This window comes from Heterocephalus glaber, unplaced genomic scaffold (genome assembly GCF_053883595.1).
Source record: "Heterocephalus glaber isolate CG9 unplaced genomic scaffold, H.glaber_assembly_v1.0 deba00001504, whole genome shotgun sequence".
NCBI classification, from domain to species: Eukaryota; Metazoa; Chordata; class Mammalia; order Rodentia; family Bathyergidae; genus Heterocephalus; species Heterocephalus glaber.
In genome coordinates this window covers 65,113,365-65,185,453 of record NW_028258324.1, presented here as the reverse complement: position 1 = coordinate 65,185,453, position 72,089 = coordinate 65,113,365, and the positions used below count along the sequence as shown (strand labels likewise).

Genomic DNA, 72,089 nt, shown 5'->3' with positions numbered 1-72,089 from the left:
GTGCTTCCCCAAATATCTTTGCCATTCCTGAGATAGCTTTGCTTCTGCCATTGTTATCTTTTCACAATGAAGTCATAATCATCTTTCACAGCTGTTATGGCTTGTGTTTAGATGTCCCCCAATGCTCATGAGGTCATAGGTGGGGCTTTTACAGAGATGGCTGAGTCTAGAGTATGTGACTGATTCGTGGTGAAATGCTAGGATTAAACGTGCTAGGTTGGGTGGGTGATTACTAAATCACCCCACTGATTGGTTTGGGATGGCCCTAATCATGGTAGCCTACATGTAATATAAGGGACAGAAAGAGATTTGTCTTGCCTCTTGCTTGTTTTTGGTGCCTTCTGCCCACCATAAACTGTTTCTCCTCTGAAATGCTCCTCTGCCATGCCAACCTGCCTTGGAGCAAGCCAACTATAGACTGAAACCTCTGCAAACTGTGAGCCAAATAAACCTCTCCTTCCTTGACTTGTGGGTGTTGGGAATTTTGTCTCCACAATGAGAAAAGTAACTAAGACAATGGCTCTTCCATAAAAATTGCTTTCTAAATCTCTTAACAAGACGTGATCCTTTTTCAATTCCTTGTGACAGCTCATGTGATAGCATGCTTTTTATATTTCGTTTGCCTTTTTAAATAATTGAACATCATCATTTGTGAAATTGTAAAATTCTTGAGGAATAGAGTGTGTCTTCAAAATACTTATATCGTGTGTACAGCATGATAGAAAAGTACACTTATAACTGAATTAAAAATTTTAAAACTAAAGACCTAGGAAATAAAGAGTGAGAAAATGGGAGTGATGAAAAAAGTAAAGAATTGGGAGGAAAAACCCTGTGGGCAGTTGCAAGAAAAGATAAGGAGTTTGCTTGAAGTGGAGGGGAAAGAGTGAGAAAGAAGCAAGATAAATTGTCTTTGACTATTCTCAGATAAATCAAATTACTTATGGGATTGGAAGGAACCTTGAATTTTGGGGGTTGAAGAACCTTGATTTAAGGTGCATTCTTCTTCCAGAAAATTCAATTTCTGTGTTTCTGAAATAGGAGTTACAATTGTTTCTTTATTGGATTTTGTGTGTACGACCTTAAGGAAATTGCCTAAGGATGTTCAGTAATTATGATAGCACCATTTTGATTCAGTGAAATAGTACCTAAAGGAGGAATTTATTTGATGAAAAGAATAACTTTTTCCTAATAAAATCAATACAAAATAAGTATCCTTATAAAAATAAAAATTATAATTAGATTAGTAGATAATATAAATCAAATGTTTTAGGTGTCAAATACTATAGTAACACTTTACAAAATAAACAACATCAACACTCTCAATAAGTTTTACTTTTCTTGCTTTGGAGGCACCCAAGGTAGTAGAAGGGGAAGCAGTCTTTCCTCATGGATGCTGCTGGCAAGTGCTGAATCTGGGACTCAAATCCAGGCCTGAGTTCATGTTCTTAACGATTATACTGCATTATCAGCCTGGAAGCAAACAATGAGATTAATTTACAGTAACTTAGACAAGCCATGGTGAAAGTATCTTTTAGGAAAAATACATTTCTTTCTTGAAAAATCCAGCTGAAATGAAGACAGATGGTAGTAGACTCAGAGCCCTATTAAAAGAGACTGAGTTTCCCCTCATCAGTCTTCAAATTATAAACATTAAGCTGACTCTAACGGAATGTATTTGGAAGTCCTTTTGCTTCTAATTTCACTGCAAATCGCTTGCAGTAAATTAAGTCTGTATTAAAGGAGATCTAGTCAGAGTCAAAATGGAAGTACACTGTGATATAAATATATAAATAAGTATATTTTTAAATTATGCAATGATCTAAAGGGTTTGGATGGAACGGAGCTTTTTGGCCACCAGCATTGCTGAGAAACTGCTAAGACTATGAAATGGAAAGGAGCACACTGCAGAGAAACCCGGCAATTACAGATGAGGCTCATAAGCGAACTTGGTGCTCAGAAAGGTACAAACAATGGAACAAAACAGACCCTCCTCGAAGCGGACTTTCATCTCCCCACCGAGTGTGTATTGCTGTGTCTATCCTGCCCAGTCTGCCTTGCCCAGCACAGATCCTCCAAGCAGTTGTTATGTTTCAAAACAAAGAGTTAAATGACCAGCAGGAATCCATATGGTAAATAATCATTAGTGGTCTATGTGTGGAGGAAATAATTCATAGCCGCTCTTTTTTGGTATGTTGTTTTTGAGTTTACCCTCGAAACATTGTCCCTCCACAGGTTGGTGGTCTTGTGGTCTTAGCTCTGGGGAAAATACTCATCAACTAATCCACAGTAATAGATATCCTAGTCCATTTTCTACAGCTCAAACAGAATACCACAGACTGAAAATCATAAACAATAAAGGTTAATTTGGTTCATGATTCTGAAGGATGGTGTGAGATCAAGGGACTGCTCTGGTGGGGCCTTCTTGTTCTGTAGTAACATGATGGGAGGCATCACTTCCATCATTGAGAGAGAGGAGACAGCAAGAGAGAGGCAGAGGGAGACAGAGACAGAGAGATGAAGAGAGAGAGAGAAATAGAGAGACAGAGGCACAAAGAGAGAGAGACAGACAGAGGGAGAGAGAGAGAGAGAGAGAGAGAGAGAGAGAGAGAGAGAGAGAGAGAGAGAGAGAAAATAAAACAGGGTCAAACACTCATTCATCAGGAGCCCACTTCTACAAAAATTAGGGCCCTCTTTTGTTAAAGACATTAATCAATTCATGAGGGCACAGCCCTCATGATTTAATCATTTTTTAAAGTTTCCACCTTTTAATAGAGTCACAATAGTGGCCAAATCTCAACGTGAATTTTGGAGGAAGCCTTCAATCCACATCATTGGTTTTGCTACTTTGTACCACTGAAGTTAACCTGGGTCTTGAAAAGGAGGAGAGGAATGCTGGACCTAAAATTCCTTACTTGTAACTACCCATTTTCTTTTCTTGACAATTCCAGTCTGAGAAGAGTCTATTTGATGTAGGGGTGCAGTGAAGTTCTGGCTTTTAATTTATTTTTGCTGTCCACAGAACCAACAGGATGATAGCAGGAGAGAAGTGCTGCAGGATGCTAGATCTGAGCCAGATGTCTAAGCTAACAGATTATCAATATCTTGGTAAGTTAAGGGCAATATCACAAAGTGCCATAAACTGCGTGGTTTATAAACAACAGAAATTTATTTCTCACAGTTCTAGTGTCTGGAAAGGCCACAGTAGGGCAAGATTTAGTGTCTAGTGAGTGTCTGCTGCTTTCTGGTTCTCAGAAGGTGTCCCATGACCTCACGTGAGGATAAGCAGCTCTCTAGGGTCTCCTTTATGAGGCCACTAATCCCTCCTTTTATGGCTTCATACTCACGACCTAATGAATATCTGAAAGCTTCACTTCCAAATACACATTGAGGTTTGGGTCTTATATGAATTTTAGGGAAACACATTTAGTCTGTAGTGCCTTTGCATTATTACCATGGCCATTAAGTATACCAAGCATGAATGGTGCCCTAGACATTAACTGTGAAGTGAGGCTACACCTCCATCCCCAAAGGAAGAATCTGCTGAACCTATTGACCTTCCATCTCTTGCCTGGCTGCTTCTGTCTGATCATCCTAATCGAGCCACTCTTGTCCATGTGAGTTTACTTTTTACTCTTTACATGTTTGCCAAGGTAATAATTCTATCTTTAATTTGAACCAAAATATTTTATTTAGCAAACATGACTCTTGTTGAATTGAAAAAAAATGTTCAACCTTAGGTCATTCTGAGCTCACTGATGACTGGGCAGTATCAGCATCTCACGGAACATCCTCAGTTCTAACCACAGCTATGTAGGTATGAGAACACCCAGGCCACGCTCTGCAGAGTTCAGCCAAAATTCTCAGAGCTACTATACTGGTCAGGCAGGGAGATGCCACACACAGATCTGGTTTTGAAAAATAAAATAATGAATATAAAATCTATAAACACTATGATTAGATTCATTCCTGTGCCTTTTTCATCTCCTTGTTTTTCTTCTTTCCTTCTACATTTTTTCCCGTCAGTTTTTTCCTTCCTTCCTAGTTTTCCCTCTTTTTTGTTGTTGTTGTTCATTTACTCCTTCCTTCAAATTCTTGGCAGTGTGCCGCTGTCTCAGAGACCATTCTAAGCACCATGGATTCTATCATTAGAAAAAAATTTCCTGCCTTCATAGAACTTGGGACACATGTGAGGGAGACAGAAATTTTTCCAGAATCATACCAAAATATAAAGTTAGGATTTTGATAAGAGCTCTGAAAAGAGGTAGGAGATACTTTTGAGAGTGAGGAAAGTTTTCCTTATGAAGTAAATGACGGAGCTGAAATTTGAAAGAAAGTGAGAGTTAATTAAGTAGAGGGAAGTTTCGAAACAGAGAGGACAAAATGTGCAAACACTGATTCGGCGTGTGAAGGGTGTGTATGACCTTTTGGAGAAAATAAAAGGCAGCGTAGCCAACGTTCTGAGAGTAAGTGCAGAATCATATGTTAGCTGAAAACAGACAGGGATTAGACCATGCAGAGTCATGCTAAGGATATTTGTCTTTATACATAGAGAAACATCAAATGATTTAAACATGAAAATACATGATCAAATTTCTGTTTGGAAAAGATTCCTTTGGTTACAGAATAGAAAAATAATTTTAGCAAGGAGTAAATTGTCAGGTTACAATAAAGAACACAGAAAATGTAATATGTAATCAGCATATTTAAGTATTTAATTCAGGAAATTAAATTTAATTCAGTGAATACATTATTCAGTTAAAGTGGCTAAAAAAAATCAGTGTGGGTATAGTGAGGTAACTTAGGGTTAGCAAGACCTGGAAGTCTCTAACATGCTGAGGCTGGAGGGACAAAGAACAAAGATGGTAAACTGGTGTCCCAGGTTCATGGACTACTAACAGAGCTGAAATAATGAGAAGTGGGAAGTACATCCCAGAAAAGATGCAGTCAATTCCCGGAATGGTGCCCAGGGCAGGGAGGGAAGTTGGAAATAACCAATTCCTCCCTTTTACCATCCTCCAGTTTTTCCTGGTACCATCAGACATTGGCAGAAACAGCAGCAAGATAGCAGACACATACATTATGGCAGTCTGCAGGGGTTCACTTCCCTGTAATATTAAACTGCATATGGGAAGAGTGAGGGGCTGATCCAAAGACTAGCAGTACCAGGACTGGCAGAGAGAGCAGGGCGCAATGGAGATCACGTGTATTGTAGATACTGAAATGATTCAATAGTGTAGACGAAGGTGGGAGTATAGAAAATGAAGAGAACTAAGTGGCTTGAGATCTATTTAGGAGAAACAATGCAGGAAGACTTGGTGACAGATTAGATTGGAGAACCAGGAAAAGGAAGCATTATGAGTAGCTTCAACTATTTTCTGTGATTGGAATAGTTTTGTGGTTTCTGCAGAATTATAAGGTTGTTGTTCAAACCTCATCCATGAATGTTTAGCAAAATTGCTCCTTCAAGTTTTAATAAGCAAGAAAATGTGGCCAGAAATTAGCTGGCTGTCATGCAATGAAGAAAAAGGGAAATTGGCTGCCACCACGGCACATTGGTTTTTTATTTATTTACTTATTTATTTTTTTGGTACCAGGGATTGAACTTGGGTCCTTGTGCTTGCGAGACAGAGGGTGGAACCACTGAGCTAAATCCCCGGCCCAGCATTGGTCCTTATAACAAGCAGGCACAGAAGACGGCAGTAAGTTACATTACCAAGAAACAGGTATTACAGAATAATGCCTATCCCAGATATTTTTTGGCTACTGAGCAGTGCTGTTCTATTTGTTACAAAACCTAACTCACTAAAAAAGATGGAAAGAATACTATATCAAGAAGTTAGGATAATAAATGCCAGTGTGTGTGTGTGTGTGTGTGTGTGTGTGTGTGTGTGAAGTACTTATGCAGTTTCTGCGAATTTATATAGCCAAGTAGATAGTCCAAAAATAAGATTTAATTCAAAATGTCAGAACAAAGATGGATACTAAGACATTGCATAGAGGAATTTGAGACTCAACACATAAATGGCTACATAATTGTCCCATGCAGTTGGCATGGGGTGAAATGGGTAGAAAACAGATCTCAGTAGTCACTAGACCTGTCTCTTAACAATTTTTGCCTTGGAAATTCCCAGGGGAGAGTTGGAAACTTGGTGTAAAATGGATCTGTTATTGATATTTTATAAACTTTTAACTTCAGTAATAATTTGAGTACGAGGTAGCTAAAGCAATTCAGTTGATGGTAGTCCAACCATGTAATGATAAAATAGCTCTATGGCTCAGTACGCAAACATTAGTTGAGTATCTACAATATGCATGGTTTAATGTTAGTTCCTGAAAGGATTGCAAACAGATAATAAAACACATCAAAGCACAGTTGTTTTTTTTAATTTTACCCCCAGTAATATTGAATTGCATTCAAAGTCACCTTCTTGGTATACACGATGTTTCACATATACAAAAACATTAACCTAATCGCATGTGAAAATTCCATTTTATGTAGCAGAAATAGTTAATAAGTATGCATATAGGCTACAGGATTTGAAAAAAAAATCATGTAATATGTATATTATCCATATGGAATGCAGGGGGGAAGTTGAGGTAGACAAAAGCATTCTTAAACAGGTAAACGGTATCAAAAAAATCATGAAATGCCATCCTGAGAAGTACACAAACTCTGATGACCAACAGAATAATTCTAGGAGATACATTCCTGTTCAAATAGTTAAAAAATAATCTGATACTACTTTTATTAGTACATGCTTGGGGTACATAATGAATGCATTCATCACGGGGAGTTGTACAGTACATAACACACTGTAATTCTTTTTTCATTCCCTTTTCCTTTCCTCTCTTCTCTTTACCTTCATTTCTTTGTCCCCTTCCCTTTTATAAATAATATGATATTCTGCAGAGGAAAATATTAGAAAAGCAGCTAGGGAATAATCCAATGAATAAACATAAAAAGGAGACTGAAAGAAGGGTTGAAAATAATTTGAGAGAAAATGTATGAAAGACAAAGTGACCAAATTATCAGGACAGAGATTTCTGATTTTGTAGAACTTTAATTCTGCATGTATAGAAACAGTGGAGTCCTGGTGCCCCAAATCAAAAGATAGAATCAAACCTCCCTTAGACAACTAGCATGCACTTCCAGGGTCCAATCAGGAATTTTGATATCCCAAACAAGAGAAATGCAGGTCCCCAAAGAGGAAGAATCTACTGGACAGTAAGGCAGGACCAGAGGGGAAAAGCAAGTGGTAGGGGCTGAGGAGGTTTAAGGCAGAGAGGAGCTCCTTGGTAGAGTAAGAACAGGGTGAAATTCTCCCTCCCAGGAAAGATGCTTGATCTTGATCTCCAGCTCCTTTCAACTTCACAAACTGTCAAAGGAAGTGGTTTGTTCTGGAGCATTAGTCACCTACTCAGTGGGAAGAGATGAATTGCAAGAGGAGGTGTTGGCATTTACTAGGGAGGGAGGGCACTAACAATGTCTACACTCTTTTTAAAAAAATCATTATTTTCAAAGTTGAAACTGTCTACTTTATGGTGTTAGGTCAATCCACAATGTCTAGTAGGAATTCATCTTCTGTTTACTTTGTGCTTAACAGTGGCTTTAAGTGCCTAGCTAGAAATTGTAGTCTTGGATGATTGGATGGCATTTTGACTTCTGAAAAAACAACTTAATTGCTCAGAGAGTACTGAACACATCGTCATTATGGGTGTTGGGTGTGTCTTCTTTCTCTTGCTAGACTCTAAACTCTTTGTCTCTTATGAAACAGGCTATCATTTTGCATTGTACACTGTGTCTGTTATTTAATGACTGCGTAGGGAATGAAAATGAATCGTTGTAAAAGGAAAGATGACTTACTGCTCCATAAGTTTTTAAATTGCCAGAAAATCAGATTCCAAAAAAATGTATATATTTCAGAAGGAAATACAAGCATCTGCTTGTGAAATAGAGTGTTACTGATAAATTTAAAAATCTGTAAACATGTTTATTGAATGTTTATTCAAGTGATTAAATTTTCCAAAGTTAAACTCATAGAGTAGACCACTGTCACTGTGTTTTGTCATTGGATTTTGGGGTGCTGGAATCTTCTAGGGGTGGTTTCTAGTTTCTTTCTGTCCTGAGCAAAGAATTGGTCAAAATGAGAGCAAAAGGTAGAAGGGTTTTATATTTAAAAGAAATATGCTCTGTGCATCAAGTGCAGGCCAACTACAGGTAAGAAAAGGAATACATTCTGCAAACCACAGGGTGGGCTACTGAAACAGTAATGGTGGCCTCAGGCTTGATGGTGGCCATATTTTGTATCTCCCACTCCTCAGGCTGACCTCACATCTAAACTGTCCTATCAAAAACCCACTGGAATTCTAGTGAGAAGAACTAAGAATAGTCCTCTCTGATTGATTCTGGGAGCAAGGCTTAGCGTTCTCTTCTGTGCACATGTCCTGGGACTCTGTGATTGACAGGTGACTCCCATTTCCCCATGGCCCAGTTGCCTATTTCAATATTACTTCAAAGTTAATCATTACAGGTGGTGTTATAATTAGCCATCCTCTTTTAGGTAGAAATTTGGCAACACATATGAAATGCTATAAAAAATTTTATAATCTGATTTATGCAAATATGTGAAAGAAAATTTAAAACAAAGAAATGGACTAAAATAGTCCATTATCAGATTGAAAATAAACATAGGTTATAATATATAATATAAATATGGTTATATTTAAATACAGCATATCTCATCCATTTAATGGACCATTACCTATGTATTATCTAGGTACTATTAATACTAATTATGGAAAATAAGCATGACTACAAAATATTAACATGAGACATGTTGAATGAAAAAAAATAGAGCAATCATTTAAGAGTATATTCTGTTATGGTAATGAAAAAATTCATTATGCATGAACAGACACTGGGCAATACGATAGTTATTGTTTTTCTGTTTCCTTAGTTTTCCACTTTCACCCATGAAAGAGAAATTTCAGTCCCTTTGAAAACTGAAAGTGAAAAGTCTACTTTTCTCTTCATTTATCTCACTTATCCTACTCATAGGAGGAAGATAGTTTACCTGATTTGTGAGTTTAGGCATAGAAGTCATTGTACATGTAAAGTGCTAGCTTTCATCTTTTCTGGACTTGGAAAAGAATCAGGATGCAGGTACATATTTTTTCTTTTCTCCAGCATCCTCCAACAGATAAACCGTTTGCATCAGGTACTATCCTTGACCAGGACTTCTGCCTTTTTCCAATCCTACTGCCTATGAATAAGTGCATAAATCAATTTGACAAGGGTACAGTAGGATGCTATTTAGGCTGCAGAGTGGTCTTGATTATATGCTTTCTAATCAAACTTTAAAGCAAGAGACCAATTTTTATTACTATCAGAGGATTAGAAATGTTACATAATTTATTCTTCTCTGGGTGGAATGAGATATGATTATCACTTTCAGTCACAAAGAGCAGAAACAACTTAAATTCCCATCAATGGTGAATACATAAATAAAAGGTGATATACCAATACATAGAATATTAATTGGCCATAAAATGAAAGAAGTTATTATACAAGCTACAACATGGTAAAAGTTGAAAACTGTGGAAGAAACAACACATCAAAGGTCCCATATTGTATGATTCCATTTATATGAATGTTCAGAATAGGCAAATTTAGATGAAAAGAAAGTATATTAATGATTGTCAAGGGATAGAGGAAGAAAATAAGGGAACTGACTGCTATGAATATTGAGTTCCTCTTTGTGGTGATGAAAATGTTCTGGAACTATGATTATACACACACACATACACACATACATACACACACACATATATTGTTCTTTTTAAAATGTGGAATATATACATAAAGAACAAAAATGATACAATAGATTAAATAGAATGATCCAACTGTATGCTTTGTATGAGAAACCTATTTCAAATATAAGTATTTGGCCAGTTGAAAGTAGAAGGAGGAAAAATGCATATCATGCAAAACTTTAGTCGAAAGAAAATAGGAATAGACATTTTAATAGCAGAATAAGTAAGCCTTAAAGCAAACAAAATACCAGAAAAAATGGGACATAAAATTATGCTGAAATGTTCAGCTTACAGCAAGGCATATCAATTTGAAATGCATTTGCACAAAATAAGCAAATAGCAAAATATATAAAACTTAAATTTGTAGAACTGGAAAAAATAAGTATAAATTCATACTAATATTTCAAGACTCAACATTTTTTTCTCAGCAATAATAGAACGACTTGAGAGAAAGTCAGCAAGTAAATAAAATAACTCAACAAAACCTTCGCTTGATACCTATTCTCTGATGTCATCAGGATGTCCTGCAGCTCAGTTTAGTCCTAGCACTGTCAATAAAGAGCAGCAAAAATTGGAAGGCTTAGTTCTCTGCAAGTCTGCCCTCAATTCACTCTTGTTAGCATCCATCCACATAGCAGATCAACTGTCCATACATCTGTGTTCTCATTAGCAAATCCTGCCCCTGAGGTTTGCTAATTCACTAGACTATCTGCGAAGATCTTATGCTTACAATTACAAGTTTATTATAAAGGATTCAAGCAGGAAGAGCCTCACAGGGTAATGTTGGGGAGCCCTGGATGTGTAGCTGCCATGCTCTTTACTCATGGAGCCTGGACACGTCACCCTCCTGGTATATCCATGTGTTCATCAACCAGGAAGTCACACCAAACCTTGGTGTCCAGAGTTCATATTGGAATTTTGTTATGAATGATGAACTCCTTGGTCGCCTGATGGAACATGGTTATGAATTAGAAGACTTAGCACAGTAAAGATACTGATTTTCTCTAAACTAATCTATAGGTTTTACATAAGTTCTATTAAAATCTCAATAAAACCTTTAGCTAAGGTCATTTCAAAATTTATAATAGAAGGTGTGTCAGTCAGTATCTACTAGAGAAGCAGACATAACACAAGATACATAAATATATAAGAATTTACAAGATTGGCTTTCAGTGACCACCCAGAGTCGGATGAGGAAGAGTGTGGAGGGTCTGTCTGCACACTGGAGGCCGAAGGGTTCAGTCACAGGTCTGGAGCTCACCACAGCATCCCATGAGAGTCCTATCAGGAGGCCAATGGGTCTATGATGGAAGGCTGAAGAGTCGACCCTGAAGGAAGGCTGAAGGAGTCTGTGTTGCAAGGCAGGAGTATCTAAATTGTTTAAAATCATTTTGAAAATGGAGAATAAAGTATAAAATATAAATCTACTTAATTTTAAGAAGTGATATATAATGATAGTGTTACATAGCTATCATGATGGAGGCAGGGAGATATAGGTGGTAGGTTAGACACATAAGCCAATAGAAATATATCCAATCTTTTGTTTCTTTCAGAAGTGATGATCAAACTCAGGGCTTTCCCTCTAAGCTATAGCCCTAGCCCTCTCATTATTATTATTAAACTTGAGTCAGGATCTCCCGAAGTTACTACATTGTTTCTGCTGGGCTCAAATTTATCATCCTCCTGCCCCAGCCTTCCAGAGTGGTGGGATTTCAGGATTACTCCTCCATGTCCAGCCCAGTCAATTATTATTATTATTATTTTTTGGTACTGGGGATCAAACGTGGATCTTTGTGTTTGAGCATCAGGCGGCGAAACCACTGAGCTAAATCCCCGGCCCCAATTATTATTATTTTTTACAAAAGAATGAAAGCAGTTCAATAATCTAATTGCTATAGCAATTAGAGAACCCAAAGTTAAAAAAAATGAAACATGGCATAAACATTATTCCTTACTACAAGAATAAACTCAAAGAGAGTTATAGACTAAAAACAAAAATCTGGCTATGACAACATTTTTGGAAAAAAATGAGAAAAATGTTTGATAGCTAATACTAGGAAAATAATTCTTAAACTTGATACTAAAAGCACAGTCTACAAGAGGAAAAATTCATAAATTGGATTTCATCAAAATTAAGGAATTTTATTCTACAAAAAGACTGTTAAAAGGATCAAAAGAAAAGTTATGAAGTAACAAACAATTTGCAAGCCATGTATCTGACAAAGGGCGGGTATCTAGAACATATAAATAACCCTAAAACTCAACTAAAAATAAATCAATCCAACTGGCAAAAGTACAAATGATATATATAAGTGACTTCTCACTGAAGACATACAAATGGCAAAGCACAAGAAAAGATGTTTAATATCAGGGGATTTCCCTACACACTTATCAGAATGCTCAATTTTTTTTTTAAAAAAGAGCATCAAATGTTGAGAAATTGAATTTAATTATCCACATATTATGAGTGATCATGCTCTGGAGAACAGTTAAGTAGTTTCTTTAAAAAAAATAACTGTGCCATTGCTATATGAACCATAAATTGTACTTCTGGCACTTTCCCCTGAGAACTGAATGTTTGTATCAATTTTATTAATAATTGCACCAAGATGGAAGCAATCCTGATGTTCTTCATGGTGTGAAGGTGATGCAGTGTTTGTCTTTGTATGGCTTGCTCATTTTACTTGGCTTAATGTCCTTGAGTTTCATTCATATTGTTTCATTTTGCACAATTCCATCTTCCTTAAGGCTGAATCATATGCTCATGTAAGGAGATACACATTTTCTTTATTCACGTCTCTGCTGATGGACACTTGGGTTGCTGCCACATTTTGATTATTATAAATAGTGCAGCAGTGATCTGGGAGTGTTAGCCTCTCTTTGAGATTCTGATTTCCTTAAAATTTTCTACCTTGCCTTTCCCTTCACACTATAGGAATAGATTTACATCCTATGGAAGGGGCAGGGGCTTGTTTTGGAGCAGAATATCTACATATAGATGAAAAGGATTTTCTTCCTCATCTTCAAAAAATTAGGCAGTGGGTTCTTAATTGCTTTGTTCACAACCTCCTTGTACTCTTAAAAAGGAGCCTAAGGGGCTTTTGCTTAGGTGAGTTGTGGCTATCACTATTTAATTATATTTTAATATAAAATTGAAAACTATAAAAATAATTATTAGTTTTCCTAAACTTCTACATTAACATAAATAATCTATTTTATTTAAAAACTATTTTGCAGAACAAAAATAATGAAAAGAACAGGATTGTCTCTCATTTTTACCAATCGCTTTGGAGAACGCAGCTGAATTTTCATAGCTGCTTCTTCATTCATTCTGTTGCAATATGACTTTTTTGTTTGACGTAAATGAAAGAATATAGCACCACAAAGAAATCTATTTAGAAAATGAAAACTATCTAGTAACCATTTTAGATTATTGTAGATGCTTTTCTTTGATATATGTCAATAACTTGACAAATACTATCTTAAAACTTAATTGAAATGTGAATTTTAAAACCACATCTGTAAATTTTTCATCCTCTGTTGAACCAAATCCATCACTCAACTTTATATTTTGATTGAATATTTTATCCGTGAATGATTTTGTAACATGGGACATTGGTCACTTACAAAATATTATTTCACTAAATTATGCCAATCCTTAAAATTTCATTCTAAAGTATTAATACATTGCATTTGTTAATACCACCTATCTCATCAGCAAAGCTCTTAATTATTAGAAGCTGTCCAGCTCATGGTGATGGATATGTTTTCCAGACTGCAAACAAATATACATTTTCATTTGAAAGTACACATTTTATCACAGGCTGCAAATATTCTTAATTGTTTTCCTTGAAGTGACAACCTCACTTCATTTTTCTTCAAGAAAAGGTTTTCCTAATAAACAAGTAAGAATAATGATAGTTTGTCTTCCAATCACTCTCTGAAGCATATTTTGGTATGCAGCAAAGTGGAATAAAGTCAAAGGTAGATTTGTTTTGTTTTGTTTTGTTTTTGAAAAATGGTATCACTATGTAGTTCAGATTGATATTGAAATAGCTATGCAGCCCAGCCTCTTTCGAATTCACAATCTTTCTGCCTCATCTTCTCCAATTCCGGTCTTACATGAGTACATCACCATGCTGAATTTGCGGGCTGACATTTAATAAATTAATAATTTTTACTACTTCATGAAGGGCACTCTATAGTGAATGCAATTGAAGCTGTACTGAAAAGATGAGTATGAAATCTTTTGATGTCATTTCCTTGATCTGTATTAAGATACTGGCACATCCACCCACCAGTCCTTTTGTGTCCTCTGTGGAAAAGGCACATAGCATGGACGCTAATGTGAAAATAGTTTTGACTTCACAAGTCCCCTAAATAAGTTTCAGAGTCCCGAGAGAAGGCTAAGATCAGGCTTTGAAAACCACTGAATTGGGGTAATTATGCTTCAGACCTGGAGAAAATGTTAATTTTGTGATTCCTTTTATCAAGTTGACAAGACTCAAGCATTTGTCCAACAAGCATAGTGTCATTTTTTTTTGAGAAACTCTGTAACCATTGAGGGTAAGTGTTGAAAGTAATACCAAAAAGGATTAAGGTAAATTGAAGTCATCAGAGGGTCTACATAATTGCATCAAAGTGTTTTATCTATCAATTGTGCTATTGTTTATTAAGTGGAATGCTTTAAAGTACCTGATTATTTTTTACTTGTGTGATATACTTAAAAATATTTCATAAAAATTTTATTTGAATGATCAATAATTCACATTTTTTATCTATTCTTACAGTCTTGCTTTTTAGTTTCTTCTGAGGACTTTCACTGAATTCAATAAAATAAATAATAGAAGATAAAAATCTAGATCCTATTTCCTTCTTGCTATTGTTCAGAAAAGTGTAACTAAAAGTAGATAATGTTTGCTTAGTCACTGCCATGAGCAGAAAGTACAGCAAATTATTTAATATTCCACAACCCAAAGGATGTGTTACCTATCATTCGCACTTAAGGCTCAGGAAAAGGAGACTTAGGATGAATGGCCTCATCAAGCAAAGTACTAAGTAGAAAAGATCTCAGTCACTGTGAATTCAAGAATGGATCCTAGAAAGACCAGGGAATGTCCACTTAAAGTAGGTGGTCCCTCAGTCTTAGAACTGTAACTGCCATTGCTTCCATGGGCCTTGACAAGCCTCTGCCATAACTCTGCTCTGTATGACTTCCTGATGAAAGAGTCTCCTGGGAGGTCTAAGAACCTCTGTTCTGCACCTGCGAGTCAACTCATGGAGATAGAAAGTCTAATAATATGGCTGCAGGGCCTTGAGATTGGAAAAAGAGAACGAGAGTTGATGTTGAACTTCAGAAGCTGGCCCAGTTTTTGCACTTGCTTAATACCGAGACTTACAGAGGATCTAGAAGGTGCTTCTGTGGGGATTTGACAGAAAATATCCCAGGGATAAATGAGATAAATCCTCATAACGTGCAGACAGGTATTTCAGAGGGTGGAATTCACTTGCTCAAGTTTCCATCTGAGGATCTGTGATCCTGCATATCCATGTTTCTTGTCCTGGGAGGTTAAGGGTTGGCCATTTCTCCAGGATACTGAAAACAGGGTCAAGCCTAAGCTAAAATGCATCATGGGGCCTCCAAGACTTCTTTCAGTTCGAGTGGAAGAGAATTTTGAGTTAAGAACAAATGTTCTTACATTCTTACTCCTCGAGGTTTTCCTTAAGTGAACATGCGTTCATCCCTGGAATCCCACAAAGAGGTGACTAAGCAGAATATTTGTCTTTTATGAGTACTATCTTACTCCTGCAACATTGAGTATTTTATTTTTTTGCAGTGCTGGAGATGGAAACCAAGATCTTCACCATACTAAGCAAGGGTGCTCCATTGTTTTCTCTAAGAAACACTCTCACTGTATTGCCCAAGCTGGTATTGAACTCACGGTGCTTTCTTCTCAGCCTCTGGTGGAATTGGGGCCACAGTCACACTCCACCATCCCCAGCCTTGTCTTGTCCAGAGGATGTAGAGACAGAGATGAACAATGTCACCATTCTTGTTTAGTAGATGTCTGTTTAACAAAACCATACCTTAGGCGCTAAAGGCAAGGAAGAAAAGTTAATACTATTAACACTTATTATGTATAATTATTACTTATTATACTTATTATTTAATAAATGCTTGTGCTTGGTACAGTTTTACTTTTTATTTATTTATTTTTTATTCTTTGGTACCGAGGATTGAACTCAGGACCTTGCACTTGTGAGGCAGGCAAAAGAACCACGGAACTAAATCCCTGGCCCTAATTACAGCTTTAAAAGCTGAAGATAAGTTAGTGAGCAAAAACAAAAACAAAAGTCCTTTTTCATGCATTCTTGTGGAAATACTAAAAATGTGCACATAGCATGGCATGTGGAACATTCCTGTGATTCCAACTACTCTAAAGGTAGAAACAGGAGGATGAACAGTTGCAGGCCAGCCTGAGCCATTTCAGGAGGCTCTGTCTCCAATTAAAACATAAAAGACCTGAGGATGTAATTCAGCAGTAGAGTGCTCCCACAGTTCCACAAATAATAATAGAATAAGTAAATAAATGTGCATATGGACCAATAAATATTTATCAGTTGGTGATACTGGACATTCTTAGATGAAGTGAGGTTTGAACATAAAGCTCAGTGCAACTGGGAGAATATATTGCATAGATATTTGGAGAAAAATTATGCAGAAGGTGGCTTGCAGTGTGACTAGGCTTTCGGTATCTGGAGAAAAGCCAGGAGATACATGTGATTAGTTAAGAATGAGACAAAGAGAGATGATTCCTGAGTGAAGATCAAGGACCATATAATATATGGGAAATGGTCCAACATATGGAATTTGAGTTTTATTCAAAGTATGAAAAGCCTTAGAATGGTTTAAGCAGAAGAATGACAGTATGGATGAAGTTTTAAAATAATCCTGCTGTTTTCAGGAAACAAGTCTATGTGTAGACAAAGACTGAAGCCCAATATCTAAAGAATAAGACAAGAAAAATCAATAGTCCAGTGAGAGACCAGGGAACTTGACTAGTGGTGAAAGGTAATCAGATTAGTGATAAATTCTTGAACTACAGCTAACAGGAATTTAATAATGGACTAGATATAGTGTATTTTAAAAAGGATGTAAACATGAGTGTTATGAAAATATTGTCCAAGAGGCTGAAAGAGAGATAAAGTTAAAATTGGAAGACAGACATTTCAGGTTTTTATTCTGCTTATTTTCAGTGGTAGTAGTGAGGGGAGCAAAGGGAGCCAGGATGATGATGATAATCTGATTTTGCCCCTTTTATATTTGAGATTCCAATTAGACACCCTGGTTGATTTGTTGAGTAAGTAGTTGATATGAAGTCTGGAGTTTGAGGCAACAGAGAGGCTGTAATTTTAAATTGAGAGCAGTTTTAGGTGGTTTTCACTGGGAGAAACTGACGGAAAATCAGGAAGAACCTGAAGAAGGCTCCCTGTTGTTCTCAGTGTTGTTTCCCGTGGGGATTTACCTCAGTCTGGGTTTTTCCAAGATGCTAGCTTCTTTGGCCGAAGAATCAATCCTATAAGCAACTTGAAATCTCAGCCACCTCTAACTGTTTTTTGTAGGTTGTATTAGTCTTACAATTTTATCAAGTAGACAATTAAATTTTAATAAAAACAAAAAATTTAAATTGCATGCATTAAATACATGCTCAGAATATACTGCATACGTTTGATCATTGTTAGCAATTAGATCATAATTTCAGCTGAATGAAAGGCTGATTACTATAAAAAAGTGTAGTAGTACTTCAAGTGGATAAAGATGCTAGAAATTTTCAATTTAGAATGTAAATAATTCATGTTTCAAATTTTCTAGACAATGTATGGTTTAAATTTACTTATGAGTTCAAAAAACCGATAATGATAAGACAGATTTCAATATGCTTGGTTTAAACAGTTAACTAAATAAGTTCTTTTCAAGCATTTTAAAATACCACTTTATAGCAAATGAATGATATATTCAATGAGAATAACCTTTAAAACAATTTAAGAGCAATTCTATCTAAACAACATTCTTTACCTAAGTTTGTCCCAAGGGCAAAATGACTGGTTCTGACAAATTCAGGCTTTGCTTATGTTGTTTCTACCATATTAAATAAGATAACAGAAACTATAAACTACACTGCTTCTGAAAATTGGATTAAAGAGCATTTTTTAAAAATGTCTTAAAATTTAATATAAAGTAATGAATATGAAGATTCAAGCAGAAAGTCTGTCCTGAAATTTTATATTTTCTCTTCTCCAATAAACTTAAAATGTAACACAGAGAATGGTCTTTTATAACTTGTAAAAATCATATTCTAATATGCAACATATAAAAAACGTGGGCATCCAATGGAAGAATTATGTCAGAACCCAAAAATGATACAAAAAACCCTCACTCACAAACTTTTACAGAACTACACACCAGAAACTTTTATGTGCCTATTCAATAAACATAAGGTGTCAGGAGCCTGCTATGTGCCAGATATTAAGCAAGAAATTTTCTCCTGTGATATTCACCAATGAGCGTGTGGGGGTTGCCAAGTACACAGTAGTACCCAGAAACAAGGTGTGCTACGTTTATCAGAATGTAGGGATTTAAGCCTCCTGGCTAAGATCAAGGGTAGAATGTAGGTATTTAAAAAGATTTATGCCCCACAATAAACCAAAGGAAAAAGCATGAACGTAACATGTTTTGGAGGAAAAACAAAGCTTTATAAAAGCAATTTTCCTTTCCCTGGCAACCCCATAGCTTAACTTAGACTGAGAGGATTAGCTCTAACGTTGTCACTGGAGATTTTTTTTTTTTTTGAACTGAGTCCCCCATGGTGAGGTAGCATTTTAGATTTAAAAAGATTAAATAACACAAGGAAATTCATCTCAACCTACTTAATTTCCTAGGATTCTTGGCTAGAATATTAGGCTGCACTGTGAGTGTACAACCTGAGATTACAGAAGATTTTGAGTGTATGCAGTCAACTAAGTATGCTACAGAGTAGAAAAAGACCAGGATTTAGATGAAGAAGGTCCAAGCCCAATCTTGCCTCCATCATTCATTTTCTGAGTTTGGGAAAAGCCTCTCTGTTCCAGGTCTCAATCTACCTATTCAAGAAGCAATTTATGATTATATTAGTAAGGATTCTTTGACAGTTGATAATTCTTGACAATTTTTTGACAGTTCTTCAGAAGTAAATGAGAGAAATCCAACTCATCATTCATTAAAAGCAAGGGATGTTCATTTCTACACATAAGGGGAAATGCCAAGATTGTAATAGCTCTAGATATGTCTGGGTCCATGTGTGAGTCCACTGTGCTCTCAGTATCTGCCCTGCCATTCATCCCTCAGATCTTCTTTCCTGTGAAGAGATTTTTATGTCATCTGCACTCTCTCCTGTTTCTTCATTGAGCCCAATCAGTCTTATATATTTTTTTTCATCATCTAGCAGCTGCTGGATTGATTTCTCATGTTCCCTTATAATTTTGAAGCAATTTTTCTTTTCCTGGACACTAATTCCAATCTTATCTTCTATATCTGAAATTCTGTCCTCACATTGGCTCATTCTGTTCTGTAGACTTTAAATGGAGTTTTTCATGTCCTGGAAATCTATTTGCATCTGTTTTATGGATTCCATTTGTTTCTTATGTTGGGATTCCATCATGTTCCTCATCTCCTCTCTAGATTTATTAATCATGTCTTGCACTAGGGGCACAATTTCTCCTGTTATCTGAGAAATTATTTCTGATTTCATTTTTTCCAGATCCCCTTTTGTTGCCAGTTCAGTGGGTCCAGGTGGTTAAGCATCAGAGTGTTCCATCTCATTTCCCTTTGGGGTTGCTGTAGGTGATCTGGAAATCTGGTTTTGAGACTTATTTATGTGTTTTCTCATTTCGACTGGGGTGGGGGGCTGTTAGCGCCTGGACGGATTACCTCCTCTGAGCTGGGTGAGGTGGGACAGGGGCCAGGAGCAGCGGTAGGGATGGTGACCCAAAAGCCCTTTCCTGTGGGCTGGGAGCAGCCGGAGGGATGGTGGCCGGGAAACCCCTTCCTCTGGACCAGGAGCAGTGGGATGGTGGCTCAGAAGCCCCTACCTCTGGGCCGGGAACAGTGAGACTCAGTACCTCGGTCTGGTGGTCTGGTGTCCTCTGTGTCTTTGTAGTACAGAATTAGGTGGCTGCCTATCTGCAGTGGGGTGAGTCAGTGTCTTCTGCGCGACTCAGGACTTCGGTAGGGCGTGCACAGACCTGCCTGTCTGCAGCGGGCTGATTAGGGGTGTGTTCCACGTGACTGGGGACCTCGGTAGGATGTGAACAGACCTGCCTCAGATCTTCTTTCCTTATAGACTTGGATTCATTATGTCCATTTCTGTTTTTGACTATAGGCTTTTCAAAGAATCTACCAACTTCTCAAGAAAGATAGCTTTGTTTACTAATAATTATAATAAAATATCTTGAATGGTATAGGTACCACTTGATTTAGAGGCTCTAGTTTAAACTAATCACTCATCATTAGCTCATTAATTTATTTACTAATTATTGTTTGTATACATGTATATACATGTGTCCCCCTTTATAAAATGTGACCATTAATTCTGATTTGTAAATGTCATTGGATCAAGAACTGCCTAGTAGATTACTAAAGCACACACCTAGTTGTGTCTGAGTGGGTCATGGAGGCTTGATCTTGGGTTCCACATATGGTCCCTAACCCATTCCTCTCTGGCACTGTTCCCCTGCTCTGCTTTCTGGCTGCCAGACACTAAGAAGCCCTACTCCACCACACCCTTCTTCCATGAGCTTTCTCCCTTGGAGCCTGAGGGCTGTGTACCAAATCTGAACCCATGAGCTAAACTGACCTTTTCTCCTTTAAATTGTAGATGCCAGATATGATGCTTAAAGTATGATAAAGCTGACTAATAAAAAAAAATTGGTACCAGGGAAGTGAGGATGTTCTGTGACTATACCTGACCCTATAGTTTAGAACCCTGTGAAATTAGCTTGTAAGAGCAGTTTGGAAAGGTTTGGAGAAGTGGGATAGAGAAGCCTTAGATTGCAATAACCAGAGCCTGATGGGTGATTCTAGTCAAAGTTCAATTGATCCAAATGTCGATAGGTATGCAGACAGTAAATGTCAGGCTCAGGAGGTTTCAGTTGGGAGCAAGGACTCCATTCTCATAAGAACTAGGTCACATCTATTATACTCTGAGGGAAAATTTGCCTATATTTTGCCCATGTCCTGAGTTGTTGAAAAAAAGACTGAGATTAAGGGTGGTGGGATAATTGATCTGGTGGAGGAAATTTCAAGGCAGCCAAAATTGAGGCTGTAGCAGGAGTAATGCTGGCTGCTTTAAGGGATATTTACTTTGAGATCTGAGGCAAGCAGCAGAGCAGAATATTTTAAGCCAAGTTGGAGCCAAAGAAGGTGAGGCTGTAAAGAGATTAGTACCATTAAAAAGAAGCTAAACACTTTGTACAAGGACGAGAAGAAAGATGCCTTCAGGATATTTCATGAATCAGTAAGACCCTACCCAAAGTTCAAGGTGCAAAAATGTAAACTTTCATTTGATAAGAGAATTCTTTGGATGGCTACTCAAGAAGGGTCTCCTTAGGCACTGGCTTCTCAGGATACATTTCACTGTGCTAAACCATCAAGGCACTATGAGGTCACTACTACCATGTGCTGAGGTGCCCTGGCTCCTGCTCTAGCTGACAGCAGACCTTAATATCCACATGATGCTAGTTTTACTTACATTCAAAATGCAGAAGTTGTGGGGTCAAGGGGATTTCTACTTTCAAAGGAAGGCCTGAGAGGCCAGACAAAAATCCCTGAGAAGGTCATATGTGAAGCCAATGGAAATGAAGCTAAAGATGTAGAAGAGAAACCAGGAAGACAGAGATGCCAAGAATGTAGAATATCTCTTAAAGAAAGCTGCAGGACATGAGTAGAGTCAGCCCAAGAGAGAAAACATCTGGGCTACAACCAACAAAACTATCAGGGTGGGGCTGTTGTTGCTCCCTGGAGCTGCATTTTACAATTCTGTGTTCCAATGCCAGATAGAGGATTCCAATGCGGAGCCACAGGGTTTAATATTTTCCCTAGTAAATCTCAGTCTTGCCTTGGTCCAACTCTTTCCTTGTTCTCCTATTCCTCCTTTTTGGAATGGGAATGTTCACTCTGTTCCATTGTACCTTGGCATTATGAAAATTATTTTTCACATGAGTTCACAGCATTTTGAGCATCCCTTAATTCTTCTATCAGCCTTCTCAGAGTCTCTGAGGCTATGAATCTCTTCAGCTTCTGAGATCCTCTTCACACCACCACTAGTTTCACCTCCTTTATAACCATAATAATGTGTGCCCATGCCTTAACTGCTCAAGGATATGTATAACTCAAGCTAGATCACTACTGGATCACAGTGAAACGATACTTTTCATTTCTCTAGGTACATTAAAATTGACTGCCTATAGTGATTTGTCAATTTATACTTGCAAATGAGGATGAGACTGTTTCCTCATATCTAAGTCAACTATTTGCATTGCAGGTTTTTAAGATTTTTACTAGTCTGAAGCATGTTAACTTAATTGGTTTTGGTTTTCTTTGATTATTAATGGTCATTCAAGGTTCTTATCACTACTTGCTTTGCCTGCTATTTGATTTACATAAATTTCTCAACATTTCTGTTTTTGCAGACAGTGTTCACAGCCTTCTAACCTACAGCATCTAATGAGCATCATTCCTATAGACTGAAGTAAGCATGTGAGCACTTCACGGTTTTACAAAAACAAAAACAGTGATCCCATGCCATTAACTGTGTTTAATTCGTCTCTATACCAGTTCTGTTCAGATCAGGATTTGGATATACACTATATAATCATTGAATTAAATAGTAATATCATTAATACTTCATTAAGATTACTATACTTCACAAAGTAGTAAAACAGTATAATGGCTGTCTTTATACATTACTTTTTTATAGTATTATCTTTATCTGTTTTTTCCTCTTTTGAATTCACATCATCTGGAAATATTGCTTGTATATAAAAAGTGTGATCAAAGATATGGTGTGTTTAATTTTTTAAAAAATTATTACAATAGAAGACACATTTCTATAACCCTCCTCAAAATACTCAGCCTCACTTGGAACACACTTATCTGATGGTTCTTGAAACTTTCTGAAGCAATTCTAGAAGTCTTCTTTTGTGACTATGTTTACTTGTGCTGTCATGGCTGCCTTGATCTCCTGAATTGATTCAAAATATTTACCTTTCATGACTGCTTTGACTCAGGGAAAGAGCCAGAATTTGCATGATGAATAAGGTGGAAAAGAGCACACCACCATGGTTTCATGAGCCTGCCTTTCCATGGGATGGCACTCGGCTGGCAGCAGTGTTAAACATTTTTAATTACACTTCATAAATGCATTCACAAAACAAGACTTCCAGAAATGGTAGAGAAAGTGGCCAAGAATGATAGAATATGTGTGTTCAGAGTAAGGGGGAATATTTTGAGAGGAATTCATGGCAATGTCTTTTACTGCAATAATTATTTTTTAAATATTTACCATATATGTTAATCATACCTTCTATACTGTGTTGTGATGCCTTGTTTCTCAATTTTCTAATATTAAATTCTCAATGCTGAGTCTGCATAATATTCTGAAAAACAGACACTGAAGCAAGATTATACCTGAAATCAGAGAAAGGGACCTACTCAAGGAATTGTATATATGAAATTGCAAAAATAAAGATTTTTGTTTCACCAAAGAATACACCTAAGAATACAATTCCTGGTGTGTTTGCAGTATTTGGAGTTTACAAAGGATACTCACTTATATTATGTCATTTGGCTTTTACCAAAACCCTGTGAATTAAGTTGAACATATGTCGTTTCTGATACTGAAAGGTAGTGGTAAGTTGATCATGGCCACATAGATAATGAGGTAGCAAAGACTGAGTTTTATGAACAGAATGTGTTTGTTTATGAAACTAAATGTTCCAATTTCACATTCACCATTGTATATGTCAGCTGTCCCAATGCCAGACACGCTACCTGACACCCACATCTTCCAGGAGGAGAAGGGTAATTTGGCTCATTGTATGGGTCTGTGGCTGGCTGGTTCCAAGGCAGAAACATCACAGCAGAAGGTATGGTAGAGCAAGCTGTTTAGCTCACGTCTCCCAGAAAGCAGAGCCAGAGAGGAGGGACAGAGCAGAAGTGGCAAGGGTCAGATCTAGACTCCCAAGCTCATGTCTCACTACCCACACAGACACACCTACAAGTGTGCTCCACCAATCCCCAGGGCAGACCCCAAAGCCAATCCAAGTTGATATTCCATCCTAACCACCACAACTATGTTCTTTTTTTTTTTTTGGTTTTGGTACGGGGAATCTCACTTGGGAGGCACACACAGTGCCACTGAGCTAAATCCCTGGCCCCACCACAACTATGTTCTAAGTTCACCTGTTGATATGACCCTAAGAGACCAGCCTATCTCATGAAATATAAAACTGGAAGTCTACCGAGAATTTCTGAATTTTAAAATGTTATTATATTTTCATACCATATTTGATATACATAATATGAATTATATGTAATATATGAAAGTTTTAAAGAATAACAAGTATATAATAAATACCTACAAACTTACTCCTAACCCAAGAGCTCAAACATTCAAAGCACTGGAACATTACCAACAACATCCATATGCCAGAAGTTCTTTTTTCATCTACTGTTTTTGTAATCCAGTTGTAATGGTATATTGAATGGTTTGTGAATCACTCCCATGAGTTTTCTTTTCAGTAGCTCTATTTTGTATATTATAATGGTGTATTATTTAGCTAAAATAGAATAATGCATTATTTTCTTTTCTTGGTTTTGAATTTTACCTAGTTTTATGTTTAATCTGCACCCCTTGGACTTGCTTTTTTTCTCTCAAAATTATGTTATGAAGAGTGTATTTTTTCATTTTCTTTACTGTAAGATATTTCATTTTAATACAAATTTGAATGTTTCAGTTTACAATACTACATTAGTCCTTTAAAAATTTGTTAGCTGCATCAAGAGACAATTACTGTTGATCCCCATTCTCTACTATAATTTTGCTACCAGACTTAAGTTTTGTCAGTCTAATGAGAATGTGACTCTAGTCTAAATTTGCATTTTTCATTAATTTCATTAATAAGATATTATTTTGAAGATTTAAAGGTTGAAAGTGTTTTCATATTTCAATGGTCATATGTCCTTCATCTTTTGTGAGATACGTTTGGTTGGTATTGTCTTATTATTGGATTGTATTTTTCCATTGAATTTGTATCAATTAGAGTTCACTAGAAGAACAGATTTAATATTATATACATGTTTAACATATAATATATTTCATATTCTAATTTTGGATTTCCTTTTCATGTTGCTATTATGTTTTTGATGAACAGAAGTTGGGTAATTCCAAGTACTTTCATGTGGCGTCCAGGAGGGGATATACTGGTTACTTTTCTCTTCTGATGAGAATAAGCCACAGGGGAGCAGTTTTTGGACAGGTTTCTGCTGCAGTTTTCTGCTTGAAGCCACACTCTGTGGTGAACAGTTTAACAAGGTCTAAGTCAGCAGGGGTACTAGGGCCTGGACATTTCAGTCTAATGATTCCTTTAAACCAGAACTCCTCAGGTACTATTCCTCAGGCTCTGTAGGAGTTGCTCAACAGGCCTATGCAATTCTCCCTTCCCACCCTCCTGTACATGCGGTAGACTAGGCTAAACTGGCTAATTGTAGCCCATAGGCCAAATCTGTTCCTGTATGATGCTTAAGCTGAGAATGGTTTGTAAATCTTAAGAAGTTATAAAAACAAAATAAAAATGAAGAGAGACATGCAATAGACAGTATGTGTGACCCCCGAAGTCTGGCGTGTTTACTATCTGGCCATTTACAGAAAAAGTGCACCCTCTTTGTGGAACTTTTCCTGTTTACTTCTTCTCCCCTTTCCCTTCTTCTTCATAGGCATTGGCAATCAGTCTCTTTCACTCTAACTCTGTTTTGGCGTCCTGCTTCCTAATATACCTGAGCTGACATGTTTGCTTTTTGTCACATTAAATTACTAAAATACAATCATGAGAGGGTAGATCTAATAATGGGCAGAACGGGATCAGACTCCAGGGCAGGCTAGGATGCTAAACACCAGATTTCAGGAAAGACATTCTTAAGGGGAAAATGTCATGAAAATGGAAGATGATAAAAGCAGACTTGGTAGTGGTCAAAAGAGTCTTGATTCTTGCCCTATTGACCTTTTAGTGACATACAGCTACCAATTCAATGTCCCAAGGTTGTATCATGTTTTCAATTTGATAATGATTTGCAGCTAATGTCTGATTACTTCTTTCTCTTGAAAACCCTCTCCTTTTCATTTCTCTGCAGCTTTGTTTTTTCTTATTGCAGACTGAATTTGGCTGTGCAAAAGGATCTTGTCTGTCCTCACATGCAGTCAATTAGACAAATCTGTTTGCTCTGCTTAAAAATAATATTCATATTCTAACCAATTCTTCTTACCATCCATTCCTAACACCAAGCCACCATGTGCCTGGGTTATTATAATAACTTTCTACCTGAATCATTGCTTCTCTTCTTGCCCTTTTATAGTCTATTGGCAACACTATAGGAAGAATGATTGTATAACATCTTAATTTAGAGCTTGTGTCTCTTTGCTCAAAACCCAACGATATATTTCCTTTTTACCCGAAGTAAAAGATAAAGCCCTTGCAATAGTTTAACACACCCTGCACATTTTAGACCACCTTTCCCTTTATGTTTTTTCTCATAGTACCATCTTTGTGCCTCAGTGCACTCGGCTGCATGACCTCTTCACTGTTTCAGGAAGTTTTTATTTTTAGATTTTGAGACAGGGTCTCACTATGCAGTTCAACCTGGTCTTAAATTTTCTCTATAGCCCCAGGCTGGCCTCAGATTTACTGTGATCTTCCTGCCTCAGCCTCATGAGTGCTCGGATTACAGGCATGTGCCACCATACCCCAGCTATATCATGAACATTTTATACATGAATCTGTGCTTGGGCATTTACACCTCCCGTTTCTGCAATATTGTTTCCCACCCAAGAGTCACTTGAGTTGCTTCTTCATCTCCTTTAAACTAATTCATAAACATCTTTTTCCCACTGAGAAATTTTACTATCACATGATTTAACTTGTTACCCTCCCCAATTTTCCTAATATTCCTTGCTTAATTCAGTTTCTGCATACATGTTATGCATTGATTAAAATGCTGCATATTTAGCATAAGTATATTTTACTTACCTTTATTCCCAAGTTATGGTGCATTGTCCTACAGAAGAGGGATTTTCGTCAGTTTTTGTCATGATTATTGTAGAAATCCAGGGCCACCATTTCTACCAAGAGAGGAAATACCTGCCAAATATTATCTGAATGAGTAAGTGGGTATTCATGAAGTCTGCTTGGTAACAATATATTATCATATACTTGGATGGAAAATAAAGCAGAAATCAAAATTATTTTTTCAACTGGATTCTGCATTAAAAAAGAAAAAGGTTAAACTCCAAAGCCTGTCTTCAGGGAAGAATAAAAGACAAGCAGATCCCATCAAATTACTAAAAGTTCTGCTTTGATGTAATATGGCTAATACGATGTTTAAAATAATTTCTATTTTATACCTTATTATGATGTCTTAGTTTTATTATAAGAAATGTTACTTTTGTGGGAAAATTCATCCTCAAACATTAAAAGAGTCTCTGACCTTGCTGAATCGGAGCTCATTTGCCATTCTTGAGGTTCATCCCCTCAAGACCCTCTGTGAACCCTGTCACCTTTGGTCCAAATGTCTCTTCACTCAAATCACTTAGGGGCCATTGGTTTTCTTAGAGTCAAGCAGCAGCAACAGATAGTTGGGAGAAGCACAGTATTAATGGAACCAGGAAACTTAGTTGACAAAAACATTTTTATTAATACAATGATCACATTTGTCATGGGGAATTTGTACCTAAACATGATATATCTTAATTCTTTTTTCCCCCATTCCCCTCCCCTCCCTTCAACCCTACTTCCTCTTCTGATTTATAAAAGATCTATTTTTATGTTTTCTTCAATTCTGTCTTTTTAAAAAAATCCTTTTTCCCTTCCTTCCCTTCTCCTTCCCCTACTTTGTTCCCCTTATTTGAACAAGTTTGTCCTGCTTCCCAATATCTATCCTCCATTTTGCTTCTTATTTATCCTGTGAGTTTCTCACGCAAGAGAAACAATGTGATATTTAAATTTGTGTGTCTGATTTATTTCACTTAAATTTATTTCACTTAAATTTACCTAAAAATGTCTCTGCCTTCTTTATGGCAGAGTAGTACTCCAGTGTATATAAATACCACGTTTTCTTTATCCATTCATCTGTTGATGGGCATATCGGCTGGGTTTCCAAGATTTAGCTATTATAAATTGTGCTGCTATAAACATGGGTGTGCATATATCACTGTGGTGTGATGCTTTTAATTCTTTTGGGAAGATACCAAGAAGGGGAATAATTGGGTTAAATGGAACCTCTAGTTTTAGTTTTTGAGGAACCTCCATACTTATTTCCACAGTGCTTGTACCAATATCCACCAGATATTAATTTAAAGAATTCATATCTCATTTCCAATGGCCAATATTGGCTATTTTAGAAAAATCTACCAATGGAAGTCAAGTATTCAAGATGCCATGAGATCTGCAGAGGCTCAGCATGAGGAGGTTTCTGCCTGTTTCAGACTCAACAAGCTGAATCCTCATCACCCCGGAAGAGCCATGAGTTCTATCCGTTTCCACAGATCCGTAAATGAGACATTTTAGGCCACTCTCAGGGTAAATGGGGAATATGTAGAGTGAGGAGGAAGACAAAGCACAAATTGTTCAAGTGACCTACATGCAAAGAAAAAAAATTAAAGGAAAAGAGGAAACATCCACCAAATAGTGGTAGGATTCACAGGCTTAAAAATGTGGACCGGGGGTAGAGTTTTCCCTGAATGTGGATAGAAAGCACTAAATAGAGGGAAGAACAGTGGCAGGGTCTGCAGAATAAGGCTACTCAGATGCAGGTGAGCTCACACAGGGTGTCTGCTTGGTGTGATTCACAGTCCGGCTTCCCCTCCAGCTCTTTTTAGGAACACCTAGAAATTTTATGCCCTTAAGTTTTGTGGGCCTGAACTTCACCAGTAGACACCAAAATTTTGCAGATATGCACTGGATTCTGCTGTATGTGTTTAATTTAAAGGCAGTGGTCTGGCTCCCTCCCCATCATACAGCGCCTCGGAGTCCACAGTAAAGCTGCCATCTGTTACTGCTATATTAAGAAAATGAGTAAATAGTTTTCATCAGCTGCTTTCCTGAGTAGTTTTGATATTACTCACTATAAAAACAATCATAAAGTTCTAGCCTACCGACTTTTACTCTTTGTTCATTCAATGTTATGTAGACCCGCTCCATGGATTACAAAATACTTCAATATTTCCTAGTATTTCTTTCTGACCCGCCTGGAAAGGAGCTCAGTCTGAGAGAGAGAGGGGACCTCAGTCTATTGAGTGGGGCATGGAAATATTTGATAGACATTTAGGGTCCAGAGGCATCCCAACTTTTTCTCAGGAGCACGGTGAATCAGATTTATCTCAAACAACTCTTGCAAGCGTAACACTCTTGAAATAAGTGGGGAAGAAACAAACCGTGGATTCTTTTACTACAAAATTTTTTTATTGAAAAAGAGTAATGCTTTATACAAATTTCTATTTCCCCTCTCCCCCATATCTATTGGTTTATTCACTTCAAGGCACGGTAGTAGGCTATATAAATATCAAAACTGGATACATTTTTGGCATAAAAATTCTGTTGCATCATTTTTGACTACAGATTAGTATGGAGTTTATCCACATACATTTATACTTATCCGTCATCAGGATCTATAATGTGGAAAAGGCTCTTTGAATGGTAACTTCTAGAAGCATACTGTTAGGCTTGGAAGACACAGTAAAGATAACCTGCTCCAAATCTTCAACACACAGCCTTTTGCATAGTTTTGCCCTTGTGGTTTTGCCATGAAGTACCATCCTCCAATCATCCCAGAAGTGTTGGGTAACACCTAAAAGCAACAATTCTGAAGGTAACACTTAACAAGTAGCACCTTTTAGCCCCTCACAGGATGTAGTACAAAAGCTCTCCCACATTATCAGCTCTGCCAACACTTAGGCCTTTACTTACACCATTACATGTACTTAGATGCAAAAACATCAGTCCATACCGATGGAAGAAATTGGAACTTCCTCACAATCCCTTTCATTTAGTGAGTTGAATTTCACTTTAGTATCTCCCCTCTTGGGAAGCTGGTTAATACAAGAAACTCCATTTTAAAATCTAATCTTTTATCAGTTATGTGAAAAGTCAAACACTTAATTTCCTTAATTCCTTCCCCTACTATAGCATATTTTACTTTATAAAGCCACATGGGCACATATCCCACCTATCTCTCTCAATCCTGATAACATCCCTGTGACACAGGCAGGTCTGGGATTACAATTATTTTTTTCACAGATGAAACTATATCTAGGGCAACCAAGTATCTTGCCCAACCTCAGAATAATTGATAGCACCAGGACTCAAATTCAACACTCTAGACACCGAAGCCAACACCCTTTTTATTACATCATCTTGCTCAAATGAAATAGCTTCTTCTGCAGACTGGGAGAGGAGGAGGAGTTATGAAAATGGAACCCAGTGCTGACAGCACGCTAGGCATAGCTACCAGAAAGGCAATGGGCCTCTGAATAACAAAGATACTGGACAATGTGAAGTCATGTGTTTAGGTTTTATTCTGTGACTTCAAAACTGCCAACTGAGCAAAGAAAAACACTACTTAGGTATAGTTCGTATTAAAGGAATGAGAGTCATATCAACTAATTAACACTCACATTACTTCTACTAGCTGGTTAAGCCTAATTATCTCAATTCAACAGAAGGGAAAAGAGGTAGAAAGATTAAGTGACTCAATCACAGCTACTGAGAGAATATTTGTCACCAGATTGTCACTCCAGCAAGTCTAGCACTTTGTTTAGATAAACAGACCACACCTCGCTGGGGCAAGGTAAACTATATGACACTTATATATAAGAAAAAAAATGTAGCCAAAGAGGCATAAAGAACTAGATAGTTGGGGGGTGGGTATGGAACTGTGACTTAGTACCTTTAAAAGTTCAGTCAATAAAACTGTGTCATAATATGCAGGTGAGTGGCACAGCTATTCAATGAAACAAACATTTTCAAAGCAAATAAGAGTGCTTGAGGCCAAAGTACATGGAATATGTGGGAAGGTTGATAGGGAAATATCATCAGGTCATGAAGAAAGATGTTCTCTCATCACACTGAGTTTTTAAGACATTCTTACTGGCTTTTGGTCTTAAAATGTAGGCTATGTCATGCATTATCAGACTCAGGAGTCAGAAATAAAAATAAGGACCTCATGAACAGGCAAGTGCTATGAGATTATGGCAGAAAATAAAATAATAAAATAAGCATACAAAAAGGTTACACATGAAGAACAGAAAGAATGACTACTTGGTAAAAAAATTTTGGTCTTATGACAAAGACAGTGAAATCTTAGAAGGGAATTGAATGATATTTGATCTATTGTATATGTGTAGAGAGAGAAGAAAGAAAAATATACCAATAAACTTCTTAACCAAAAGGAATTTAGATATATATTTTCTATTTTAGAGATATTTTAAGTATGCTGATACCAACATAATGAGAATAAGATATTTTTTACTAAATTATTATAGAAAAACCTGCATATATACACATCTATACATATTCAAGGAGCATCCTTTCCTCCCATTTGAGTATGATTACTCAGGGGGAAGCAGTGATACAAATGGAAAGGGCTTCCCTCTTGTACTGAGGAAAGAAGGGAAAATAAGACTAGGCTACTTCTAGCAATTGGTATTTATAAAAATATGGTTTCTTTTGTAATACCGCAGTCCAGATTACAAGTCAAATGTCTACGCTCTCAGGTCAATGATGATGTTTCAAAGTTCATTTTCTGTTTTTTCCAAAAGGATGATCTCCTTCCGCCTCTATCACACATAGTCTTTCCCAGTGGAAGGTGCTGTTTTTGGATAAGGCCTTGGTGTTGGGTAAGAGGTTGCTTTTTGGGGACAGCAACAGCAAAGTAGGGCACCTCCCAGGAGGCAGAGAGAGGCAGCAGCCCAACCAGTGAAGAGAGCCTGACCAAACTCATACCTGAAAGGGGAAGACAACGCATTCATTAGGCAATGACTGACAATTTTTAAGATATAATTGAGAAAGGAAATCTACATTCACATAGTATTATGAAGGTTTTTCCCACTGAAAAGGGTGCCTCCACCCATAATCCCTCGGGAGGGTAGTTTATGGTTTGTAAGCACATGTACACAAGAATATTTAAATTGTAATTATTGACCATTTGCAATGTGACATGCAATATCAGCTTAATTGCACAATTATTTCCCAAGACTTTTCTGTGCAATACAGGCTTGTGAAGCACATTTACATATTTTAGAAGTGGGGATGAACAATAGTTCCCAGGGTGAAGCTTATCAAGTCATGCTATCAAGTAACAATCAAACTCTACAAGCAAACTTCACCATGTGATGGAGACTACCAGGAGAGTTTTCTTGATTCCTGGTCTCTATAGTAACCAAAAGCAAAAATTTATTTTTTTATAAAAAGGATTCTTGAGCATCCCATCCACATTTTGCATCAAGCGGATGCAAGAAAAAGTAATATGCCACATTTGTAGTGAGGTATCTGTGGCTGATTGTGGAAAATATGCAGAATGAAAGGCTGGATCTAGAAGGCCTGGGTTTGTATCTTGATGCACACTCTCAACACCTGCAGTTCTGGGTAGCAACTTCCCTCTCACCCACAGTGTTTTCTTTCAAATCACGATAATCCCCTCTACCTCCCTGGACTGCTTTCAGGATCATCTGTTACTGTAAATAATAAGTGCATCAGGCTCAGAGATTTATAAATTGCTTTCATACACATGTTGGTAGAATTTTGGCCTACTGACCTCCAGCACTGTAAGTCTTCTGGGATGAGCTCCAACAAAAATCGCCATGGCCTATGTTCTTTTATACATGGGTGACTAAAAAGAAGCTCATCTTATCTCTGCAAAGACTGAGATTTTTCATTCATCCCAGCACTGACAAACAATAATTACATTTTAGCATCTTGACTCTGAATGCAGTTATTAAGCTTTAAAGATGTGACGGCAGTGAGACAAGAAGCACAGGCCCTGATCAAAGAGTGCTGTTACATGAGAGCCAAGAATCAGCTCTTTAACTCGCATGACTTGTAATATTAAGGAGGATGACCTCTGTAAAGTTAATTTTATAGCTGTGATGGAACATAAAATTTTAGAGTGGTATCTCAATACCCTAGTAAATGTGCATTATAGTTGTACATGTGAATTTAACTGTTGAGGGTGAAGTATTGTCTGTCAACCATTATATGAGAGCTATTCTTTTTCAATCAGCCATAAAATGCATTATTATAAATAACGAGGTGCTGGAGTCATCAGAATGCACTTCAAAAAGAAAATTTCAAATTTATTAACATGTTTGTTCATATTTAAGGGAAAAAGAAAAATGATACAGCACAGAGTTGGGAAGTAGACAGCTTAGAACTTTACTTTGAAGTGCATTTTGTCATCAATATAGGCTATTACAGCAATTATCAAACTCATTTTCACATGAGTCACAGGTCATTTAAATTGTATGCACGTTTGACATAAAATTCCATACGGTTCTTGAAAGCAAATCTGAGAAACTATGGCACTAGCAAGACTTTGCTGAACACAAGAGGTATTTTCTCAGAGAATAAACCATTTTATGCCTGAATAGCATTACCTGGCATTGACGGGGGTCATAGGGTTGTAAAATTCTTGAACAATTCTATTGCCATACCATGCTGTGGCGACTAAAATAGCCAGACCTACAGAAATTCAGAACAAAAGATTGTGAATTGCCACAGAACACTGGGCAGAAAAATACAACCTGTTAAACATGAATATATTTATTAAGAATGAAATCTCATCAAAAGTGCTGACAATTTTATTTCAGTAGTAGGGACAACAGATTTGATTTAGGTATGATTGAGCCCAGTGTTCTGTTGAGATATAAAAAATATTAGAATGGAGTTAGGCATAGTTTGTACTACTTATGATACCTTATTTACCTTTAATTCAGTGTTACTGGCACAAATAATGGTCTTTTGAAATTAATTCAGTAGTTTCACCTTGTTCAAGGTCTCCTTCAAATGTAGAGTTGTATTGTAGTTTGGTATACTTGATAAAACTCTTTTTATTATTAGTATAGAGTTGCTTACAAAAGCTAATGTGAAAATTCTTCTACATTACTGACCAAAATCAAAATTTGTATTTCTGATGGGTCAAATGCAAAACAAGCAGCTGGAGAGCAGACAAACAAGACCTGTCTCCGAATAGGTAGAATACCCAAATTCCCACTGCCCCTCTGGCCAAGGTAACACTTGGCATTGGTACGATTTGGCGAGGGTGGAACATCAGATCAAAGTATAAAACACAAGCTCATTTTCCTAGAACATTTTATATTCAGTGACACCGGAGAAGTCACTTGGTAAAAATTACCCATGTGATCATTTTTAAGAAATATAAAATACCTCCAATTTTATTATCTAAAGGAGATATTAGTCAAAATATACAAAATTTCAGTAAGATAGAAGGAATGAATTCAAGATATTTATCATACAAAATGCTGGATATATTTTTGAAAACTTTTAAGAGAATGGATATAAAAGTGTTATCACATAAATGTGAAGTCAAACACATTGTAATTGGCTTAACTTATTCATTCTACAAAGGCTATATACTCTAAAACATCATGTTGTATATGATAAATACATGCACACTTATCTGTTGATTAACAATAGATTTAAAAGAAGATAAAATCTTCTTTTCATGTAATTTTAAGAATTAACCAATATGAGTTGATTCATTTTCATGCTAATCCTCTTCCCCCGCCAAAAAAAATAAAAAGTGATCGTGTCTAATTTCCCCAATACTTAACAGAAAGCAATCCCATTTGTCTACAGTTAGCTTGTGGGGTTACCAAAGCTGTGACTGAAAGAAGTGTGTACAATGGGAAAGAAGTGCAGACAGAGGTGGTAAATAATTGGAGTAGATCATGTCATTTGCCACTATAAAGTTGGCCACCAGGTGCAACTTAATTGTCACTTGCTACTCACTGACAAGGTTTTGATATGTCTGTAAGCAACTGATTTATTATAGTCTCTGTGCACTCAAATCTCTGTGCTGTACATCTGTATTTGCAGCTCCTCCCCAGTGCTAGTATCACCACCTCAACTCCACCTTGGGTCATCAGGCATTAGATTCTCATAAGGAATAAGCAACCCAGATCCCTTGTGTGTACAGTTCACAGCAGGCTTTGCAAGCCTATCAGAATCTAATGCGACTGCTGATCTGACAGGGAGAGGAGCTCAGAGGTGTGTGTTTGTGTGTTGTGTGTGTGTGTGTGTGTGTGTGTGTGTGTTGCTGCTCAAATAGGCCATGCTCAAGCTCTGGAACTTGCAGCCTGCACTCCACAGGAAGTCCCTGAGCCTGGATGGGAGTGGTTCTATCCTCTGTGGGTGTCACAGGAGGTAGCAGAGCAAGGGTGCTATGCAGCCAGGATATTAACAGCCTTTGATGTAAGATTACACTGTTGGATATAATGCACCATTCATGCTTTCCATACAAGAGCTAGTTTGTATCAGAAAAACTGAACGACTGGTCACTTCAACCACATCTTTCACCAACTCTCCCACACTTCCCTTCCACATGTTAAATCTTCATGTTAAGGTGGAGCTAAAGTCCTTACAGGTCTTCTATCAACATGAACAATAAAAAAGAAGGTCCAATTCTACTCTCATTGTAGCAAATTTATATCACTGTTGGCTTTTAAAAAAAAAAAAACAGATTACTATATATTTACAAATTATATGTAGTATATGTAGCAGTCTGTTGCTAGATCTATATACTGTACATTGATATGTAGAGATATAGCCATTTACAATAAATGTCTTCGATATATATGTATAGTATATTTTGCAATATATTATTTATTTTATTTAAAATAAGCCTTATTATAAAGCTTTGAAGTGGTATTTTCTATCTTCTACCTTTCATTTTCTCAAAGACATTTAACCTAATGAATCTGTCAACAATTGAATAAAGCATCAAATATGTATTTATTTTCTGTGGAAAATATAACTTCATGTTTTATCAAGATTTTGTTCCAAGGTGTTTCTGAATTGTTTTCTTTCTTAACTAATCTAATTAAACTTCCTAGGATATCAGCATCCCACCTGCACTCCAACTGGCTTTTTCTCTCTCCAATTTATTATGGAATTAGATCCACCCACTTGGACAGTTATCCTCATTTTTCTCAAATAACCCTATTCATCCATCTTTCACAGTCTTGTATGATTCCACAATATTCATGTTTTCTCTCAGTACTCCTCATGTTCTCCATGTAATACCTATGGAGACACCATAGGCACTTTTTGAATTATATAACATTGTCCCAGAGGGTTGACTACATAGCAAACCTCTCCCTTCCCCTCAGAAGACCAGTTCTAACAAACAACACACCTGCCATGCACAGACAAATGTCAAGTTTTCATTTGGTTCTTATTGAGAACATGAAACAGGGTTCACATCTACAGATTAGAAAGGGACTGAAATGATTTCAAGTGTGATGAATCCAGCATAACCCAAGGAAACTGGATACTAGGTTTCAAATTACATTAGGGAGATGTGGGGAGACAGGGAGCAAATCTCTCTTACCTGCAAGAAGAAATATCACGCCCCCAATGACAGCCATCCGCATCTTCTGCACCTCGTCATCTTCCAAGCACTTCATACACTTCATCCCGATGGTGGACACAAAGATTGCGATCAGTCCCAGCAAGATGCCGATTATCATCAAGGCGCGGGTTGCTTGTAAAGTGCCTGGCGAGACATATTTTAGATCGTGTAAGAAAAAATTCGTGTGTAGACCAACAAGAAAAAAAGGGCAGAAGATCAAGTTCAACGTTGTGTGTAAAAGAGAAAACCGAGCTAGGAGTCAGTAGGCTTCTGTTCTAAGGACATTTCCACTGACAGCAGTCACAGTATTATCTTCAGAAAAACGAGAACCCGGCCTAAATGGTGGACAAAGGGCCCCTCCACACCCCCTATTTTTCCTTTAAAAATTAAATTCAAAATCAACTGAAAAAATAAGCAATGATTTAGTTGAGTACGTTTAGCTTAAATCTTAAATATTTAATTCTTACTAATAGAGTATTTTAATTCTGACATAGCAAGCATACATATTGTTCTCTGATGTCCACCACTTGTAATTAAAAGGTCTTACAGTGCAAGTTCAGTATTAGTCACCAGCTTTACAGTACAATCATTAAACTTCAGACAAGCATGTGATTATGGAATATGAATGAAATTTTACAGATCATTCTAGCTGGATAAGTCCTATTTGTTACTGGTGCTGTAGGAAGGATATGGAACCTATTCTCTTAAAACAAAATAATTTTGAGAAGTTACCTTCGAAGATGTACGTTCACATTCAAAGTGCCACCACTTTTTAAAATTAAACTGCCATGTTGTAAAATAGCAGACAAAATAATTTGATGTGGTATTTCTCTGTATTTCACTGATTTTTAAATTTCCTATTGTCTTAGGTGAACTAAATTATGATCAAATTGATATCATCAAGTATGAGATAGTACACTAGTTTCTTAAAACAATACAAGGTTAACATTATCACTGTGGCATACAAATGCCAACTTGAAAAAAATGTAAGCTATGAACTATACTGACTGCAAGATTTTATTTAATTCTAGATTTATTTTCTCCAGCTGAAGATCACTATCGCATGGCCAGAATTAGTACATGACAAATATCTTTGCACACCTAAATACTATTCACATTGTAACAAACTAGGAGATCTTTGAGTAAGCTACCTAGTATTCTTTGGGATCATGTTTTTGTTGTATAAAATATGAATGATAACGTATCACCAGGGACTTAGAACAGTTGACCCCTTTCTGGTCTTCAAAAGTGGCTGAGATGAAGCAAAGGTTTTTCTGTCCCACTAATTTATACTCAGGCTCAGCATCTTCAGGGTAGAGAATTTAACATACCAATCATATAAAAGTTAAATATTTCTAAAGCATCATTAAATTTTACTGTGTTGATACTTCTATCTTTGTCCTCAGAAACCTATTATAAAGTCACAATAATCTCTTCCTAAGAAGCTTCAAAAATTATATTTTATAGTATTTGGATGATGTTTTAAAAGCCAAAATAAACTTTTTTTTTTGGTACCAGGGATCGAACTTGGGACCTTTCGCTTTTGAGGCAGGCAGCAGAACCACTGAGCTAAATCCCCGGCCCCCAAATAAACTTTTATTTGATTTCATTAAAAAATAAAACAAGGGCTGGGGATTTAGCTCAGTGATTCTGCCGCCTGCCTCGCAAGAGCAAGGACCCAAGTTCGATCCCTGGTACCAATAAATAATAAATAAATAAATAAAATTAAAAATAAAACAAGCTAGGCATGGTGGCACACACTTGCAATACCAGTACTCTAGGGAGCTGAGGCAGGAGAATCACAGGTTGAGCCCAGCCTTGGCAACTTGGCAATTTAGCAAGATTCTGTCTCAAAATCAAAAATAAGTAAAGGGCTGGGGATATAGCTCAGTGAAAAGATGCTGAGCCCAATCCCTAGTCTGAAAAAAAAACAAACCAAGTAGCTCTTTGCCTCCCATGACACATCCACTTGCTCCTAATGTTTGAGCGTATGCGCACACCCATCCAAATACACCAACTCAAGATTACAGATTCCAGGGTGACAGGGCAACTACAGGGCCAAAATGCATACTCCATGGAGCACAGATTTACAGTGGTTTTTTTTTGGGGGGGGTACTGGCGATCAAACTCAGGACTTTCTGCTTTTGAGGCAGGCAGCAGCACCACCGAGCTAAATCCCCAGCCCCGAGTACAGATTTACTGGGAACTGAAGTTGCTTAAAAGATTATTACAAAATGTTGTGCTTGAAACCACAGCCATATTGTGGTAAGAAGAGTAAAGTGCCTAGGACTGCAGAGCGAAGTGTACACTTCTCTTTGATGTAGCAGCAGGTTTTGCAAGACAATCATTACTTAGCCAAAAATAAAAATTAAAGAAAACTAAATTCTTATCTATAAAACAGATTACAGATTTGGTCCTAGGACTCCACTCAGGAGAAAACTATGGGAGGAAAGGGATGAAAGGACAAAGTCTGTCCACATGTGAGGAGGAGAGGGTGAACTTGGTGCCAGTTTAACCAGCCCTGTCCTTGTTTTAAAAATAAAAATCCTGCACCTTAAGAAGTTCTCATTCCTGGGCAAACGGAGAGGGCTGGACACCCTAATGGAAATCAAGTTGTTGGATGTGAAATGAGCTTTAAGCAGAAGGCATATATTTTGCAGACCTTAGTACGTGAGGGTAAGGATTTTGGTGTCTTTTTTGTTTTGTTGAGACAGGGTCTCGCTGTCTCAAACTGGCCTTGAATGCTCACTCTGTAGCCCAAGCTGGCCTCGAACTTGTGGCGATCCTCCTACCTCAGCCTCCTGAGTGTTGGAATTACAGGAATACACCACTATGCCCAGCTGTTATCTACTTGAAATGTAATAACAATGCACGGGAGGGTGGTAAGGTAGGGGTGATAGGCTTTTATCCTCCACAGAGAGATCATACAACTGGAAGATACTCCTGCTATGGTAGCCTTTCAAATATACATAGCCTCTCACCTCTCACGGTCACCTCCACTTCATTATATCATAAATATCCAGCTTTCTAACCCTTTATTACTTACTTTGGTTGCTTTCTCTGTTCTCTGTCCAATTTTTCACTGCATTTAAGTTACGGGGCCCTGTGCTGTACCTAGCTTGTCTCATAATCACACTGATCGGCTCATCATGTGCAAACAGCAGCCCACTCCTCTAGCACAATGGAGCAAGTAGCCCTGAGGATCCTACACAAACAGTCTCCTAGGCTTCAGTCTCATGAGTCAGGCTTGCATCAAACCTCCGCTCCCAGGCAAGGAAGAAGCATGTACACACCACTCCAGCTCCATCTGCATCTAGAGCGACCCGATGTTCACAATTGTAATCTGTCAAGTTTTCCCCTTTAACTTACAGAAATGCTTTTGATCCATGTCACATCTATTTTACCATTTATTTTGCTAAATTTCTAAGGAGGAGGAGGAGGCCACAGGCGTTCTATTCACTGCTTGCTAAGGACCCTACCCTGTTTTGTTTCCTTGTAGAACAATGTGCTATTTGTCTAATAGGGAAAAAAGTAATGGAGAAATGGACAAAAGAAAACTTAGGGATCATAGAAACCACAGTGATCAACAGGTTTATGTATTTTTAAAATGTGGTTCTGCCAACCAATATTTTCCACTGACATCCTGGTAGCTGTGGACGGGTGAAGTTTCCTTGTGTTTTACAATATTAGATTGGCATCAAATACAAATCTCTACCTCATTTCACAGAAGGCATCAGGATACATTCTGAGCTGCAAGATTCTGTGAGAAATAATATACGCGTGCATGAGCAAAGGGGCCGAGAAGTCTAACAACGTGAAAACTCACTGGCCAGGCTGAGGTAATGACAGGTTAGAAGTCACAGTAAGCAACTATTGTGCTTCACGTTATGAGGGATTTATGTGCCGATCAGATCTAAATTGCACAGTTTTCAGCGGGAGCTGCCTGAATTCTTCCAAATTAAGGTCTCGTGCGAGTCTCTGTAAGTCACAAATCAAACTATGAAGTTGTGAGCTCCTTGAGGCTTGGAGTCAGACCATCATTCAGATTTCCATGCAAAGCACTAACACATTGTACTTGCCAAATCCAGTGGATGAATTATTCAGTTTGTGGTCAGTGAATTTAAATTAGAACAAAGTCTTTATCCTTCAAAAACTGTAATAATGTGACATGTAAAAATACTCTTCTGTTTAGCTTAATTTTTGAAATAGTGAAAAACACCTCCCTAGAGAGGCTGGGGATACTAAAATCTTCCCACATAAAGCTAGACTTTATTTAGATCATTAAAAGCTAGAAACTCATGCAGAAAGGAAAAAATCTGTAGTTTTTGCTTAATTCGATTTAATTTTAAACTTACGTTCATGACGAGCTTTCAAGGTAAACTTTCTTTTTTTCCTAGTGGAATGGCAAGGGGTAAAATAGAGAAGTTAAGAGAGATGTTTGAAAGCTACGGAATAGCACTTTGGACCACAGAGATAGAACAGAGCTTTCTGATATTAACTTTGAACTGGTCTGAGTGCATTGGATCCCGTGGAAACATAATCCTTTCTTAAATTTTCAGATACTTTACTAATACTATGATAATTAATCAAAGTCATCTCCAGACAATCTGGTTAGCAAACATTCACAAAGTTGCACTATTGTTTCTTGTCATTATTCAGCAGTAAACAGAGAAGGCAGTCTTTTAATTATACTTAGCCAGACTGATAATCTTAGGCTTAGAGACCCCCTAAGGAGTCCTCGCCACTTTCAACTTGAAAGTATAATTAAAAAAAATACTTACAAAGATCTCTACTCATAAGACAAGAAGTGAGTTGGACAGTACTGGTCTACTACAATTCTGTTAATCAACACTAAGTGTAGACAGACAAGCATAGACAAGTATGTGGATTTTTCCCCCTAAAGCTTTAAAGACTTGCTGCACAAGCAGCAGAATTTGCTGTAAATACTCGACATAGTTTATGATACTTTCTAACCATAATATATATTACTGCATTCTTACCCTACATACTGTGTATCATAAACAAAATGGATTTCAAGCATAGCTCTACCCTCCCTCACATAGTCCTTCTTTGTACCAGTAGTTACTAATATGCAAGTGACTAAGACAAAAATATTCTTTTTTCCTTTGCAACGAAATGAGCTCATCACACAGCATCACAGAACTATTCTCCGATGGAGTTTTCACTTCCAAAGTCTTTTACTTTTACTGACATTCCAAGGTTCACAAGAGTCCTCATTGTTAGTATTTCCATTTTATCAGTACAAGAGCTGGAAACCACTAGGTGTGACTTCAAAACATGAGCACAGACAATAACTGAACTGTCCCAGTGTGAGGAAGAACTCAGCCCTTGTTAGAATATCCTGAGAAGTTTGCTAACTTTTTGTTCCTTTCTTCCTTGGCTCATGATTCAGTTTATGCTTCTGTATCATCTCTCAGTGTTTACTCCTCACTCCAGTCAAGGAAATCCTAGATAAACCACTGGCTTTGCCCTATTCAATCACTGAAGTTAGTAACAAAGAATGCTGCTAGTGGAAGGAACCTAGAAATCATCTTCCCTAGGAATGGGAAAAGGGCTAGGTTCATGTTTGTGGAATGGATGAATAGAATTTGGATTAATCTCTGTGTTCTTCCTACTCTGCTGCTTCATAAGTGGGGAGACTTCTGGAGCCCAGAAGGTCACATGAATCACCATTATACATAAGGGTACTTAGTGCAAACTTGGGGTGAAAATTTAGAACTTTTAATCATAAGCCTGGATTTTTGTTTTACCCTCCATTATTCCAAGAGTCACAAGTAAGTAATTCTTGAAAGATCTGAACACCTATAGCCCTTTGAATGCCCTCGGTTTCACAGGTCTACAGCAGTCTGAGGAAGCATAAGTGGGTGATTTCCTCTCTGCCTATGCTTCAGAGATTGCTCAAGTCAGTGATTTCGCTTCTCTGGTTGAGCCTGACATCATGGTGAGGTACTGGGAAACCTCATGACAACCAATATTCATTAAGCACACCTACACACATGCGGGTTCATGCTGAGCAAGTTCAACAGGCTAGAGTAGCTTATAAACAAATTACAGAATCTCAGATGTAGATGAGACTTAAAGAGAGTCTAGCCTAACCTCCCATTTGTCTGGTGCTTGGATCTTCCCAACAACATTTCTGCAAAATGCTTACTTATTCTCTGCTTGGTTACCTCCCAACTTGCAGCCACTCGTGACAGCCCAGTCTTTCAACAGCTCTAGCTATTAAAGTCAAGCAAAAAGAACCAATTAACTAAGCACATGAAACAGGCACTCACTGCCCAAAAGTTTCAGAATTCTATCAAAATATTCAAGATGTATGGGTTAATCAGGAAACATCTACTGAAATATGTGGCACTTTTCTTTGTATATTCCAGTTTTCAGCTGTAAGAGGCATTTGTGTCAACAAGCATCCCATGGAATGGGATGGGATGGGAATTGTCTCAGCCCTTGTAAAACCAAATTACACAATGGAACATTTGTTTCTCCAGGAAATTTCTTAGTTGTATTTTCATAAACTGTTTGGCAAGAACTACCTAAAAGAAGCCATCCTGTATCTCATCTCTTGTAATGTATACAGTGTATTCTATATAGTTTAAGGATACTGTATACCTTTATGTACTTTTACAAAGGTCACATATTTTTTACAACTGACACCAGATAAGGGAAAGAAATAAGAAATTTTAATGTGTCTGGTGCTTAAACCTTGATAAATGTCTGTTTTTAGTTATTAGGATACTAAGATGGCTCTACTCGCAAAGGCAATAAGATACAATATCCAGAAACCTACAGCCAAACCTTTTTTTCTAATTGAAAGCATTTCAGAAAACATAAGTTTTTATGAGACACACTACTTATGTACACACAGAAAACTCTTTATCTCTGGATGTTATAGAAGTAGATCAAAACTAGCCCATGAGTCACCACTCACAGCTCTTCAACGGGTGGGTGGTGAGAGAATCACTGCTCAGGTGGAGAAACAGAGACAGATTTTCTGGGCTTTGTCCAATGGCATCTAGTGAGTCACTGGCCAGTGAGGACAGAGAACCTGTGAGTGAAGACTCCTGCCTCTGTGAACTGGTTCTGGGAGAAAGGTCATAGCTCCATCTTGGATAAATTATGGCTTTCACCAAAGCAGAAAACAGAATCTATTCTCAGTTTAAAAAAAATTAAACAAATAAGGAAAAGTCTCTGACATGAGTATGTGTCAGACCAGAGAGTAATTGCGACTTCTACCACAATTTTAAAACATTGGATAACCATATTAATGAAGAATAAAATAAAACATTCTTCAACATAGACTCACGTGTAGGGAAGATCTGATTATTTACAGCATGGATCGATCATATTCAATTTGATCATTTCATAAAGTTAAAAGGAAGCCAATTTAAACATGTTGGAAATGAATTACTTGACTAGAGGGACAGAGTTGACAAGGAAACCTTTCTATCACCTGCTCTATCTGCCAGATCCATGAGGTGGTAGCAGAAATGTCTGACACTGTTTCCTTATATGTATTTCTCTTTCCATGTGGCAATCCAATACTTATTTACCAATTATTCACTTTAGGAGTAGACATATATCCCAGGAAGTCAATAAGCAGCACACAATTACTAAACTGACTGGTTAATTTTGATATAGAAGAGTTCTGATGTGGTAACCTTGAAAAGCTGAAATGACAATACACAAACCCACCACGCTCACTGGCTAAACTACAGGTGTTCATGATGTCCACTCGGATCTGGACTGGGTTTGGTAACTCTGAACTTAGGGTTTTTAGCGTGCTCTAGGAAAAGTTGCTCCTCACTAGGAGGTGAACAAAGCCAGGCCTGAAGAGTGTCAGCACCGGTCATGCTCAGCACACAACTGGGAGTGGCAGACCATCTTGTTTATCCAAGCAAAAGCCGAGAAAGCTTTCCCTCAAGTAGGTGAAGGGGTGTAACAGTTACAAGGTCCACAACAGCTAATGCGATCTCTCAGTGAAGATCATGCGATCACCAATTTTTATCACCTAAGCAGGGATTTAAGATTTCCCAACAAGCCACTGAAAACATTTTACTTAAAAGGGCTACCGGGACCCATCCTGTCATCCCTCTCAGCAGCATCCTTTGAAATACTTCTCTCGCCATAATTCTTCCCAACCAGACAAATGGGAAGCCAGCATCAATCACACAGAAACCTCCGTGGAAGGTGGGAAGTAGGAGGCCACCTCTCCTATCCTGCACCTGCTCCTTCTTGAGCCAACTCTGCTTTCCTCCCTGTCGCCTGAACTCTTCCCTCCGACTTGGGACCTTTCTGGCTTCTCATTCTTTGCCCACATATCTGAACATTTTTCCTTCCTAAAATAATGCAATACGTTCTGCCTCTTCTGAAGACTCTGAGCTCAGAGCTCAACCTTTGGATCAACCTCAAAAGGAGTCTTCAAAGTCTTGCAAGGATTTGCCCTGCACTGACTGGATCTTAAAAATCAATCGAAACAAAAGATTCAACTTCAAATGAGAGTTGAAGAAACTGAGATGGGATATAAGTAGGAACGTGGCTTTTACATTTTTTTTAATGAAAAGTCATGGAAAAGATTTCACTTATAAATGTGTCCTCATGTGATGTTTTCGGACGGTCTTCTTCCAGCCCTACCGATCCTGAGGTTACACAGAATCGTAGTCCAGAAGACACTTAGCAGCTCACGTTTGAGTGTGACCCTCAGGCTCCCCATCTCCACCTAGCCTCTAAGGAACTTAAAATGAAGCCACACCAGGGGGCTGGGCAGCAAAAGATCACTCAGGGGGTTAGAGGCGAAGCTGGAGCTTAGGCCTGGGTCTCTCTTTGCCTGAGACAGGGTTCTCTTCTCTCCCTCACAACACAGCGAGTGCCCAGAAGACTTGGTCACCTGTAGACGGATAACCAGGTCACCAGAAGAGCTCCATAACGGGTGGGGTGGGTGGGGTGGGTGGGGTGGGGTGGGGGCCGATCAGCAGCGCCTGGCAGCGGGGCTAGGGTGCACTCACTGTGCAGATTGAGCAAGGAGTCGAAGACTTTGCACTGGATCTGCCCCGTGCTCTGCGACACGCAGGACATCCACAGCCCCTCGTAGATGGCCTGGGCGGTCACAATGTTGTCGCTGGCATAGGAGTAAATCTTCCACTGGGGCAGGGCGGTGCTGACGATGGAGCCGATCCAGCCTAGGAAGCCCAGGATGAAGCCCAGCAGCTGCAGCCCGGCGTTGGCCATGGTCGCTGGGCGCTCAGGTGGCAGGTGCAGGAGGCAGAGAGTTCACAGGTGCGCACCCGGGGCTGTTGGTGGTGGCGGGGCCCGAGCCGAGCGAGAATTCGCGGGGACTCCTGCTGGCTGTGCTGCTGCAGGGGCTCTGGGGCCGGTCCGTGTCCCGGTCGGAGCTGGCGCTGGGGTCAGAGGAGAGAAGCAACGGCTGCTCGCGGGCTGGGGACTGAACCCTGCAAGCGCGGGGCGCCGCGATTTAAAGCAGCTCCGCCCCTGCCTGGCAGCGCGCGCCCCCTGGCGGTTTCGGGGCGCGGAGGCGGCGGGGAGCTCTGGTGGGCGGGGCTCCCCCTGCTCAGCCTGCGCCCCTGCCCGAGGCCCCTCTCCCTCCTCGCGCTGGTTGGGCTCTCCGTTCATTCCCGCCGCAGTTACCCCAAAACTATCGGGCCTGCGCAAGCGCACCCCAAACTCACAAATCTGTGCAGCCCACAAGAGCCGCAGTTTCGCTTTTCACTTTTTCAGTATCTTTCCCCAAACCGCTTCTTCTGAGCCGCCCCTGCCTTGGGTCCCTGACAGACCTTCCGTCCCCTGTTCCTGTGTCCACTCCCTCCCGCCCTCTTTTCTCTGCCCTCTTTGTCCCTTCGGAGTCCTGGGTGACATTTCTTTCTCTCTCTCCGAGGGGCCTGGAGGTCTTCCAACTTTCTGGATTAGGAAACCCGACAGTCAAAGGGGAAACGGAGTTTCTGGAGCATCACGTAGCAAATCCAGAATTTGTCTCCCCACAACTGGACTTCCAGTTGCATCTTGAACTGAATGAAATATATTGGTCTGTTCTCCTTTGCAAATGCAGGCTGCTATTCCTTAACCCTGACACACCACACACTCGCGAGCACACACACACACACACACACACACTCACGCACACACACACAGCATCGTCGTGGTGCTTCACAGATTGGTTATTAAATGTTATTGAACAGAGGTGAGGGCATCGAAACAGCCTTTCCCTAGAAGCAAGGGGCTGGGCTGAAACTGAGTCTGGCTTCTGACTCTGGCTTTGGCAGTAGCTGGCTGTACTTTCCTCTCAGGGTTAGGTCAGGTTGAGAATTTAGCTTCCCTCTGTGGGTCCCTAAAGCTTTCTTCTTTGCAGACATTCAGATGTGATGTTGTGGTTGGAGATCATTAAAATGTTTTCCCAACTGCTTTGTGTGTGTGGTGGGAGGAGAAACCTCTATGGTTTTACTAAAAAGACAGAAGAAACTTGGCAGAGATAAACCTGAAGAGAAAAACAAGATGCCCATATACACCAGAAGAGCTCCTACAAGGGTAAAATGGTAAACTATGATCCGAAGGAGAAGGAGAGGAAGGCAAAACCCCTCATCCCGAGCTGCCTGTTTCCAGAAGTCTTTGGTACAGGCAAAGACTGGTCTGGAGAGGGATGTGGAGAGCTGAAAAAAGAGGATGACACAGGAGCTAGCAGTGAAGACACTTAATTTGGAGCAGGCAAGGTTACAGTGAATGAGAGGTATCCTTCTACCAGCTTCCCCAGGTCCCGAAAAGGCTCTGAGTCTATCAGTAGAACAAGGCTGCATCCATGCCAGTCCCCAGCTGTTGGCCTGCAGGAAGATTTACTCTCTCTGTGCCTGTTGCTGTGGATGAAGAGATACCAATCACATTCCATTTATTCCCCAGATCAGAAAAGGTGCTCAGAGGGTCCATAGGACTGGACCAGTACTGTGAGAATAGTATAAATTCGCCTTTTCCTTTATGTTCCTAGCTTTTCAGAATTAAAATGACTTTTTTTTTTTTTTATGGTACCAGGGATCAAACTCGGGTCCTTCTACTTGCGCAGCAGGCGGCAAAACCACTGAGCTAAATCCCCAACCCCTAAATGACTTTTAAAGGATAAGATTTGAGCTCTATGCATTGATTTGTGTACAAGGCCTTTTTAGTCTGCGTTAGACCTGTTTGTATCAGCCTGCAGGTGGCCAGGAATTGAAGGGATGAATTCTGTGGTCAACAGGGCCCTGTGTTTTTGTTTTTCACATTCCAGGTCTGTGTGTGGATGATTACTTCACTGCCCACAACTGTCTTTTTGAGGCTGAGGTGAATGCTATTTGCTCCCCGGTGCTCCATAGCCATCTCTGGAATCCTAATCCTGTCTAGTTTTCTGTCTTTAGCCCCGGCGAAGAGGACAGGATCTATAATAGCTCAGCACCTCGTGATGAAAAACATCTTACAAACACTAGCTTTTCTTAAATGAAACATAAAGTCAGATTCTGGACAGGCTGGCATGGAGTAGGAAAGTCTGCTATGTTCTCTCAGATAAATCAATAAGAGTTAGGAGTTGATTTCTAAAAGATCAAGAAATCTAAAGCCCTATGACTCTAAGTAATAACTGCTGGTGCTTGACAGTAATATATTCTCACCAAGTGTGGAGCTGAGGGTTTTATAAGCTATCTCTATGTGAAGACAACAGAGATTCAGACAGTCAAGTTGCTTAGCCAGCGTCATACATGGCAAAGGGCAGCACTAACATTCCAGATTACATAGTTTGAGTCTGAGGCCCATGCCTTCAGCCACTAGCCTACAGAATTTCCCTATGTGAACCAACTCAATGGAGGATAGTTGGCTTTGTGGATGGTTTTAGACAGCCTTATCCTGTATTTGTAGCTCCAGGCAGTGATAAGATGTTCCACTCTGTTACTGTCCCTTCTCAACCTCTGTTGTGGTTCACAAAGATTCTATGTTGGGAGGACCCGGAATTGCTGGTGGACATGTGTTGCTGCTGAGTGGGGAGAGATTCAGGAGATCCAAGGAGCCCACTGATTTACTCTACTGGCATATGTGTCTGATGCTTGTGCTTAGCTCTGATCTTGAGGACTGTTAACAAGTCGAAGAGAGGGATGAAGGGAAGGAAGCAAAGGTCAGACTGAGTATGATAGAAGAGGGTATAGACAAGTAAACAAGGTCTCAAGAGGCAGCACAAAAGACTCTCAGAAATGGTTGCTGATGAGAATGAGAAAACTTTTGGGATGAATTTTAATAGGAACAGGATCATACCTGTTCATGTTAACGTTTCAGGACTGTTTGGGTGGTAGAGGGAGAAAGGCTGGGCCCCTTACTCAGTAAATTATCTGCTGTGTGATTATTTAGGGCTTGAGAGAGCAATTACAGTTCAAATGTGAAAATTTAACATGAACCATTGATGTATGTTTAACATAAATGCTTAAAAATAATGCTCTGAAATTCCTTGGAACTTTTGAGACAGTAATGAAGGGTAGTGGTTCAGATTTCCAGCTTTTACAAATCATAATTATACTTACTAGTAGAGAAACTTGAAAAATTCATACAGTATCCTTGTTGTCCTTAGATCTTTTTCCTCTTTCAAATGAGTCAAACCCTAGTGTTGCTGTAAACACCGAACAAGTCAACACCAGCACATTACTTAAAATAGTAGTTGGCATATAGCAAGCACAAATGACCTGGCAGCTATTTTTTTGTGCAGATTGGATTTAATAAGTTAGCTGATTCTACCATGGTCTTCATAATATGGTGTTCAAAATATCATTGCTTGTCTTGACTCTATTACAATCTCATTGACTATCACGATAATAACATTGCAGTTCTCAATCAGGAAGGTGGAAATTTGTGTTCAGAAGTAGGAAAGGCAGCAATGAGAGCAATGTGGGACTTAGATGTGATTTTAAGCTCCAGCTCCAGCCCTGCTTGGGCTTCCCCTCTGCTGTGCACTTTCTGTGGTTAACACCAAAGCCCAAAGGGCTCTTCTTGAGAAGGAGAGGAAGAGATAAAGGGGAAAGAGATATGGTGCCAGGTCTCTCTCCTCAGATTAATGAGGGGCATAATGTCAATTTTATCATAAAGGTGCAGAAACTTGGGTGTATAATACCCATGTTTATGATTTAGAATATTTCTATTGATGAATTATTAATTTTAATTATATGAGTTTTATTATATTAAACAATGGGTAACTTAACAAGAGAAAAATTAAAAGGTATTTAATGTTTAATAGTTATGAAGTGTTCATACAAAAGGATCAAAATTTCAACATCAACTGTTTTTTGATGTAGAAAGTATAAAAAATAACCACAGAAATAAATTTCTGTATGAACTGCAATGAAAATACCAATGAACTCTACAGAAAATAATCTTTGCTTCAATTATCACACCTAAGACAGTCTTCACACATGAAAACAGCGTGTTCCATGCACATGTATCACTTACACTGACAGCTTTGCTTTCTTGGTCTTTGGTAGGACATACTTGAAATCTCTCTGGTCTTGCTGTTCCGTCAGGAGGCTCTTACTATATTATACAATGTGTAGTTAACAGGAACATAAAATATCAATAAAATAAATTATAAAATTTTTAATATGTACTGTGCATTTAGAATAAACATCAACAATTTCATATCAGCTGTATAGTTGCTTACACAACCTGAAGGATAACATCAGAAATAATTTCCTATGTGAACTACAATGAAAATACCAATAGAACTCTACAATAAAAATAATCTTTTTTTTTTTGGTACCAGGGATCGAACTCAGGTCCTTGTGCTTGCGCAGCAGGCAGCCAAACCACTGAGCTAAATCCCTGGCCCCAAAATAATCTTTGCTTCAATTATCACACCCAAGGCAATCTTCACACATGACAACTGCATGTTCCATGAACATGTCTCGCTTGCACTGACAGCACATGTCCTTAGCTTTCCTTTCCTATGTGGCAGGCCATTCTTGTCAACTCTCTTCTCTTCCTGTTTTGTCAGGAGCTTCCTCCTATATTTTACGATGTGCTCTTAGCGGGAGAATAAGATATCAATAAAACAAAATATCAAATATTTAAAGAGTACTTGGAATGGACATCAACATTTTCACATCCGCTGTTTACTTGCTAAAACAAAATATCGGAAAAAAAATCTGTGTGGACTACAATGTATATACAAACAAAAGTCTACCACAGAAATAATCTTTGCTTCAACTGTCACACTCAGGGCAGTCTTCACACATGAAAACTACATGCTCCATACAAAAGTATTGCTTACACTGATAGCATATGTGTTTTGTTTTCCTGTCCTTTCTTGTAGGGCACAGTTGACATCTTTTTGGTTTTCCTGTTGTTGTAGTAGGTCTTTGTGATGCTGTACCTGCCTGTTCACCTGTCAGCTCACCAGTGTGCTCCACAATTTTTTTGCATAGTTCTCTGGGCAGAAAATTTTGTTTTTTCTCTGCTGTAAACTATCTCTTATGAGTTCCAGTCCCAGTCCTCTAAGAAAATTTTTCTGTGTTATTTTGCATTTGTTATTTTCTTTGTAAACTATCAAAACTACTTATGCCCTACATGTTTAGGATCTAGTGAAATGCAGCCATTGGCCAATTCTTTGTGTTTTCAGTGACATCAGAGTTGCTGCAAAGCTCATCCATGGTTTTGTTGTAGAAATTTTCCATCTCAGGCTTCCGTTTTGTCAAGGTTTCCCTATCAATATTTCCATCCTTGTTCAATTTTAATATCAGCAGTACCAGTTTGTTTTTCTTTGCCATATACAGGACCAATGTAAATCTTTTTGAAATCCAAAGATTGTACTATACAATTCTCTGTTTTGAAATTGCAACATTTCATTTGCAATTTCTGCTTTGTTCCTGTGCACAGTTCCTGCGCTGGTCACCTTGTGTTCTGTTAGCAAATGTAGCATCGATTGGAAACTGGTAAACCAATGGTTGAATGTCACATTCTGATTGGTTTGGGAGATGAGAGCAACAAGTCTGTTCACAACATCATTCAGTTTATTATTATACAAATAAGGTCCTGGTAGCTGAGTTCCAGGATAAATTTCTAAATTGAAAGCATAATAAGTCTTCACATATACAATGGCATAAATGTTTGCCACTTTTGGACCCATCTCTTTCCTATAAGTCTTTTACATTCCTGCAATTACCATGAGAAATCCTTGCTAAGTACAGTAGACCTATGAATGCTTTCGGTTCAGCTAGTGAAGTATCATAATAAATACATTTTGAATATGGTTTTGGTGAATACAGAATGTTTTACTTGTATTTCAGCCTTTGTGTATTTCACAACATCTTGTAGCATACTGTTTGCTACAATTTTCAACACTGAATGGCAGTGCTGGTATTCTGTCCAATAATTTTCACTCCTGGCAAGATCCTCATTATATTTTTGGACCTGATTTTAACATTGGATCATTCCATTTGGTTGTGTTACCATTTTGAAACATTTTGACTAGTCAAACATGCACTCAAAAAGGTCTGCATTCCCTCTGTTTGTATCAGTTTATTTTTACTCCATTTTATTGTCATGGGAACTTTGGCTCACATGTCCTATGGCAAAGTCATTATCATCTTCATTATCCATGCTTGAGTAATGTGACAATTCACATTTGACCTCCTCCAAAACTTGCAAATCTGAGTTTTCATGTGCCATTGTTCTGAATTTGGTTTCTTCTACCAGACAAATCAAAAGAAAACTTTTTAAAAAGCAAATCCTAAATACACAAAAATTTGGCAATGAGCATTTCATGGGCAAAATGTATCTATTGCTGCTTTTGAAGTCCAGTACACACCTTGCCATTCATCTGTCAAGTGGATGAATGCAGAGGTGGGTTTTTGCTTTCCCCAGGTGCAGTTACTATGACTCACATCCACATTCTGTTCTGATAAAATAAATGTTTTCATAACAGAAGAGTGGTGGGGGTGTATTTTACCCCCTGTGATGCTCAGGTAAACATACACAAAACTTGTTAGATGGAGCATTATGTGGGTAAAAATCCTGACTTGACATATTTACACACATGCACACACCTTGCTGTTCATTGTACCAAGTGGATAAATACAAGGATTGTTTCCTGTATCCCCCAAGCACAGATACTGAGACACACAGCCAGCTACTATTATGCTAAAGTACAAACTTTTAGTAGAAAAGTATGGTATAGGTTGTTGTAACTCAGTGTTATACCCTTAGGGTTTTAAGGAGGTTATGCAGAGGTTTGAAGGGAAAAATCCTTAGTTTCAGATTTTTATGATCAAATACTTGCCTTGTTATCATATGGACATAAAATCTTCCTTTTGGTTCTCCTCTCAACTCCTAGCCTGGCCATATATATATTCAGTAAAATGGGGGAAAGATGGACTTTCAGCTGTAAATCTCCTGTGCCTGGTTTGAAGCAAGTTGGCAAAGGACTGTTCTTGTTATCTTTTTGTTTGTGATTTTGGGAGGAAAAGATTAATTTTAATCATTAGTGATGCTAGGAACACCAACTAATTTGATAATAGAGTAATGAAGTTACAGTGTGCCTGTGATGTGTATATACTTCTCTGTGTGTGTGTGTGTGTGTGTGTGTTTTTGTATGTGTGTAGAGAAAGAGAAAAAGAAAGGAATTATCTCATGTAATTATGGGTGCTGTGAAGTCTAAAATTTGTACAGCATCCCAGTAGACTGGAGCCTGAGGTAAGAGTTGATCTCATAGTCTTGAGGAAAATTTCTTCTTTTTGAGGCACCTCAGTCTTCCCCTGTTGGATAATGCCCACCACTTTAGAGTGATCTGCTTTACGTGAAGTCTATGGACTTGAATTCAAATCACATCAAAATACATCTTTAAGAGCCAAATCTAGATTAGTGTTGACCCAACAAGAGAACATCATGGTCTGTCCAAGTGGACATGTAAAATGACACTAACTAATAAACACTGATTATTTTGATTCTAAGAATTTTATGTGTATGAACTCACTTAATACTTAAAAAAGCCAGTGGGTAAGTTAGCTATCACTACAGATGAAGGAACTGGAGCCCAGATAAATTTTACCCCAAATTAGATATCTGGTAAAGGACAGAATTTACATCCTGACTGAGTCCATCTGGCTCCCAAGTCAGACAGTTTCAGCAGCTTATTATGCTACACCTGAAGCAAATGTTTATCATCTACTTCCCTTCTGATTCTCATATAATTATACCCATGAACTGAGTCCTCAAGAAAGAGTCAGATCAGAGTTGGTAGCAGTGAGAGATGGTAACTAATGGTCACATGAACAGATAGAGTGATGGAACAAGAACCAGTGTCTTTATTCTAAGGAATCTGAGCCCCAGAGAACATAATAGTGAGTGTAAAATGTTTTCCCTCAGAGACCTTAGTTTTTGAGGGAAAAATAAAAACAACCAAAAGAAAAAAAAAAATAGTAGTGTAATAAAGATCCCAATTTTTAATATCTTGGTCTTTGAGATAAGACAAAATCTAGAATACGAAGATACTTTCTACTTCATTAGACATAATATTAGATAAGTTAATTTCTTGAGGCCTCCTTTTTCCTACTGGTTAAAGAAAATAAACATGTGTGATTCTCACTGTATTTGAAAAAGTAAAAAAGGTTAGTTGAGTTAATGCCTGGTGCCTGAGAAGAGTTCCAAAAATAAAAGATGTGCTTGGAGAACTTAAGTGAGATTTTCAGTTCCCATCACCCAAGGATGTGGGCAAGAGGAGGGCTGTGACTTGATCATGGAGAACAAAGAATTTGAACAAACTGCCCAGCTCAATGAGGGCTAGAACATTCTCGGCAAATGAATAGAATTACATCTAAGTATAGATTTTTTGCCAATTGGCAAACTGCACTTCACATGTGACCTGAATATGCATGTTATTTGAAGATTTTGCCAAAAAATGTAGATTGTAGAATAATCCAAGAGATTATAGTACTGTCCATCTCCAGGTGGACTCTCTGGTTTCCTCTTGCTTCACAATGTCTACTGTTCATTTGGTTTCTTTCTGAGCACTGGGGAAATCTGGGGTCTATATGTGCACAGGGTATCCATGAAAAATAGTGACTTCATCAAGTGGTAGACACTAAAGAGGGATTGCAAAATTTCAGGGAGGAATTTTAGTACATTTTCATTTTTAAAAGATTTTTCTTTATGGCAGGAGGCAGAGACAGAAGTTAGTTTAATGAAGAGGCTGCAAGGATTGTTGAGAAGTTTTGAACAATGTCAAAAGCAGAGATATTGAAAGTTGAGAGAGATAGATGGAAACAAATTATGTGTAACTTTCTGTGATTTTAAGTATTTGTTTTAAGTATTTTTTGAGACAAGAGTGATAATTTATAAAACTACTGAGTGATTGTGTCCAACACAGGACAGAGAGACTTTATGTGTTTCTCAAAAGATAATATTGGATGGGACACATGAATGATTCTGACTGGACCTGTTAGACTGATCCACTGTGTTTGTTTTTAGTATAGCTCCTTCCTAAGTGTTTTTAAGTGGAATTATGTTAGGCATGACTTTATTCTATATGATGCAAATTTGCTGTGTGGTAGTCAGAAGAATAATAAAACTTAGTCCCTAGCTACACACAGAGGAATGGCTGTTAGAGATTAATTTATTGATGTGAATGATTACCACAGCCTGGTGTTATTTTAATTTAGTTTTTTTGTGTGTGTTTTTTTAATGAGAGGAATAGGAAGACATTGAAAGGTTTTCAGTGGGAACAAACCTGACAAAATTTGCATTTTAACATTATTTTACAAAGTGGAGATTGGGTTGGGGAGAGGGGTTCTAAAGAGATATAACAGTGTGTTCCATTAACAAAGCTGATTACATAACCTGGATTAGAGTTGGAGGCCAAGACAAAAGAGTACAGGCTGAGAGAAAAATGAAGAAAAACTGCATTATGGAGGTCATTTAGTTGTCTAATTAAGGGACTAACGAAATGTTATGACAGAGATCTCAACTTTCCCCCCTCAATCATTTATATGGGCAAATACTTGATTACATGCAATTCCATATGCACTAGTTATAAATGTTTACTAACTTGAGAGTGGAATAGCCAGAATTCCTTGAGTTCCCAATTCTCACTGTGTACTCTTCTAACTGGTCTGTCTGAGATCCTCAGATCCAAAAACTGGGGCTCCCTTTCCCTTTTCTTTACTCAAAAAGTGGTTTTCATTGTCAAATGTCAGTCCTAAGGAATAAATTTCATAGCTATTACATTATTAAGTTAATGAGGTGATTTCATAATGATAGTAGTAAATTAATTGGGGACTATTCTCTAAATAATACTTACTAGTTGTGTGTCATAGTGAGGTTGTTGAAGTCAATGTGATTTACATGGCTAGGAGAGAAATCTGTAGCTCTTGACTGCTGACATTGCAATCCTGGATTTGCAGATAACTAGCTGTATAACAATGACATAATCCTCTAGCAGTCTCATTTGCTTCATATATATAAAAATTACTAGTATCCTTGGCACATATTACAGAGATTGAAGAGTAGGATTTTATGTATAACATATTTAGAAAACAGCTTAGCACATGTTAACTGTTCATATTAGTCAGCTTTCCCATCACTGGGACAAAATATCTGACAGCTGCAACTGAAAGGAGGAGAAGTTTATCTTGGCTCACAATTTCATAGGGTTCAGTCCAAGGTTGGACGGCTCCCAGAGAGAAACCACATGGAAGGAGGGCATGGTGTAGAAAACTGCTCAGTCTTGGTGGCCATCCAGGAAGCACCAAGGAGAAGGAGGAGGCAGGGTCAAGACTACACTCTTCCAACCAGTCCTCATCTCTAAACATGAGACTTTTAGGGGGACATTTTAGATTTAAACCATAACATTGCTCTACAAATTTCAGATCTGACAATAATTGATGTAGGGTGAAAATGTGAGGATCTGAACCATGTGATGGTGAAAATAGAGAATGAGGTGAAGGTGAGAGATTTTTGCAGTATGGTAATTTGCATTATACTCTGGTTTCTCTTCAGATTGAATAAATCTTTTGCCTTTTACTAAAGATAATTTCCATTATTGTTTCATAAAATGAACTATAAATAATTAATATTCCATAATTCTAGAAAAAATAATCAAAAGCAACTGAAATTAATTTTTAGTGGCTTATAGGTGTGTAAGTAGGTTTTTACCTTCAAAACTCACAAGAAAGTCTGCTACTATTTGTGGCCTCTTCTCAAACTTGTTTTTATCACCCTCTAAGACAGCCTGAGAAAAGACTATGGCTCTTACAAAACTTACAAAGATAGAAGTTAAATCATGTAGAACCAGAATCAATGAGTAAATGTGAGAAAAATAAAATGAGCCAAAACATGATATTGCACATTTCAGACAGTTAAGAGTGAATTTGAAATGATTTCCTGTTATTCTGACCTAGGACACTACAAATGTATAGGTTCTGGGCCAATAGATAACAGAGCTGTTTGTGGACTGGAAATCTTTGCCACAGAAAGTCACAGAGGCTGAGCTGGTTGGAATTTTACTTCAAATAACCTGTATCTTTTCCCTAGAAACTATCTGCCCATACTGCTTTGTGTAAGAGGTGACTGCCCCCAGATACCCAAGAGCTTCATTAAATATTTATTAAATACACAGTTTACTAAACACAGTTTCCATCCCTAAAACAGGAAAAGATTTGTTTCTGATTTAGTGCAATACTATCCTGTGAAGATTGCTTTTCACATCTGCTTTGGCAGATTATAGAGAGAGATATTAATTATAATTCAGGCACTAACTGAACATTTCAGAGCTCAGGGTCTAGTTATCGATGACACACAGGACAAAACAGATTACAGGCAGTTTGTCATCTCACATAGTTGTATCATTTTGCACTGCAGTAGAAATTCCTGGTCATCATTATAAAATGAGTTAGACACAATCATGTCCATCTTTTGAATTTGTCTGTTTACCTCTCTCTAAAATGAGTGCATTAGTTTTCATATCTAATGTGATAAATTACCACAAATGTACTGGCTTAAAATAACTAATTATCTTGTAATATTTTGTAATTTTTTTCCAGAAGACCAAAATGGGTCTCACTGGGTTAAAAGACCATGTCAGCAGGGACACACACTTTTCTGGAAGCTCTGTTCCTTATTATTCTTGGTTGTAGAAGGCAACTCTAGTCTCATACCTGTCTTCCTTTCTCGAAGCCAGGAATTTGAAGCCAATTTTCATAAAGCCACCTCTTTAGTTCTTCCTCTTTTGCTTGCTTCCTCCACTCAGAAGGACTCCTGTGATAATACTGGAATCACCCAGATAATCAAGCATAATTGAAGAACAACTTTAATTACATCTGCAACTTAAATTCCCTCTTTTCCTTGTAGCATAAGATATATCTTAGTCACCCTACTGAGGTCCCGAGCAGCGCAGAACACACCGAATCAGCCCTCTGCAGACAAGCAGGTCTGCACACGCCCTACTGAGATCCCCAGTCACGCGGAACACGCCGAATCAGCCCACGCCCCTGCAACAATCCACTAGACAACTGCCCCCTTCCCCCAACTTCTCTGTACAGCCACCTGGTTCCACACTACAAAGACGCAGAGGACACCAGACCACGAGACCACTGTACTGAGTCCCACCATTCCTGGCCCAGAGGTAGGAGCTTCTGAGCCACCATTAAACTGCTTCTGGTCCAGAGGAAGGGGCTTCCCGGCCACCATTCCTCCCGCTGCTCCCAGCCCAGAGAAAAGGGCTTCTGGGCCACCATCTGTACCACTGCTCCCGGCCTCTGTACCACTGCTTCCGGCCCCTGTCCCACCTCTCTTAGCTAAGAGGAGGTAATCCAAGCAGGCGCCAACAGCCCCCTGCCAGTCAAAATGAGAAACGACGTAAATAAGTCTCAAAACCAGACTTCCAGATCACCTACAGCAACCCCAAAGGGAAATGAGATGGAATACTCTGATACTCAACCACCTGGACCCACTAAACTGGCAACAAAAGGGGATCTGGAAAAAATGAAATCAGAAATAATTTCTCAGATAACAGGAGAAATTGTGCCCCTAGTGCAAGACATGATTAATAAATCTAGAGAAGAGCTCAGGAACATGATGGAATCCCAACATAAGAAACAAAAGGAACAGATTTCCAGGACATGAAAAACTCCACTGAAAGTCAACACAGTAGAATGAGCCAATGTGAGGACAGAATTTCAGATATAGAAGATAAGATTGGAATTAGTGACCAGGAAAAGAAAAATTGCTTCAAAATTATAAGGGAGCATGAGAAATCAATCCAACAGCTGCTAGATGATGCAAAGAAGAATAACATAAGACTGATTGGAGTCAATAAAGAAAAAGGAGAGAGTGCAGATGACATAAAAAATCTCTTCACAGAAATATTGGCAGAAAACTTCTCAAGCAGGGGAAAAGAGCTTGACATACAGATAAGTGAGGCATATAGGACTTCAAATAGCCTTGGTCAAAAAAAATCTACATATAGGCATATAATTGTTAAGATTCCAGAAACTCAACAAAAGAACAAAGTTCTCCAAGCAATTACAGAAAAGAAACAAATCACATACAAAGGAAAGTCAATCAGAATCATAGCAGATTTCTCAACACAAACCATCAAGGCAAGAAGAGCTTGGAGTGACATATTTCAAGCCCTAAAAGAAAACAGCCTCCAACCCAGATTGATGTACCCTGTGAAATTATCTTTCAAGATTGATGGAGAAATAAGATACTTTCATGACAAAGAGCACCTTAGGAACTTCATGAATACCAAACCAGCACTCAAAGAATTTTACACAATATCCTAGGAACAGACATTTAGGATCACAACCCCAGGAAGCAAAACAGAATGAACCCATCTGGCATGACAAGAAATTAAATGTAAAGGGGGAGAATCCACCCAAAAGAAAAAGACATGGCAATGACAGGTCAATACGCTTCAGTTATAACCATCAATGTTAATGGTCTCAATTCACCAATCAAAAGAAATAGACTGGCAGAATGGGTCAAGAAGCAAAATCCAACAATATGCTGCATACAAGAAACACACTTCATTCAAAAGGAAACTCATAGACTGAAAGTTAAAGGGTGGAAAACAATACTCCATGTAACAGGAACCTGAAAAAAAGCAGGAGTATCTATCCTCTTTGCAAATCAAGTAGATTTCAAACCAATACTGATTAAGAGAGATGAAGAAGGACACTACATCCTTGTAAAGGGAAGAATCCAAGAGGAAGAGATGACAGTCATAAATATCTATGCACCAAACACTAGTGCACCCAGCTATATAAAACAAATACTAACAGACATGAAAAGTCATATATGCACTAATACAATTGTAGTGTGGGACCTCAACACCCCACTGTCACAAACAGACGGATCAACTAGACAAAAAATAAGTAATGAAATACTAGAACTCAATCGAACTCTTGAACAAATGAACTTAACAGATGTTTACAGAGTCTTCCACCCCACAAAATCAGAATACACATTCTTCTCAGCTGCACATGGGTCAGTCTCCAAAATAGACTACATACTCACACATAGAACATGTTTAAGTAAGTGCAAAGGAATTGAAGTTATCCCCTGTAAATTATCATCAGACCATAGTGCAATGAAATTGGAGATCCATAGCAAAAGAAACTCAAAAAATTTCATAAACACGTGGAAATTGAACAACACACTTCTGAATAACCAATGGGTCACAGAGGAAATTAAAGAAGAAATCAGACAGTTCCTTCAATTAAATGACAATGACAATACAACAAATCGGAATCTGTGGGACACAATGAAAGCAGTCTTATGAGGGAAATTCATAGCAGTGAATATGCATATTAGGAAAACAGAACAAGCCCAATTAAACAACCTGATGCTGAACCTCAAGCTTCTAGAAAAAGAAGAACAGGACAACACCAAAGCTCATACAAGGGAGGAAATTATAAAGATCAGAGGAGAAATCAATGCAATGGAGACTAAGAGAATGATACAAAAAATCAATGAAGCCAAGAGTTAGTTCTTCGAAAGAATCAACAAAATTGACAAACCCTTGCCAACCTTGTCAGAAAAAGGAAAGGCCCAAATCCATGCAATTAGGAATGAAAAGGGTGAAACTACAACAGACCCAGCAGAAATCCAGAGGATCATCAATACCTACTTCCAGAACCTATATGCCAATAAGATGGACAACACAGAAGAAATGAACAGATTCCTAGATACATATGAATTACCAAAGTTGAATGAAGAAGACCTAAAATTTCTGAACAACCCAATATCAACCAATGAAATTGAAAACGTAATTAAAAACTTATCAACTAAGAAAATCCTGGGCCCTGATGGCTTCACTGCTGAATTCTACAAGACATTTAGAGAGGAACTGATGCCACTACTGTTTTAATTCTTCAATGAAATTGAAAGGGAAGCAATACTCCCCAATTCATTCCTGGAAGCAAGCATCACCTTGATCCCCAAAGCAGAGAAAGATCCAACCGAAAAGGAGAACTATAGGCCAATCTCACTAATGAACATAGATGCAAAAATCCTTAATAAGATAATGGCAAATAGATTGCAGAAGATCATCAAGAAGATGATACACCCTAATTAAGTGGGATTCATCCCAGGGATGCAGGGATGGTTCAATATATGTAAATCAATCAATGTAATACACTGTATCAATAGAGCCAAGGACAAAAACCATATGATTATCTCCATAGATGCATAAAAGCATTTGACAAAATCCAACATGCATTTATGATAAAAACCCTACAAAAAATTGGAATAGATGGTCTCTACCTCAAACTGATAGAAGCCATCTATGAAAAACCAACAGCCAGTATCATACTAAATGGTCAAAAACTGAAATCCTTCACACTCAAATCAGGAACAAGACAAGGTTGTCCACTATCACCACTCTTGTTCATTATAGCTCTGGAAACATTAGCCACAGCAATTAGGCAAGAGAAAGAAATAAAAGGAATAAAGATAGGAAATGAAGAAGTCAAATTGTCATTATTTGCAGATGACATGATATTCTATATAGAAGACCCCAAGAACTCCACCAAAAGTCTTCTAGACTTAATAACCAAATTCAGTCAAGTAGCTGGTTACAAAGTCAACACACAAAAATCAATAGCTTTCCTCTACACCAATGACAGACTCACTGAGAGAGAAATAGGGCAAATAATTCCTTTCACAATAGCATCCAAAAAACTGAAATACCTAAGAATCAACCTAATGAAAGAAATCAAAGACCTCTTCTCTGAAAACTATGGCACTCTGAAAAGTAGATTGAAGATGATATCAGAAAATGAACAGACATCCCCTGCTCCTGGGTAGGAAGGATTAATAGAGTGAAAATGGCCATACTTCCAAAACTGCTATATAGATTTAATGCAATTCCAATTGAGATCCCAGCAGCATACTTCATGGACCTTGAGAAAACAATCCAAAAATTGATTTGGATCAAGAAGAGACCTAGAATAGCAAAAGCATTTCTAGGTAAGAGAGACATGGCAGGGGGTATCACAATCCCCAACCTGCAACTCTACTACAAAGCTACTGTGATAAAAGCAGCATGGTACTGGCAAAGAAACAGACCTGAGGACCAGTGGAACAGATTAGAAGATGCAGAAACAACGCCAGACACACCCAGCCATCTCATCTTCAATAAAGGAGCCAAACACCCTCACTGGAGGAAAGATAGCCTCTTTAATAAATGGTGCTGGAAAAATTGGGCTTCAACTTGCCAAAGATTAAAACTAGACCTATATCTCTCACCATGCACTAAATTAAAATCAAAATGGATTAAAGATCTAAATATTAAAATAGAAACTCTGAACCAGTTGGAACAGAGTTTTGGTAGAACCCTTGAAGATATCGGTGTAGGAAAAGATTTTATGAACAAATCCTCAGTTGCCCGTGAACTAGCACAAATTATCAACAAATGGGATCTCTTCTTATTAAAAGGCTTCTGCACAGCAAGAGAAACCACCAGCAGTGTGAAGAGACAACCCACAATGTGGGAAAAAATCTTCACCTGCTCTTCCTCAGACAAAGGTCTACTATCTAGGATCTATAAAGAACTTAAAAAGGTCAGACCTCCCAAATTTAAAGACCCAATCTGAAAATGGGCATCTGAAATGAACAGACATTTCTCAGACAAAGAAGTAGAAATAGCAAATAAATATATGAATAAATGTTCAACATCACTGGTCATTCGAGAGATGCAAATGAAAACAATGCTGAGATTCCACTTCACACCAGAAGGAATGGCTGCTATCATGAAATCAACCAATAACAAATGCTGGCAGGGCTGTGGGGAAAGAAGAACCCTGCTCCACTGCTGGTGGGAGTGTAGACTGGTGCAACCACTGTGGAAATCAGTATGGAAATACCTCAAAGAACTAGGACTGGAAGTCATATTTGACCCCACTATTCCACTGCTGGGGATCTTCCCCCCAAAATTAAAATAATCATACCACAGTGATATATGTGTACCCATGTGCATAGCAGCACAATTTGTAATAGCTAAAGCTTGGAAGCAGCCCAATTGCCCATCAACTGGAGACTGGATAAAGAAAATGTAGTTTTGGTTTTTTTAAATAAAATGGAGTACTACTCAGCCATAAAAATGAGAAATTAGAGACACGTGTAGCTAAATGGATGCACATTGAGGTGATACTCTTAAGTGAAATAAATAGCGCACACATGTAAATACCAAATCGTTTCTCTGGTGTGAGAAACTGAAAGTATAAATAAAGACTAAAAGATATAATAGATAATATGAAAGAGGGAGAAAAGGGGGAAAGGGGAATGGGAAATGGGAGAGGTAGGGGAAAGGAAAGAAGGGAATGGAATTAATATGAGAAAATGAAAAATGGGAACAAAATTTTTGTGAGTAGGGAGGGGTGAAGGTGTTAAAGGGAGGGCAGGGGAAGGGGGAAAGAGTAAGACTCAAGAGAAATTATATAAAGGTGCAAATTTCCAATGATGAATGTCATCATATTGTATACCTCAAATGTACCAATAAAATTAATTTAAAAAAAAGAAAAAAAAAGATGTATCTTAATTACTTTTCTCTCATTGCCGAGACAAAATACCCAACACCCAAAGTTAAAGGGGGACAGATTTAGCTCACAGTTTGTAGAAGTTTCAGTCCATAATCAGCTAGGTCCAAGGCAAGGGGGCACAGCAGACAGGCATCACAGAGGAGAAATAGTTCATGGTGGGAAGAAGGTAGCAAAGCAACAAGGGAAGACCACAGCTCTCTCTATCCCTTATATCTTATCCAGGCTACTCAGGGTGGGTAGCACTCACATTCTTAATCCTAGTGCCCTTGACATTAGTATTGCACCATGAATCAATCCCAGTGTCAGATGTTCTAGATCCAGCCACTTCTGAAAAAGCCCTACCTGTGACCACATGAGACTTTGGGGGTCATCTAGACACAAGCCATAACAAGATGTTTCACAGTTTGGGGTATTAAGACACAGATATATTTAGGGTAAAAGTTTATTATTCTACCTATCATCTTTTTGTTTTCTACCTATCATCTTAAGTAAATATTTTTAAAGCTAATGGTGATTTTCCCTGACGAAAGAAACTATGTAAATATATTAAAATACTATTTGTGTTTCTAATTTAAAATTTTTGATTACATATAATAAAATAATTTAAAAGTTTAGTTACCAAAAGGAGAAATTAATAATACACTCAATATACACTAGGAAGTATGGGCTAAGATTCTAAAAGCTTTATGTATGAACTCATGAATAAATATGTAAAGAGTTACTTTACTAGCACCTTAAAGTAAAATAAATGAAGAAAATAAAAGAAATAATAATTAAATATAGAGTATTTTTGTTGAGGTGGTAGATTATCACCTGTGCCATGTATCTGATGTTAAATTTTTTACTTAGGAGATGAGATAAAATTATTTCTGAGGTCATATCCAATTCTTGAAAAATTTTCTCTATGAATTAAGGTAGCAAAAAGGGTAAGATTGAAAAAACCCCCACAACATTGACTAATTCGGAAGAGTTATGCATTCCTTCAAAATAAAACATGACAGTATGTAGTGGAAGGCTAAAGATAGATGATTCAATCAGCAATAACAAACATGTTTAAATTTCAAATAGAAGATATATTGTACATGGAGAGGTAACAAAACCAAGTAAAAATAGTCAACATGAGCCCAGCAACTATGACTGAATTCTTTATTAAGGATCAAGATAGAAAGGGTGCGTGTAGCAAAGGAATACTTGCATTTCCAGTTGGGTTAGAGTGACATTAATTATTAGTTCTAAACATGTTGAAACAAGTTTTCACTCCTATGTTTTGTTTTAGTCAGATGTCTAGAAGAGAAAGGAAGGAATAGTATTGCCATTAAAAGACCTACAATACTGTCAAAACCTATCAGACCATAAACAAATACACCTTTGCCTGACAAGGCTCATAAACAATTGAGATTTTCTGTGTTGTACACATTAGCATGTGAGTTACACAATATCTCTCTGAAAGTCACCCAGAGAATGAGATAGAGTCTTTTCCCCCATCACGGTAGGCAAGGAGAAGCTTTCTGAATGAAATAATCTTGGGCTGGAGAGCCATGGCTTACAGATAAAGGTGTTTTAAATTAATTCCCTTTCTCTCAAAAGGGATTTGGAGAATGAATCAGGTTCTTAGAAATTTGGGGTCTAATATGGTTCTAAATATATTAATAAATTAGCTGTGCTGACTTGTTGAGTACCTTAAAATACTCTAGACTAAATGGATATGCTTTTGCTCAACACATTATATTTTGGGGGTTTTTTTTAATACTGGAAATTGAACTCGGGACCTTGCTCTTGTGAGGCAGGCAGCGGAACCACTGAGCTGAATCCCCTGCATATTTATTATCAAATGAAAATTTTCACTTATAGGAATTAAAAGGTATATAAAACAACTGTATGTGTCTATGATTTGTATCTGAAACAACTGTATTTATATGCTGTATCTATCCTCTGATGGGTCTTTCCTCCATCTACAGTGATCTACTTAATATCATGAGGCCCCTTGAGCATGCCACGCTACTTAAAATATCATTAGAGTTTGGAATTTTTTCTCTGATACTAGAAGTTAAAATATGTTCTCCCTCTTGTAAATTCTTTGGCTTTTCACTGTCTATTACATTCATTTCCTCATTCAATTATTTATCCATCATATTCTTAAAAGTTTTACAAAATGGAATGGAAAAAGAGTGTATATTTAAAACTTTAAAAAATTGTTATACTAAAAACACACTGCCACTAATGCCCCCTCAAAATACTCCTCATTTCAAACACAGTTATCTCATTGTTCTTGCCATGTTCTGAAGCAGTTCTGGGAATCTTGTTTCATGAGTGACTGTAGTTGCATTGTCATGGCTGCCTGGATGTCCTGAATCAATATGCAATATCTACCTTTTGTGGCCATTTTGACTTTGGTGAGGAGCTAGAAGTCTTGCTGTATCAGATCCAGTGCATAAGCTGAATGAGGACACACCATAATGTTTTTATGAACATGCCTTTCCACTGGATAGCACTAGACAGCAGCATTACAGTTTTTCTGGTCATACCACATAAAGACTGTCATAAAAGAGGACTGCTTCAGAATACTTCAGAAAGTGGCAAGAATGATGGGCTAAATGTGTTGGAAGTAAGAGAGAGTATTTTGTAGGTGGTTAATGGCAATATATCTTATCGTATGTTTAAAACATTAACCATTCACCAGGTATTTTATCACAATATTTGAAAAGCACTGGAAAAACAGTGGAAAACAACTCAGAGTCTGATAAGGGTAATGGGCACCTGACAAAACTATGGTCATAAAATCATATAAATTTTATTAAAATGAAGGTAAAGGCTATTAATGAAACATTGTCATGGAGACAAATTTATGTTCGGGGATGAGATAACAGTATTATCATTTATAAGATGGTTAATTAGTGCTAAATTTTGAAGGACATGAATGAATCATTGTTTCTTGTATTTATTCAATCAGTACTACTCTGTACCAAAGCAATACAAAAACAAATCCATCCTTGTTGTCTAATTCAAAATTCATTTGAGAAAAACTGTATGAAGAAATATAGAAGATGAATGTTGTTATGATAAAACTCTGTATGCATCTATGTGTCAGTGTTTGGTAATGTGAAGAGGATTTATAGTGCTGTGGCAGAAGGATATACTGTGATTTGGGAGTATAAAACCAGACAAGAATAAAAGCATTCAATAAATGGAAGTTTTTGAAATTTTGGCCAGTGTATAAACAAATATTGAATTGAGCGAAGCATGAAATGCGAAGCTGCAAAGCAACCAATGAATATTGTGAAGATTCAAGCAGGCTAAAAACTTTGGACTTTATTTCTTAGGTTTATGAAACCCTAAAATGACTTTATGCACAAGCACTGGACATTTTCTCTTTGTGCCTCTACATTCATTCTGCAATCCTCTACATCTTGCTCTATGCCCCAGAAATCAGATATTTGTACTTACATCCATAGTGGTTTTCCCTCTGGCTTCAGCCAATAGAAGCACCTTAAGAAACTAGAGAGCAGAAAGAGAATGAAATACATGTGGTATTGGTACTCCACCCTATTTATTTGGTTAGGATGCTATATCCACTGTCGAGGTGCTTCAGGCATTGGCTGCTAAGATTTCAATAACCACAGTAATGAGCAATTAAAAAAATGTCTCGCGTTATTTCAAACTAAACAGTATGTACTGGAAGATTAAAGACCTGTTGTAAAGGACCAGTCCCCTTGCTCTAGACAGTACAACCTCTGTGAACAATTGATCCTTCACAGATAAAGATGAGGCTGAGGATGAATTTCTTCTCAAACCATATCATTGCATGACTTCTGGTTTTTCTCTAGCCTACTTCCATCCTCTCTTTAAAGGTTTCTCCTGAGAGTATAAATGAATTGTATGAGATTTCCTGCCTGAGACTCTGGTTCCAAAGAACACAATTTTAGATATTAGTTCACCAGAGATATTTCCATAGAGCAGAATCTAAAGATTTATTTGTAGAGGTGGATCATATCCCAACTGGATGGCAATGAAACCTCCTCCTTTGTGGTAAATGGAGTATTAGTAGATTTATTTATTTATTTGTTTTGTTTGTTTGCTTATTTATTCATTTATTTTTTATAACAGTAGAACTGCTAAGATGATGGAGAGGTATTACCTTTTGCAGTCTATGACATTTAAAGAAAAATAGTAAAAGAGGAAGATAGAATTGCGTCGCTATTACTGCATGGTTTCATTTTTGCTGTTGTTGTTTGTTTGGTGAAATCAGGAGACCAAATGACTAATTAATATTTTTAAATGAGGCATAAGTGTCTGAAGTTTTCTTTGCCAATCTTTAAAGAGATATTGCTTGGTTTGTGTCTAGATGTCCCCCTCCCCAAAGCTTCATGCACTCATAGGTAGGGTTTTTTCAGAGGTAACTTGATCTAGAATGTGTGATGCTGAGGTTGATTCATGGTGCAATGCTAGGATCAAGGACATTAAGATTAAGAATGTGAGTGCTACCCACCCTGAGTAGCCTGGATAAAATATAAGGAGTAGAAAGAGCTGTGGTCATTCCTTGTTGCTTTGCCACCTTCTGCCCACCATGAACTGTTTCTCCTCTGTGATGCCTGTCTGCTGTGGCCCCCTGCCTTGAAGCCAGCCAATTATGGACTGAAACCTCTACAGACTATTAGCTAAATAAACCTTTCCTCCCTTAACTTGAAGATGTTGAATATTTTGTCTCAGCAAGGAGAGAAAAGTTACTAAGACAGATACTTATCACTTGCAGCTGGAGGACATACCCAGTAGCTAAACAGATACCAGATTTAATTGTGAGAACAGCAGAACTTCTGAGAAGGCTAAACTTACAGCCTACATTAAACTCTGGTTGTCTTAATAAAACATATGCTTCTATGTGCTTCAGAGATTGTGGATAAGCTTCACAAAGTCGCAGTGGTTTGCTAAATCTATTATGCCTTTAGGTGTGCAGTGGTTCTTGAGCATACTGGGAAATCCCCTCCAAGGTAAAGGGTAAAGTTGTATTGTTTGCACATGACTATTTAAAAAGATGTGGAGTGCAGCAGGTACCACACCAAGCACCACACCAGGCAATAGTGCACTGAAGAGTGATCTGGCAAGTAATGTGGAAAGCTGCCAGTTTTCAGTGAGCCATGAGCAAGAAGGAGCATGTGTGGGTTATTTAGTACAAGCTGTCCTACCATGTGGTGCATGTGTCACAACAGAGCCTAGCGTGGGGCAGAAATTTTTTATCTCTAGGAGGTGAGGAAGCTGCATGGAGTCCTTGGCAAGCCACAACAGAAGAGTTTTGAAGCAGACTGCTGAGATTCTGGAAACAGTCCATGCCATCTGTAGAAGAAATACTACTCAAAATGCAGGTGCTGGAATGCTCCCAGTCACGGAGAGGAGATATCTAACCAAGGTACACCAGGTAATGATAAGATAAAAGCTGGTAATCATGACAGCAGTCATTGTTTGCGAAGGATGTGGTAACTAGGAAATCAAGCTTCTCAGCAATGAGGGTATGAGCTAAACCATTTGAAGTTCTAGCTGAGGGTAAGAGGAATCTAGAATTGTAGATAAAGGAGATGGTGAGTACTCCCAACAGCCTTGAGGCCAGTTGCAACAGAGAATGTTGTAAATTGCTCTAATGTGGCTCTTCCAAGCTTTCCCAGAAATTGAGACCAATCCAAGTTCTGGAGAAACCAAATGGGGAAAGCTTATTCCAAGAAGCAGACATTACAGAGCAGCAAGTGGTCAACTTGCCCTTGTTCAGACTTTGCACCCCTCTCACCACTGCTGTAGGGCTTGACTGACAAATGTTCAAGCTGGCACACTTTCCTGTAGGACTGCCCCAAAAGCCACCTCACCCAGAGATACTTGAGAAGCTAAAGTTCACTTTTCAAGACGTTAACCGTAGCCCGTGAGTGATGCAGGGCTAGAGCAGTACAGACCTCCTTTGTTCCAGCAGGAAAACCTCGGCTAACAGTTTATGCTCTAGGGTTTTTTGTGTGATTATATTGAACCTAAACCTCTCCAGAAACCATACTCTTGCCTAAGTTCTTCCTTTGTGTTTTCCTTTCTCCTTAATTTCTTGCATATTTCTGTTAAGAGAACTTCCTTAATAAATTGTGCACATAAGACTCCATCTAATTCTCTGCTTCTTGGTTCCCTGACCTGAATCAGGGGCTGCATTCCTTTTCTGAGGAGTAGTCTCATCTGGTGTTCATTTCCTATACTCACACCTCTCTCCCAAGTCTGGTAAAGACTCTCTGCCCTTTGCCTCTTAAAATTTGCAGTGTGAAGCCTTCCTGTTGATAGTCCTGGAAACTTCGCCATGGCTTTACTCTTGCTCATATTTTTAAAAGTAGTCAGTCCCTTTATTTAACTCTTCTCACTTCTCCCATTTACATGTGAGATTGGTTTCCTGTCACCACCCTAACTAATAAAGCAGGGAGTGATAGGATCAGATTTACCTTATAATATCAGACGAACAAATACTCCATTCTCAAGAATTGAAATAATACTGTTAAAAAGCTAATACTACCCAAAGTTGTGTAAAAATTAAAGATCATCCCTACCAAATTCCCAATGAGTTTCTTCATATAAATAAAAAAAATCCTAATATTTGTATACAACCAAAAAAGACCTCAAATACCCTCAGTAATTCTGAGGGGAAAAAATAAATCAAAGAAGGAGGCCTCACATTTCCTGATTTAAAGTTATATCACAAAATTATCCTAATTAAAAGTGTGGTACCAAACAAACACAAACAAACAAAAAACAGGCACAAGACACATAGACTAATGAAGCAAAGTAGAGAGCATAGAAATAATCACTAGCATGTTTGTACAAATAACTTTAACGAGGGCACCAAGAAATTAAATGGGAAAGGGATAGTCTATTCAATAAATTAAGAAATTAAAAATATAACTACCATGTGACCCAGCAGTCCCCATTTGGGCTATGTATCCAAAAAAAATGAAACTGCCACCTCATAAGTGTATATTCATGCCCACGTCCATTGAAGTACTACAATAGCCAAAAGATGAAAACAAATTAAGTGTCCACTGATAGAAATGGGTCATGAAACTGTGAGACACCTGCCACACACAGATACTATGGATTTGCGTATGTATACATATGCATTAGTATGTCTCCTGTCACCAATAAACAATCTCTGACACCCAAAACTAAAATGAGAAAAAGCTCAATTTAGCGTACATTTCCAGGAAACTTAGTAAATGATCAGCAGGCTCCAAGACAGAAACCTCATGGCAGAAGGGTGTGGTGTGGTGCAGCAAAGTTGCTCAGTTCATGGCCACTGGAAAGCAGAGCAGAAAAACAGTGCCATGATGCATAATGGCCAAGGTCAGGTGGCCATGACCTACTCAGGGACACTTGGAATCTGCTAATCTGCTAGGCATTTCTTAATCCAATGGAGTTGGATATACACATATGCATATATAACTATATAAAAGGAGATTCTTTCATTTTCCACAACATGGAAGGACTTGGAGGACATCACGTTAAGTGAATTAGCCAGACATGTGTTAAATGGATTAGCATCATTTCACTTTTATGGGGAAGGAGGGAGGGAGGGAGAGGGAGAGGGAGAGGGGGAGGGAGAGAGAGAAAGAAAGCGCAAACATATAGAAATGGAAAATAAAAATAGTTTCCATTTTTTTCTTTTCTCATAATTTTTCCTTTCCCTTCTTTCCTTTCCCCTTCCCCTCCCACTTCCCCTATCCCTTTGGGCCTTTTCTTCCTATTTCAAATTATCAATTATTCTTTTTAATCATTTTCATCCTTATTTACACTTTCAGTTTCCCACACTAGAGAAACGATTCAGTATTTGCACATGTGTGTCCTGTTTATTTCACTTAAGAGGATGGCCTCAATAGGCACAAAGTCTATGTAAATATGGAAGGGTGGAGGGAGTGGAGCACACACAGGTAATGGGGAAGAAAAATAAGAACCAAGATACATCATGTATAAGCACCTAATGATAAATATAAATGTATTGAATACCTAGAATGTACCAATAAAAGAATTTAAGCAAAAAGAAAAGAAAAATGGGGAGAGGGGAGTAAAGGAAGACATGGGGAGATATGGATCAAAGAACACAAAACAGCAAATACATAGGATGAACATGGTGAAGGATCTAATGTATAACATCAGGACTACAGTTACTGCAATGTATTCTACTCAGGATTATTGCTATATAAATAGATTACAACTGCTCTTGCCACAGAGGCTGGGGTAAGTATAAGAGGATGGATATGATAGCT

At 38.1% G+C, this 72,089-nt stretch overlaps 1 protein-coding gene across 1 annotated transcript; it reads right to left on the bottom strand.

Moving 5' to 3' along the window:
* Positions 1-29,558: 29,558 nt before the first annotated feature.
* Cldn1 (claudin 1) lies at positions 29,559-46,231 on the bottom strand. Its single transcript, XM_004834786.4, has 4 exons — positions 45,787-46,231; positions 36,743-36,907; positions 33,768-33,852; positions 29,559-32,118 (listed from the first exon to the last, which is right to left on the bottom strand). Exons 1-4 carry the CDS (start codon positions 46,007-46,009, stop codon positions 31,956-31,958), a joined length of 636 nt encoding a protein of 211 aa, XP_004834843.1. The 5' UTR covers positions 46,010-46,231; the 3' UTR covers positions 29,559-31,955.
* Positions 46,232-72,089: the final 25,858 nt, after the last annotated feature.

Coding starts and splice junctions, on each gene's coding strand:
- Cldn1 (XM_004834786.4), bottom strand. CDS start 46,009: ATGGCCAACGCCGGGCTGCAGCTGCTGGGCTTCATCCTGGGCTTCCTA. Junction 36,908..45,786: donor CTCCTTGCTCAATCTGCACA/GTGAGTGCACCC, acceptor ATGTCTCGCCAG/GCACTTTACAAGCAACCCGC. Junction 32,119..33,767: donor ATGACCCCCGTCAATGCCAG/GTAATGCTATTC, acceptor TTCCCCTTTCAG/GTATGAGTTTGGTCAGGCTC.